Consider the following 71,391-nt stretch of genomic DNA (forward strand, 5'->3'; position numbering starts at 1 on the left):
CGTACCAAGTTAATCCTCATTCTTAACCGGATATTAAGAGGTCGCCACTCGCTCAGCGATACAGACGAACGACTGCGACATCTACATTATTTTAGTTTGAATCGCCAGCCGCTAGGGACGCCAGTAGTGTATCTGCCGCTGTGGCAGTCCATACATACCTAGGTATCCAATGAGACATACGCTGCTGTCATGTGTTTCTGGCTTTTGCTTTCTTTTTGCATGCTATTCGGATAACAGTAAATTGAAAGTGTTACTGAATTTTGTATCCACCTCCCGAGACGATTGGCTGCATTTTATCAGATCGGTGCCATCGCTTGGCGTGCCCTGCGGTCAGGCCGGTCACCCGACGGGGCCGCTCACAAACGTGAGACGAGATCCCCATGGTGCGGCCAAGTAGCATGCTCATTGCCCACTTGCGGTGGGGTGCCCGTTTGCGCTCTGGCCCTAGGAACGGGCTCGGTCGCGGCGGCTCTTAGACCAATATATCCCACCAATTCCTTGGTCCTTCCAGCACTGACATTGTTTCGCTCAGCGGTCAAATCATTAAATCAGTAACCAAACGGAACAAGCCGTGCATCCACTGAAAGAATCGGTCATGGTGTGACTATGTGACTGGCTTTGCTGCTCTCGGTTCTTGTTCAAAAGAGCTTTGAGGGGTGCGCCGTCACGACTCTCGTAAAATGACGTCATCGCTGACCGGAAGTGAGTCATTCTTCTTTCCAAGAAAATGTACGCCACCAGCTCAGATAGGTCCAGAGGGAAGAAAATGGAAATGGTAGCTTCTGTTCTGAACTTAAAACCAGGGATGCGGAGCCGTGGAAATTTCAGACGGCTCCGGCTCCGGCTCCGGCTCCGGAGAAAAAATCGGCTCCGGCTCCGGCTCCGGCTCCGGGTAAAATGTTATGGCGGCTCCGGCTCCGGCTCCGGCTCCGAGTAAAATGGTCCGGCTCCGGCGGCTCCGGCTCCGGCGGCTCCGGCTCCGACTCAGTACATCCCCTATGCAATCAATTAAATACGGGTGGAAGAAAAAATGGATTGGTTATACGCGTTACTCTTTGCCATGACCGGCTCACCGCGTCCCCGCGCAAACGCACCTCGGAGAGAACTGGCAGAACAAAGGACTAGGAAGCGATGGCATTGGAAACGCAGTCGCCGCGAATCAGAGTTCACTGAACCATCGTAAGCTGACACCCGTCTCGGCTGCATTGGGGGGGAGGGGGGGGGGGAAGAGACGGTGCTGGGAGTCGCAGTCCACTGCACTGGCTTCAAAACAATGGCCGTCACCTGATGACCGGTCCTCATGTTCTGGGGATGCAGTAGACGTGGGGGGGGGGGGGGGAGGGGGAGGAGCAGACAGGAAGTTGATCGCGTACTGTGGGATACTGGGGATATTCGGCTTTTTTCATTCACTTGATGGCCCATGACGTACTTACCATATGTTTTACTGCCTTGTACTGTCAAAGCGAACTAAGCCAATTATTTTTTTTCCTCTTCAAAAATAAAAAGGAGCCGGAGTCGCCCCCTTTTTGGCGGCTCCGGCTCCGGCTCCGGCTCCGGGCTATATCATTTCACGGCTCCGGCTCCGGCTCCGGCTCCGGGCAAAATATGCCGGCTCCGGCGGCTCCGGCTCCGACTCCGGCTCCGGCTCCGCATCCCTGCTTAAAACTAATCTAGTGTGAGCAGACCGACGCTTACTTTTTCATTGAAAGTCAGGCTTTACTTTGAATTGCTGAGTAAAGGCAAAAGCATGCTCGCTCTCATTTGTTGATGATACCGAACCATTTTTGGGTGCACTGCTTCGGGCAAATATAGGTATGGCTATGCACGGCGTTTGCAGCCGCTGGGAATTCCCAGATTGTGGGTACACTTTCAACGTGGCATGCAGCGGCATCATCTGTCTGATCACTACTATTTTTGCATTTGTGTTACTTTTATCTGCATAGGCATCTCAGTCTACCAATGACCTTCACGTAGCTACCTTTCTTTCAATCTGGTCTGAGCCTGAGTTTGAACCTATCAGATTCTCACGCGACCTTGCCGCCACCAAACTGCGCCCGGCCTCAAGGTCTAGTTTTCTTTGAGCACATTCAGAACGACAGCTATAGTTTTCCTAAAAAGGCGGCATAGTTGCTGGCGCTCGCTTTTTTGTATTGATCTGCAGACACCTTAGATTTATTGGCCGTAATTTTGTGTTCTGTTTTTGGTGGATGTGCTTTGTTCTCACGAGGCTTTATGTCGAGCTGGTACCGATTCGATGTCCGATATCATAGGTACCGCAGCTACCAATTAAAACCGAAAACTGACGTTGAAGCTGGTTATTTGGGATCGGGGGTAAGGACTCAAAGGAGGACGTTTGACGTCGGAGGGTGTGAAGCATGAAAATTGTATTATTTGTTTTTTACTTCCGAGAATCGCCGACCAGGCCCATTGATTGCTGAAGTCATTATTTAAAACGAGTACCTATGACGACACCATATGCGGATTGACATAAGGAATGTTTTGGAATCCGATAGAGCTGTTGATAAGCACCATTCCCCCTCCTTTACTCCTTCTAGCTCCAACCCTCACTGAACATAACATTATTCTCTCTCTCTCTCTCTCTCTCTCTCTCTCTCTCTCTCTCTCTCTCTCTCTCTCTCTCTCTCTCTCTCTCTCTCTCTCTCTCTCTCTCTCTCTCTCTCTCTCTCTCTCTCTCTCTCTCTCTCTCTCTCTCTCTCTCTCTCTCTCTCTCTCCTCTCTCCTCTCTCTCTCCTCTCCCTCCCTCTCCCTCTCTCTCCCTCTCTCTCTCCCTCACTCTCTCCCTCTCTCTCTTTCTCTGTCTCTCTCTCCCTCTCTCTCTCTTTCTCTCTCTCTCTCTCTCTCTCTCTCTCTCTCTCTCTCTCTCTCTCTCTCTCTCTCTCCCTCTCTCTCTCTCTCCCTCTCTCTCTCTCTCCCTCGTTCTCCCCATTATGTGATCAAACCTATCATATTCCTGCGATCGTTCTAGCTTTTGCTGAAGTAAATATGAAGACGACGGAGATGCTCTTCTTGATACCGACATTCGACGCCGTCCTCGGGCCAGTGCTACAGCCTAAACCCAACTGTCGACCATCCAAAGGTAAGTGAGATTCGGTTCGCCGTTCTGCAACACACACCAGTGAGTTGGATGAGTCGGAGTCACGTCCAACTCACCGGCTCGATCGTCACCAGTGAGTCAGAGTTTGCTCACTCATCGACTCATTAGTCATTGTAGATAAATGGCTATCGCGAGTCCGTCTCGGTGCTCGAGTGATGAGTCGTCTGTTCATAGTCATCACCTTTGGTGGCTAAAGTCACAAAATTAGATGATAAGCTATACTTGTAGCTGAATTATGATGCATCACTACCGATGATAATTGCTTAGGTCATATGCATAGGCATGATGCAGGTTTTGTTGGTTGATGCATAACCTTCGCAACGCTGGCATCGCCACACCTGTGCCGATGTAAGACGGCAAACTAAGTTCAGTGGTTGACAGCGACCATCGCGGCAGTTAAATTTGCGTATGCACTTGGCTCACCCGGTTTTTTAAAGGTAGACTGCCACCTTTTTTTCACAAAACGGTTTTCACTAGAGCTGAGCCACCTATGTCCCAGACTGAAGTCGGTTTTCCGAAATTCGAACCCGTTTGCGAGAAATCGGAGACCAAAGTTCAGTTTGATGCCATTTTTTTAGTCCAAGAAAACCGACATCTCTACTGTTTATCGATAACTTTGAAACATGAATTTTCTTATCTTTTGGTAAATATATGTCAAAACTTTTGTTTCGAGATCAGAGAAGAATTTTGGAGTGTCAAAATAAAAGTTAAACTTATATATTCAGTAGTTCATTTTTTCCAAAAAAGTGTGGGAAATGGGGTTTAACATGGGCCAGACCCATTCCAAATGAGCCATGATTTTATAAATGTTTTACGAACTTAAATGCAAAATAAATTAAACATGGCCAATTTCTTATGGAATCATGTATTAGTAAATCATAAAATACCTTACTTTTTCAAATAAAATGTAATAATTTTATGACCTTGAATTCTAGTGATGTGTAAACATTGTCGCTAGACATTAACCGATTGATAATTGTATGTTAATCGACAATTTTTTTCGCGATTCACGTGATGATACTTTGTCAGGTGAATTCTAAAATTTTGTTTTGTCCAGGGAATAAATCATAGGCCGATCTGAGAAAACTTTTTGAAGGTGGCAGTCTTCCTTTAACGACCTAATCCCAGAACGGTGTCAATTTGGTGCCATCGTGTACCATTCACCTTGCCCGAAGCTGGCATATCGTGCCGCCTTTCCCTAACCAAGAAGCGCTGCTAACCGTACGTCGCGTGACAAGTGAACAGCGCTATCCGCCGAAAAATGAGCGGCTGCCGCGCGGCAGGAAAAGTAGCGCCGCAGCGCTGAATGTGAACGGCGCTGTTCCGTTTGGCCAGTGTCCTTTCGGGCAATGATAGAAGACGAAGTTAAGATTTGTTATCAGTACCTACCTATCGCTGATCATCAGATTATGTCATCGCGTCGGCTTAGGTACCCACTGATGTGTCGAAATATTCATGATCTCAGAAGCACGGTGGATATATTATATGCAGCTAGATATGCGAGACGCAGATTCATCAAACGATTGCCAGTTGGCAGAGTTCTGGCGTCTTCTGCATCTTTTGTGATTTTATCTGTAAAAAGGACGTATTTCTACTGTAACTGCGTGATATTGGTTACGGAGCGAGCGAAGCGAGCGGAGTCTCATACTGAATTAAGGGAAAATCCTGAGTATGAGCGGCCGGCCGGCCGGCCGGCCGGCCGTGGGGACGCTCTTCAAAAGCTAAAATCTTAGGAACGGGACATCCGATTGACAAGCGGTCTTCTTTACTGAATGTCACTTGGACGTAAAAGTTCTGTGGTGTGATGGCCACCATGCGTTCTTGCCAACCACCGCACGTGGCGCGTGGTAAAGTTGGACATTTTTTAAGAACCCCCAAAATTGCAACCTCAATAACGGCACAACGGTTGGGCCGATTGAATTGAAACTCGGTACACAGTTAGGTCTCCATCAGATAATTCATCTGCATGTGTTAAGGTTGGGGTGCTACAGCACGTGCGCACGTGCAGGGGGCGCTCCCAGATCTCGAGAACGGCTGGGCCGATTGCGCTCAAATTTGGTACACGGTTGGGGACCAGTTAGTAGGGTGCCGTGCAAAAGTCAGTTTGGACCCCGCTTGCACGTGCGCACGTGCAGTGTGCCGCCTCCAGATCTCGAGACCGGCTAGGCCGATTGCGCTGAAATTTGGCACATCGCTAAAGACCGGCTAGTAGGGTGCAGTACACAAGTTAGTTGGAGGTACCCCCTCGCAATTTCGCACGTGCAAGGCCCATCCTCTCGCTCGCTCCGTTGGTCGCCCAAAAGGCGTTTTACTGGTAAAATAGCGAACATCAATTTTGTTATTAAAGCTCATGAGAGCGATGAGCTACTAGGACTGCAGTACCAAAGCAGCACATCATTTTCATATAAGTTCCAATTTTAGATGGTAGGCTAACTTTCAGTAATTGGAGGTATATCAATCCTGTCTAAAACGCAGCTTATATAACTTCATGTCAATGCAATGTGACTTCCCGTTTGTCTTTGGAAAAAAAAATGGAAAGCTTGTAGATTTAGGTAAACTCAGAGCTAAGCTTACAAGCAGAGCTACCTACATCTATACCTTGCTTTCGTTCACCCATCTTTGCGATTTATTTCATGCTTCTTTGCTTTGCAACGTTGTAGTCGGTTAGAAATATTGTTGTGTTTTTGGCTTTTCCCTTCTATTAGACTGCTGGTAGGCAAATACTGTTGAGTTCGCTATAGTATAACTAAATTTATTTGGCATTTTTCTTCGGTATAATCTTCTCCGCCCTATTGGCGATAGCTTTTTATTACAATTCTGCTACTTTTCAGTGTCGTTACTCGAACTGAGTAGCTGCTGCTCATGTGTGAATGCATTTAGCGCTTATATGTTTCCTAAAAACGGAAGTGAGCAATATCTTCTTTTACTCCTTTTTAGTTAGGCATAATCGAATTTATGTAGCCTGATTGAAATACGATTCCGTATTAGGTACTGAAACTACTGAACAACTAGGAACATATCATAAACGGCAACATTTATTGGCAATGTATTATTACAACGAAATATCCACACATCTTATATACAGACATGCAAACTGCGAGTAGAACACAACAGCTACTCTGGGTCATTCTCGTTCTCTGGGTTGGTCGGGCGCTTCCCTCGACTGCGGGCGTCGGGGAGCAAGTCTCTCGATGTTCTTGGGAACGGGGTGCTCAATATGCTCACTCACAAACCTGTTACGGCACAGCCAGTCACATTGTGACGTCATAGCTTTATTAATCGCACCGGTGAACACAGTGTTTCGTCATCCTCGACGTTTTTACAGTGAGTGGTGTCACATTCCGAAAACATTCGCCACAGTCCTTCGTGATTGAGAAGATCGACTTCATATAAATACTTTGGCAACAAACCCACGGCAGTATGTTCAAATTTAACGACACACTCTAAGCAATGCTTAAATATCAAATGGATGCTCAGAACGCGCTAAGTTCTCCTTGCGGGATCGCCAGCGTGTTACAGCTGAGCACTTGGTTGCGACCCAGTGTGGTGAGGAACGCCAGCGGCTGCACCTTGCTGAAGCCGTTGACGACGTCGGCACCGAGGGTGTCGCAGAGGATGCGCGCCCAGCTGGTCTTCCGGATTTCGCCCAGCTGTACCTCGGTGAAGCTGTGCGGCAGGCCGCCGTTGTCGTAGAAGAACCGATCTCCGTAGCGGAGGTCGAAGAACTGCTGCGCGATCAGGCACTGGAAGGTCGGACCGACCTGAGCGCCAGGCGCCAGTTTCTCGGCGATTCCTCCGACGAAGAGATCGACGTCACGCGGGTCGTCGTACACAGAGCGCAGCTTGTCGATGGTCTTGGACTCCATGACACGGTGCAGGTCTCCCCAGTAGTGGACCTGGACCACGCCGCACGCCTCGGCCGCCTGGGCGTAAGTGGGCGTGCCGTGGTCGCGACCACGCTGGATGTTGATGGCGATCAGGTCCAGACCGTACTGGAAGTTGGTGGTGAACAGCTGCTGCTGGATCGACTTGGCCACACTGGTGTCCACCGCCTCGGAGCGACGGGCCACCAGGGTGCGCGCATGGCCGACGAAGCCGTCTGTCACGATGGTCGGCTCGAAGAAGGTGGTGGTGAGGTTGACCACGCGGAACACCTGACCGTTGGCGTCCAGCAAGTCGTACATGTCGCGGACCATGCTGTGGCCGAAGCGCATGGCGGCAGACTCGAACGCCACGGAAGTGGTCGGGTCAATCTTTTCGTCGTAGTAGTTGGAGAAGCCCTTCTGGAAAGGCAGGAGGCCGTGTGCGTCGGCATAGTCGAAGCCGAGGATAGCCGGCAGGTATTCGTTGTACACGATGTGCTGCCACTCGGCAATCACAATGCGACGTGTCTCCTCGAACAGCTGGTCGTCATTCCAGTCCGGGTGGCGCTTGATGAGCGAGCGCGCAATCCTGTTATGTTCGCGCAGCCAGATGGTGTGGATGACAGCCAGACCGCTGTGCTGGTTGACACGCGAATCACCAGCCAGGAAGCAGACTCCAGCGCGGCACGGCATCTCGGGGCCAGGCGGTCCAGTCATCGGCATCAGGTCACCGACCTCGCTGGTGATCATGAGACCTTCGCGGAACAGACGCAGCTCTTCGGTGACCTTCGGGTCACTGCCGTAGATCTGTGATGCGTCGAGGAAGGAGGTGTACTCGTTCAGTGGCTTCGCGGGACGGGCAACGCAATCTGGCTCCGGAGCTGGCAGAGAGCGTGTCATGGTCATGCACCGCTGACCGAACTGGCCGTAGAACGGATCCGTGATCTTGATCGGAATCGGAATGCACTGCGGGTGCCGGGCCGGCGCGGGGAAAACGAAACCGTTGTTCAGACAGCACTCAAGGCCCTCGGTCTCAGTGAGCCGGAAGACGTGCGTCTTGGTCAGGTCATTGGCGACGAATTGACCGAACTGCATCAGCGACAGCGTCCAGTCGCGCAGCTCGTTGCTCAGTGTGTCTAGGACACGTTCGCTGACGATCCGAGCGCTCGGCAACTCTCCGCCACGGATCGTCTTGGTGCGCAGCGCGAAGATGCCGTCGTCGAAGGTATCGCTCATGAGACGCTTGTGGCCGATCATGGCGCTGCCAAGATGAGGTTTCTTGAGATTGTTGCACTGACCGTTGATCATGCGGTAGTTGCTCGGCTCGCAGAAGATCTCCTGGGCGGGTTCACAGTCTGGCACGATCAGCGGTAGCTGGTCAGGCGTCGGTTCTGGAGATGTTCCAGCATACAGGGCGGCGACGGCAGCTTCGGCGGCATTAGCAGGGCCATCCGGTCCTGTGCTCTTGATCTTTTGCACGGTGCCTGGAGCCAGGATCTCAAGGTTCTGCACGGTGCTCAGAGAGTGCAGTGCCCATAGTCCAACTTCCGCGGCGTCGACACTACACTGTGTGTTCCAGGCGTACAGGTTTGCTGGGCTGTTAACAGCCGGTGCTTGACCTGTTGACCTCAGGTTGTTTGCGGTGATCTGTTGCTGGTTAACGAATTCCTCGGCTGCAAGACTGGCGTCGTTCAAGTATTGGTTCGCTTCCTCGGTTGCCTTACGGAAGTCACGGGAGCCAGTGGTATAGATGTTCATAGGCCTCATGTTCGCCAGTGGTGATCCTGGACCAGTGCCGACTGTGGACCGTGAAGACAGGCCAGTTGACACGCTTGGCAGCTTGGTGCCCTCGAACGAGCACGAGAATCCGAGCGAGCCGTCACGAAGACGACACCAGTTGGAGTAGAGCATGTCCTGCTTGGCCACAAGCGGTGGACAGAGGACGAGTGGCACACAAACGCCAGGGCGGGCAGCGGCCGTGGTCGGCTGGACAAACTGGCCAGGGATGTTTCTGCTAGCGGTGGGGGAGGGCCTTCCTACAGCACTTCCTCCGAACTGGAAACCGCTAGGAGATGCAGGAGTAGGAGGACGGCTAGGAGATCCTGTGATTGGCACAGCTGCAGGGCTGGAGGATGGCTCGGGAGCGGGAACTCTTCCCAGGGCGTTGGCATTGATTTTGAAGCCACCCGGAGGAGCGCCTGGCTGACTTGCGATGATTGAGGCCGCTGGGACGTCCGGCGATGGTGCAGCGGGAGGAGTTCTTCCCAGGGCGTTGGCACCAATCTTGAATGCACCTGGAGGAGGAAGTCCGGCACCGGGTCCTCCAGCTCCTGGCTGTCCGGGAGCAGTGGGTCTTCCAGGAAGTCCTGAGAATCCTGGTGGAGATCCTGGCTGTTGCCCGGACTGCTGTCCCTGCTGCTGTCCTTGTTGCTGTCCCTGTTGCTGTCCTGGCTGCTGTCCCTGCTGCTGTCCTTGTTGTCCCAGCTGTTGTCCTTGCTGCTGTCCCTGCTGTCCCAGCTGTTGTCCTTGCTGCTGTCCCTGCTGTCCCTGCTGTCCCAGCTGTTGTCCTTGCTGTCCCAGCTGTTGTCCTTGCTGCTGTCCTTGTTGCTGCCCCGGCTGCTGTCCTTGTTGCTGTCCCGGCTGCTGTCCCGGCTGATATCCAGGCTGTTGTCCCTGTTGGGGTCCAGACTGTGCGCCGGGCTGCTGCGTGGACTGCGAGGCTGATTGTGCGGTGGACTGTGCTCCTGGTCCCGTGCCCGGCTGGGATCCCTGCTGTCCTGCACCGCTGCTTCCACTGGGGCCGCCTGGCTGTCCTGCGCCAGCTCCACTGGTAGGCTTTCCCAATTCATTAGCGCCCGGGTTGATAATGCCACCGAGAGGGGACACCTTAACTCCAGCGGTGCTGAGTTTCCTGCCTGGGAAACCCGGAAATCCTGGGAATCCAGGGAATCCCGGGAAACGTGGCGGGAAGACCGGCCTCGGCACCTTTCCAGGGCCTCCTGGCTGTGGTGCGGAGGCACCGCCAGACTGGCCTCCCTGCGCTGCCTGCGGACCGCCTGGAGCCTTCGGTGTGGGGTCGACGGCAGGCGTCGGCTCGGGGGCAGCCGGACCCCCTGCAGACGGATCAGGGCTCTGGCCAGGGGCTGCGCTGGGCTTTGGTGAGGCACTGGCCTCAGCCGCTGGAGTGGCAGAGGGCTTCGGTGGGAAGAGGTGTTTTGGGAAGGGGAACGGCAACTTAGGTACGAATGGAGGCGGCTGTCCCTTGAAACTGGGAGGAAGACCGGGAGGGAAACCTGGGAAGGGCACAGGCAGTCCAGACTGCTTGAAGGGTCCGAATGGAAGGAAGCCCGGCTTCGGAGGCGGGAAAGCACCCGGGGGCAGTTTGGGCGGTCCGCTCGGGCCTCCGCCGGCCGGTGCTCCGGGCTCCTGTCCGGGAGCGGGTTCTGCAGCAGACGAAGAGCCTGAGCCTCCCTGACCTCCCTGACCTCCAGCGCCGCCAGCCGACGGGGACGCCGGTGAGGGCTCCGCAGGCTGTGCACTAGGCTCCGGGGATGGCTGTGGGCTCGGAGCTGCAGGGGAAGGCTGCGGCGGCTCGGGCTTTGTAGGGCTCTGGGACTGAGAGCTGGACTGTGCCGAGCCGGAGCTGGATGCTCCGGGGGCGCTTTGCTTCAGAGCTTCGAAGTTAAGTCCAGGTGGTGGCTTAATTCCTCTCATCTGCAAGAACTTCAAGAAGTCCAGGGGCGAAGGCTTGGCCGGTGTCGCGCCTTGGGCGGCTGGCACTGGTGGCTGCGGTGCAGGTGGCGACGGTGATGGCGCGGGCGGCTCGGGACTGGGCTTGACGCCGGCGATGGACAGCGGTCCGCTGTTCAGGTTGTGCGGGATGCTGCGCGCGGTGAGCACGTTGGGGTTGCTCTTGACACCCGGCTCCGGTTCACTCGCCGTTCGGCTGATGGAGACCTGGCTGGCAGCCAGCGGCGGCTGACCGGCGCCCGCCGCCTTGGGAGGCACCGGCGGGAAACCCGGCGGCGGGAAGAACGGGAAGCCGGGGAACTTGGGGAACGACGGAAAGCCGGCCGGCGGCTTCGGGGCCGCGGGCCCCGCAGGTTTGGGAGCGGCCGCGGCTGGTGGCGGTGACGGCGGCGGGGCCGGCGTCGGAGCCGGTGTTGGTGCAGGTGTAGAAGCTGGTGTAGGAGCCGGAGTAGGCGCGGGCGTGGTCGCGGGAGTCGTGGGCGCCGGCGCCGGCGACTTGGAGGCTGGACAGCAGAGTCCGATGCCCTTGTTGTTGGGCATGATGCAGGGCGTCACCTTGCCGCCGCTAAAAACTTGCGGGCACTGCGGTACCGTCTTGCAGTTGCATTGCGCGGCAACCCGTGCCGCTGCGACGCACAGGAGCACCGCGATGCAGGCCTGAAACGGGAGGGTGGCGGTCAGACCAATCACCAGCGCATCACTATACATTCAACCGCAGCATAGTCATCATTGACACACTCTGCCAGTTTGCCATTCGCTGTTCATTCGTCCGAACAATGGTTAGAAGCTAGCAAAGGACAATAGAGGAGTCAACTGGAAAACGAGCCTGGGTATGACAACTTGTGCCATCGTTCGTGCCACAACCGGATTTTGTGCCCCGGCACTGTATTGATTTCCGTGCGATTGCTCGTCGAAAAGATAGAGGACTGCTTCGGCGAGCTAAAAATGTGTCGCTTATTGTGTAGTGTCGGTGCTCCGTTTATGGCGCGAGTCCGTTACTGGATTGCCGGATAAAAAACGCTTTGAAGGCGCGACGGTGGGCGCTGGGTTGTCCCTGAACCTTAGCACGTGGAAACGAATAGGGACTGGCGTTACCAGCTCCTTTATCCTCAATCTATCCGGGTGCTGCATTAACGGCTGGAAAATCATTGGCCGCCGAATTCCTATACCTTGTTACACTTTCAACATTACCTTTTTCGTACTATCGATGTTATTCAAGGATGTTTGATTGAGGTGTGCATGCAAGGAAGATTGCGATCAACGCGAATGTGCTGATGCGGATTAATGTGTTATTAGATGAGTGTGATAACATTGACGATTTTTGTCGGCGTAAGCATTTGTGCATTCACATGCTTTAGCCTTCAATAAGCTGATAAAATGTACCAAACATATTAGTTATTGACCATTTACAATATTTGCAACAAATTCAGCCGTGTTTTCGGATCACCGTTATTGATGCAAAATTGTAATTGTTAAAAGCGAAATATCGCTTTATTTTAACCATGCCTAAAGCTGCACATTTTGGCTTTTGCTCACAAAAAAATTATTTATTATCTTTGAATGTAAGGTTCAAATGAATTCAAAGAAAAATACCTTCATTTTGGTGCCAACACCATACTTGAATGCTTTATTTGAGCACAAACATTGTGCTTTGTGTGATTTCCGAATTTAACTGCCGGTTGTACATGTTAGAGGAGTTTTTGCTTGTTATAATAAGCAATGGGCGTCGTCCCCGGCTGTGTCACCAGGTGTGGGGTAGGCTCCCACTTCAGCCGTAGCCTGGGGGGTGTGGGAACAAGGACCAGGAGGAGGAGGTGCCCTCCTGTAATTGGGCCACAAGTGCCTGTTGGAGGGAGGCCTAAAAAAAAAAACAATGCTACTTGCAAGCTAAAAACACATTTTTGGATCACTTGTGTGTGTTATCAATATCTACGAAAAGTGTCTTTGCATGGACGTTTCATGAGCCATCTGTCCTTAAATTACAACTAATGATTATAAAAATTGTATTTACCGTAGATACGTAGGCTCAGCGTGTTGAATGTTAATTTATGAATACCGATGCATTTGGCTGTTGTACGACTGGGACAAAAAACGACATGAGCCTGGCTTTATGGCGCATTAAATCCTTTGAATGCCAGCGCGTGCGGAACGCACAACAATTCTGACAGATTGATCATACTTATGCGTTTTATAACAGGAATTCACGTACATTAATATGTGCTGAATCATTGCTCGATGCGCAGAACTGTCGCACTTGTCTGCGCGTCAAAGCCGTAGGTCGCAATATGGGTATGTGACGTGTCCTGGCGCCTATCGTGACTCAATGGCATGGTGCTCGCGTGCTGCCGATCGACAGTGCAGCTCCAGTGAAGGCTGCATTCTGTTTTGTCCGGGAATTCGTGGAAGGCAGTGAAAGTTATTTCGAAAGAAATGATTTCATTAGGAAGGTGGACTTAATTTTGCATCTTGATCTATGCTTCTTATGTAAGAGGCCAGCAAGCAGTGACAGCATTTACTCGATGCGTGAAATAAATGTGGTTTTCATCATTACGCATGCAGTTTTGCCTTCTTCCTAAGCTTAAAACCATTTCTTTAATTTCTATGTTTTATGACATCGGTATAAGACAACATAACACTAGCTTCTGAGAAGAGTGATTAGCAGTTTCAAAGTACTTATTGGGGTTATGTTGGATGCTGTTACACTGTTAAATGGTTTTACGCAAGGCGTTTTACGGGTTTTCAAGTGAATGTATTTTTTTTGCTAAAAAACAAGCGGATTTGAAGCAGGACAAATGACAACCAAGAGCATCTAATCATAGGTAATCGGTAGCAGCACAGCGAGACTTTGATTATGCACACTTTCTTCGTCACTGAGAAAAAGACGCTTCGCTAGGCGATGCACGAAGTTACGGCGGCTTTTGTTCATGAAGGCCTCGGCTCGTTTGATTGCGAGTCTGGATGCAAGCAGAACGTTCTCCTTAACTCGCTGCGAGGCTGCCCATCGCCCTCTGAGGGTCTTCTACGGGTTTTGCAAGCTTCTACTTGGATCGGCAGGGACTAGGAGCCCTTCAGAAGGTGACAAGCAGCGTCACGTCAAATCAGTATAAATTTGTTCATGCAGCGAGGTGCATAGTGTAGCAAGCGGAGGCCTTCAGACACGACAGTCGTCACAACTTTGAACATTTTCTGATGCCTAGGGGATCGCTAGCTTCTCAATGGAAAGAAAATAGTGTTGAAATAACTGTCACACACTTCTGAATACGATAGGATGTAATAAGTTGCACTTATTTGTCGTTTGTGCTTTGTCAGTGCCATTAAATTTTAAGCAAAAGAAAATTGACCTGCTTTCCGAGACACAAAATCTCGAACCACCGACCCCGGCATTCTGCCGTTTGATATCGATATGCCACACGTAATCCAGTTGCTATGAATTGATCATTGCTCGTCGCTTGCACTCATACATCAATGGTCTGCTCGACTCATTCACACAGCTTTTAAAATGCCGGCCACTTCAGACTTTGTTCTCACTCTCGTTCCTTCTGTTGTGACACACATTCTAACATTCTGCCACCGCGCGGCGGTCGTTCCCGATCGCTTCACTCACCCATGTTCTGGCCATGCTGGCGGACGGTGCTGCGGACCGTCTCCTCGGAGGACGAATCGCGTCCTCTCCACAGATGTCCGGGGTGTCCTCCTGGTGCTGCACGTGCGCGTCCTGTCCTCCTGGTGGTGTTGGTCACTCAGCCACCATCGTAGGAACGGCCGACAGCCGGCCGGCCGACCTCTTTTATGGCCTCGGACTGCCGGACCTGGCCGCCCGGCCGGCCATCTTTTCCTGTTGGCAGACACGAAGCCTGCTGCCGCGGCCCCTACTCGTCGACTGGTAGCCCCGGGCTGTGTCTGTGACACTGGTTATCTTAGGTCACATCGTCACTATGCCCTGAAGGTGTGCTGTGTCACTCATAGCCCCACCGAACTCTCATCCGCTGCAGCGTCGGTAGCGGACTCAGAACGGTCCAACGACCGACAGATTGGCAGAGAAGAATTCTCTCATTCATCGAGAACCTTTCCTGGTTGTGGTGACTTTGGCCTTTGAGGTGGTGCTATTTGTTTTTCCTCATAATTTTCTTCTTTTGTCACAGAAGTTTTGTTATCCAGCCCCCACTTGGTTACTACTGAGTGCCTACGCTTCATTTGTCGGTCCCTGCACTGCTACTAATGGGTTGGGAGGTTATGGAAACGTCTCAGAGATGAACGGCTCTGTTCTTGAGGCGTTGAACAAACCTTCCTGTTCCCCACATTGCCGAAGCGGTAGTAACACCATGCGTTTTGTTTCCTGCTCGGCTAAGAATCTGTCATCACCTTGTCATGCTTTTCGCTAACTACTATTCACCGTTATGGAGCGTTTGACTTAAATCTCATTCATCTTCGCTCCATTCGCTCATTCTCCTTTTTTTCTGTATTTCATTGCCTTTGGCTCTAGCATCTGTTTCTACATAGTTGAAATGCTGCATTCTCACACCTTTTACATTGCAGTTAGATGTTTCCGAATATTTTACATTGAGACTGGATGATATTCGTTTCGTCATATACGAGTTCCTTAGTTATTTTTGGTTGCGCTATGCTTGTGATCACTACGAAGTACGAACGGTAAGTGCTGCGATAGCTTTCAGCCTTTGCTAACACACTTAGGAGAAGGCAATCTGAGAGGTAGTGCCCATGAGCTCCGGAAATGTCAGGAAATTCAGATGAGGCTAATTTGGATATGTGTGCTATCGTTTCTTAAACTGATAGCGCGCAAGTGATATCGCTGAAAGGTTGTGATAATGCGTCGCTTTCACATTCAGCCGTTCTCTTACCTAGTTGGTCTTGGGCTCATTATGTCCTTCAACAGGTTATTTTAGGTTATTTATTTGGTTAGTTCACCTGCCTGTGTATTGCAAGCTAATCGTGGCATAAAGGCCTGGCTACTAGTGGTGTCAATCGGAACTTGAATCTTCGGAATTCCGATCTTGTCCAATGTCCGATTCGGAATTCGGTTGGACAATGACAGCAGGCTTTGGACAACATTGGACATTCGCCTGCTACACCTCGACATTTTTATAAAGTAATCGTGTTTAACATTGATTGGCTATATGAGAAAGCTCAGCATTCGATATGATTAACATTTCCGAGCTGGTGACGCTTCATTAAAAGCAAATTAGATAACAGTGTTGAGTGTAAAGCATTGCGTAGGTGTCGGACATCTTTGGACAAATGGCTGGCTCGGACATTTTTGGACGGACAGTCGACGTAAGTATTGAACATTGGACGGACATTGGACATACGTTTTCTGAAATTGACACCACTACTGGCTACACTATGCGTTTTCTGCGTGCGTTTTTTGCGTGGTTGCGGGTTTTGCGTAATATCGTTCTAAAAAAAAACGATATTACGTATTTGTGATGTTTTTTATATTCAATTGTAGTTAATATAGGTTTTATTAATTTCTGCATATAAATAATGTAAAAATTATGTTTTTTTTTACTTTTTTCCTAGAACGATATTAGGCAAAAAACGCAAACCCGCAAAACGCAGAAAACGCAGAGTGTAGCCACTAGCCAGGCCTTTAGGCACTTAAGCAGTAATTATTTCATTGTTACTTCGTTTCCACCGCTAATTTCACTGTTTCCCTTTCCTTGAATTAGTGCTGCTTTATTTGGTAGCTTGCTCATTTTAGAGTGATGCATGCTTTGCTTCCAAGCCGAAATGAGAATTATCAAGTGGCGAAATTGTTATGGTAAGCCTTCAACTCTATGTGAAAGCCTTCAGACATGGCAGCGGCCGTACGAAATATTTACAGCCTTTCTTCTTTCGACTTGTCCCTTTCACTATGCACAAGGACAGACTTACATGCTTTTTCATTTAGTCCTGCTTTACGATAATTATGGTACTGTCCCTGATTTGACTTAAATTTTGCGTCGTACTTGAACGTTTTTGTTTCAATGTGTGTTGTAAAAACAACCAATTACGCTTTTTTATTCAAGGTGGTCTCATTGTACCCGTTATTTTTCCTATTATTGAATATTCAGTCATGCTGGGAAGCTCGCTATATGTTCAGAGGTCTGCTGTTTGGGCTGAGTTTGCTCGATTATTAACCCTCGCCGGCACAGGGGGGGGGGTTGATGCAACCCCCCTAAGGTTTTTTCGCGAATAACTCGCGTAAAAAACGGCCGATCGCGACGAAACTTTCAGTACCCTCGCATTGATCAATTTTACACGTTCCCTGAAAATTTTATGACCCTGACCCCAATGACCTTTGACCTGTGACCTCTTTTCCGTGACCATGTTTGGCTGGAATCGCGATTCGGCGTATGTCGGCTCCATTAGCCGCGCCTTTGCAGTCTTTTCGTGGTTTCAAGCGTTTAAACATGTGATATGATGTTGCCCCCATGCATTAGGGTGGGTGTCAAGGTCACCTGAAGGTCAGGTCAGGTCATTGACCTTTGATGACCTCGGTTCACTTTTTCGAGTTTTACATGTTTCTAGGCAAGTTTATGGAGCTGAATTCGAATTTAGCAACCATATGAACATTTACGAAGTAGTTTTGGTGCCTTCGTAACATGTTACGAAGCTGCCAGAGGCGGTTGACACGTATTACGAATACCCGTCACAACCCCTACCGGTTGACCTGACCTGACCTGACCCGACCTGGTCTAAATGCTTAAAAACATCATCTCTGATCAAAACTAACACGATATTCGTGATCAGCACCCCGGAAAACCACATAGCAGCCACACTTTACGACTTTCTAACAGGTCCCGATTTGCCCGGCTTTCGGGTCATTGACCTGACCTGGAAGGTCACCCGATGACCTAGGACCTTAAAATTGGGTATCATCGGCTTCCTCTCGTGACGGGCAACACGCTCGTTTTTTCCGCGAAGCTCTAGCTCGATCAGGGGCCAAACGCGAGGGGGGGGGTCGTACCAACCCCCTTTGTGCCGTCGAAGGACGCAAAATGGCCTGTGCCGGCGAGGGTTAAAGCGATTGGCTCATTATGAATAAGTTTAAAAAGTGAATTGCTTCTGTAATCAACAGGTAATGCGTCCATAATTGGGTTAATTAAACAATGCCATCGATTAAATGAGTACATTACGTAAACAAACAATGTTTCATTGTATTGGCCCACTGAAACGATTATAACTTTATGCATAGCTCGCTGGACAATATTTGATTCGCTAGTGGAAGTGCTGCCTTTTGCAACGCTGATGAGATCTACCCAGAGAGAACTAGCACTGTTCTGATGTTTCTGCATCTACTCTTCTTTTTTTTCTTGTGAATTAATCGCAACGTAATACTATCTCCTCTCATTTTCCGCATTCATCAGGATGAAAGCATGCTTTGGTCGGTCCGCGAAGGTCGGTCCGCAGGGTGTCCAGAAAAAAAAGATACTAAGGAAATTTAGTCGCATTCAATAACGCACGTGCCGATTTTGCTCCAACTTCATGTGCTTATAGTGCAAGATTTGGCAAAACTCATGAGCACTGCAATGTGTCGTTGGAAAGTTGTCTGCATGCCCGCCGAGATGGTGAACATGACCATCAGTCACCTGCAGACCGTGCTAGTGCTGGAGCTGATCCGCCGTAAGGCCACTCACATTGAGTATCTGCTTTGAGGAGCTGCCGCTACTAACCAAAGAGTTTACGTGCCATGTGGCACCTGCTGTCTGTTTTGCCATATTTTTGCGAATACAAACATGTGTCATTTTAAAATGTAAGGTGTTTATTTTCGGAAATACAGCAAAAAATAATAGTATCCGTTTTTTTCTGGACACCTATATCTAATAAGAAATAAATATCTAAAACAGTAAAACAAGCTTTCGGCATTACGCCATCATCAAGTTTACATTACATCATCAAAACTTGGTGATGGCTTAATGCCGGAAGCTTGTTTTACTGTTTTAGATATTTATTTTGCCTAAAATAAAAACACTTTGACATGCGTGAGATCATTTCAAGCCTCGTTATATTAATAATAATCATGTCATCCATGGCCTCGCCCACATACAAAGTATCGTGACTCAATGGATTTCTCGGACTATGATATTCTAACGTGAGAACTGAGATTATAATGTTATTAGGTGTTCACATTGCCTTTTGGAATGCATCCTTCAAAAATCAACGAAGGCCATCTAGAGATGGCTATCAGTTATCTACAATTTTGGGTTATGTATGACTATCCCTCTTTTGTGTTTCTGCCTTTGTTTACTTTGCGGATGGGATGATGTAGCTCACGCCGAGCCAGACCACAATTGTGTTGTGTTGTGTGGTGTGTGCGTCACAACACGGTTGTAAGGGGCCAAGCGCCATGCGTCATAGCGAATCAGTGCCGCCATAGGCTTACAACGTGTTTTACGTCTTATGGGTTCAGCTTGTTTGCGAAGTCAGGTTGGCACATGAAGCTACTTAGGTGATTGCGGTCTTAGTGATTCCACCTTGACAATGGTTTCAAGGTCCTCGCCTTTGACCGTTTACCTTGCTTCCAGTCCCTGTCGTATCATGACAATATCATGACAACAAAAATAAACATTGCGTTCGTCAGTCTTCCTCTCCTCTACCTCAGGCATTGGTTTCTGGCACAGCTGGTTTTCCTCTTAACCATTTGACATATTACAGTCTCACGTCATTCCTTCGTCTCTCATTGGCGATCTCATTTGTCTCACCAGCGCTTATCAACGCCTCAGACAGCCTCTCTACCACCACCCTGCCGCGGCCCCTGGAACGTCCAGTGGTTTCCTCTTCACCTTATTCGTTATACGGGGCCGGCGCAGGCGACCCTCACCGGTCGACCCGATCGGTCACTCACCAAACGGGTCGCCAGTTGCGTGCTGCGTGTCAGGCCGACTGGCAAAGGGTGACACGGAAATGTCCGTTTCTGAACAATGGACTGAGGCCCTGTCCGGGACGGTCACCGTGCAAGGGCGTCTCCCGTCCTTGGAAAACCGGAGAGACATTTCTGGGAGTCGGACGTTTTTGATAACTCCGTAAACGTTTTGGACTTATATAATGTATGGCCCTAGCTGGTTTCCACTGAACGAGAAGAGCCTTACCTTACCATTGTTTTCAGCATACCGTTTGTTGCTCCACCCTCGACGCATCCCGTCAATTTTAACGATTGCATGTAAAACGGTTAGTGTTTGATGGCCTGATGTAGGAAGCAACTGGTTTCCTGGCCGGGCGCTGAGTTGTCTGCAATTTTCCGCGTCTGCAATTTTTAGCACTCACTAAAGAATTGGTGCACTGAACCCAAATTTTAAGCCCTTAAGTATATTTCGACTTTGGCTGTATTGCAAATGTGGTGAACTGATGATACGCTGCAAACTTCTAGACTGTCCTTCCGGGCAAGGCATGCGGAATTAATTACAATGAAAGCCCCAAACCAGTTAGCAATCCACAGCCCAATATTACATTGACATAAACAGGCAAGGGACAGAATATGTTTTGTTTCCGCAAACAAGGAAAATAACGGAGTAAACGCGTTTACTTACCAGCCCATCTGCACAGTATTCACTGCACAATGCACACGCTGAGAAAGACAGCAAGTGCACGTGCCAAGTGCGTGCAATGTGCAGGGGCATCTGCTCCATTCACCTGCGATAATATGCACGCCAGAGCTACCGGGAGGAATCAGCTCAGAGATCACAGATAGCTACGTGTTTAGCTCAGAGATCACAGATAGCTACATGTTTAGCTCAGAGATCACAGATAGCTACATGTTTTCCCGTCCGGCTCGTGCAGAGTGCATGTGGCTCTCGCATGGCATGGAAGGCACGGCGTGCGATAGCGGAATTTCGGCATGATTCAAGCCGCACAAGGATTTTGAAAGTGCGATTGTTTGCGTGTAGTTGAGTGAATGGCTTGCGGTGATACAATGAGAATAGAGCTTGTCAAGTGACTCTTTTCAAACCCAGGACACGTCGCACATTATTCACGATGCACCGTGTGTCTCTCTGTTTGTTCACATAGTTTGTATTCTAGCCTTGTCGCGTAGGGTCGGCGTCGGGTCATAAGTGGTCATAAATGGAGGTCCATGTGCCACACATGTGCGCGGCAGCAGGGACACGCCGGCCCGTATATCGGGCGGCCCGGCTGGACATTTGGAGACGGGCGGGCAGTGGAGAGCAGGGCGGGAGAGAGAGAGAGGACGTGTCGGTGTGCGCGTTGAGATGTCTGAAGGGTGAAGAAATACAGTCTACGATAGACGCAAAGTTTGAATGCCACAAGCTATTTCGGCATTTTTCTGACAAGTGGGGCGTTCCACGACAAATCGACAAGTGCCCTGCACCCTCATATTTTATTTTTTGCTTAAAATTGGTCTAATGGGTTGTGATGGGCGGGGAAGCCAGCTGTGGCAAGGATTTTTTTCTTCGAACAACGGTTTCCGAGATATAGCCTCGGGCAATTCTTGGAGTTCGCGCTGCAACCCTATGTTTGGCGGCTTATAACTCAGAAACTATTAGTTTTTTAAGATGAAACTTCATATGGTTCAATTCACAATTAACCAACAAACATTTTGGCTATCTCGGATTTTCAATTTTTGAAAACTTTGATCACGCGACCTTTCGTCCTATTTTTCGAAGAGTGACCTTGATATTTTCCCCACTGAAAGTTGCAATTTTGTCTGATGACGATTAAAGCCTTATCAATTGTCATTCATATGCGATAATAAAACAAGTGGTTATCGCCCTGCGTTGACCTCAGGTCAGGTCATTTTTATGACCTGTCCATTATTACGAGCGGGAGCGACAGCGAGATCTCGAGAATAAAGCAAGATAGCGACAAGCGGTAAACGGTAAAGGGTACACACGGATAAGGTCTATAATTTTTACTCAGGTCATTTTCAGGTCAGGTCAAAGATGACGTCACAGGAGCTAAAAGGAAGTCAAAATAGCGGCACTATACATATATATGAAGTTTTTCTCGAATAACTTTCAAGGTATCCCAGCTAGGAACAAACTAATAGCACCATCGTGATCCTCTCGTCGATCCGCATCGAAACATATGTATGTTGACCTCGAAAGGTCGAAAGGTCGAAAGTTGACCTTAGGTCACGTGATCTAAGGTCAACTTTGGACCTTTCGACCTTTCGAGGTCAACATACATATGTTTCGATGCGGATCGACAAGAGGATCACGATGGTGCTATTAGTTTGTTCCTAGCTGGGATACCTTGAAAGTTATTCGAGAAAAACTTCATATATATGTATAGTGCCGCTATTTTGACTTCCTTTTAGCTCCTGTGACGTCATCTTTGACCTGACCTGAAAATGACCTTAGTAAAAATTATAGACCTTATCCGTGTGTACCCTTTACTGTTTACCGCTTGTCGCTATCTTGCTTTATTCTAGAGATCTCGCTGTCGCTCCCGCTCGTAATAATGGACAGGTCATAAAAATGACCTGACCTGAGGTCAATGCAGGGCGATAACCACTTTTTTTATTATCGCATATGAATGACAATCGATAAGGCTTTAATCGTCATCAGACAAAATTGCAACTTTCAGTGGGAAAAATATCAAGGTCACTCTTCCAAAAATAGGACAAAAGGTCACGTGATCAAAATCTTCAAAAATTGAAAATCCGAGATAGCCAAAATGTTTGTTGGTTGATTGTGAGTTGAACCATATAAAGTTTTTATCGTAAAAAACTAATAGTTTCTGAGTTATAGGCCGCCAAACATAGGGCTGCAGCGCGAACTCCAGGGATTGTCCGAGGCTATATCTCGGAAACCGTTATTCGAAGAAAACAATCCTTGCCACAGCTGACTTCCCCGCCCATCACAACCCCTTACACCAGTTTTCAACGAATAATAAAATATGAGGGTGCAAATTTAATTTTTTATTTGTCGATTTGTCGTGGAACGCCCCAAGTGGTGAGAAAATGCCGAGTGTCGAGAAGGAGACCAGTGACGCCGCGGGAAGAGCGGTGATGGAGGTGACTCCGGCGTTCGACGCCAGGACTATTCCGGAGTTCGACGGAACTGGAAACGTAGTGGAGTGGCTGGAGCAGGCTGCTCTCCTGTGCGAGCTGCGATCAGTGTCCTTGATGGCTGTGTTGCCGACTCGCCTGCGCGGCGGTGCTTTCGCGGTGTGGTCCCGAATGCCCGCAGCGACTCGTCATCAGCTGCCCAGCGTGAAGGCTAAGCTGCTGAGGGCCTTCGCCATGGACCCGTTCACCGCGCAGGCGGAAATGGCACGGCGTCGCCATCATCCCGGAGAGACGGCGGATGTGTACTTAGCGGCGCTGCAGCAGCTCGCTGAGTTGATGGGAGGTCTGCCGGAGAGAGCTATCGCCATCACCTACGTCAATGGGCTGCCGGAGGCTGCGCAGCTGCGGTTCGGGACGGGCTCGGAGACGAGTTCACTCTCGGGTACGTCCTGGACCGAGCGAGAGCCGTGCTGTCCAGGACAGCAGTCACGGCAGCGCCACCGGCGGCGGCGGCGGCGGCGGCGGCGGCGAGTGTGCCATCACGTGACATTTCAAGATCAAGTCGCCGGCCGGCTCCGATCAGATGCTGGATATGTGGTCGCCCAGGTCATGTCGCCCGGATGTGCCCAAACGGCTGCGGCGGGGGAGCTGCATCAGCGCCAGCACCTCCTCCGCCGTCCACCGAGCCGGCAGCAGAGCGCCGGTAATCCAGATGCTGCTCGACGGGCGACCGTGTCACGCGCTGGTGGACACGGGCTGCGAGGAGACCGTAGTGTTCGCGGGTTGTGTCGATAAATGGGATCGATGTGAGACAAACTTGACCGCGGTGAATGGGAGTGCCGTGCGATGCTGCGAGAGTGCAGAGGTACTGCTGGAGGCACAAGGCCGGCGGGCGGTGGTCCGTGCTGTGGTAGTGGCGGAAAGGTTGTTGGGTGTTGACGTGCTGTTGGGCATGACCGGGTTAGAGGCGCTGGGTGGTGTGTTTGTTAGTGGTGGAGAGGTGCGTTTTGGTGGTGAAAGTGGTGACGGGGGAGCGTTCGGGATGCGCCGGTGTTAAGGCAGAATCGAGCGGTATGTCGGCAGCGGTGTCTCAGGGGCGTGGTCCAGGAGACAGACAAATCGAGACGGCTGATTTTGTGGCTAAGTTCAGCGACGGAAAGTGGACAGTTTGGTGGAAGTGGGCCGACGGAAAGGAGCCAAAACAACTCAAGAATACTGTGCCGCAATATCGCGTGCCGGCAGAGTCGCAGGAGCGGTTCGACGCATAGTTACGGCTGTGGATCGAGGAAGGGTGGCTGCGGCCGTATAATGAGCAGGAACACGGGCCGGTGCGTGGCCTAATTCCGCTCATGGCGGTCACCCAGGAAGCCAAGGACAAGGTCAGGCCGGTGCTCGACTACCGTGAGCTGAATGAGCACCTTGTGGCTCATACGGCTGAAGCTGATGTGTGCCGCGACCAGCTCCGCAAGTGGCGGCAACACGGCGACGATGTGGCCGTCATCGACCTGAAGAAGGCGTTTCTGCAGGTGCACGTGGCCCAGGAGCTGTGGCCGTTTCAGACGGTAATCGTGGACGGCCAGCGACATTGTCTGACAAGGGTCGGATTTGGTCTCAGCGTTGCAAGCGGCATCATGCGAGCGGTAGTGCGGGAAGTTTTGGATCAAAGTCCAGAGATCGCAAAAGCAGTGCTCCCGTACGCTGACGACCTGGTCGTTAACGAGACGCTCATCTCTGCTGAGCGGGTGACCGAACATTTTGCCGCATACGGGCTCTCGTGTAAGCCACCGGAACGGGTAGCGGATGAGGCCGGAGCCCGGATGCTGGGGCTCCGAGTGAGACGGCAGTCTGGCGGTGACGGCACACTGAGATGGTCTCGGGACGGCGTGACACCAGCTGAGCCACCCGGGGTGCTGACCAGGCGGTCAATCTTCGCCTGAGCGGGTCAGCTAACCTCACACGTGCCCGTCGCCGGGTGGCTGCGGCCGGCCGCCGCCTGGCTGAAAAGGGCGGCAAACAAGGTCACCAAAGATTGGGACTCACCGATCGCTGACGATGACCTGCGCAAACAAGTCAGTGATGTGGCCCGGCGGCTGGCAGAGTGTGACCCGGCACGAGGACAGTGGTGCGTCTCAGGAGACTCGGTGACGGTGTGGACTGATGCCAGCTCCATCGCCCGCGGCGTAGTGCTAAGTGACCCCACCACGGGTGAGGTTATCGAAGACGCCGCGTGGCTCCGATCTGACAGTGACTCAGATATGCACATAAACCTATCGGAGCTGGATGCCGCGCTGAACGGTATGAATATGGCGGTGGCGTGGGGATTCAAGCGTGTGATCCTCCGCAAAGACTCTGTCACTGTTCAGCGCTGGCTGACCGACGCTCTGACAGGCCGTGCCCGACTGAGAACGAAGGCACAGTCGGAAATGCTGGTTCGACGGCGGGTGGCCGTTTTCAAGCAGCTCTCCAGCGAGTACGACCTCGTCGTGACAGTGGAGCTCGTGCCGTCGGCTGCCAACCGTGCAGACGAACTCACGAGAGTACCAAAAGAGTGGATCAGAACCGGAAGCGAGCAGGCGACAGGTGTGGTGGCGGCCGTCAGGACAGCTCGACCGGAGGACATAATGGCGGTGCATGAAAGTGTGGGACACCAGGGAGTGCGGCGGACGTGGTGGTATGCGCGCCGAGAGCTGGGAAAGAGCGTGACGAAGTCGGCCGTTCGTCAGATCGTTAGATCGTGCCAGGTGTGTGCGTTGATCAACCCAGCCCCGTCGCGCTGGAAGCATGGTGCATTGGCGGTCGAGCGCAACTGGGAGCGGCTGGCAATGGACGTAACCCATTTCCGCGGAAAACACTATCTTACCGTGATTGACTGTGGGCCGTCGCGATACGCCATGTGGCGTGAGATCCGCCGCTCTGACGGGAGCGAGATCGTCAGACAACTCGAGGCTCTGTTTTAGGAGCGAGGAGCACCGGCCGAGCTTCTAATGGATAATGCGACCGAATTCAAGGGTCGCGAGCTGAAGGCGGTCGCGGTGCGGTGGGACGTCGAGCTGAGGTATCGCGCGGCCTATGAACCTGGTGGGAATGGCATCATCGAGCGCCACCACCGCACCATCAAAGTGATGGCCGCCCGTCAGGGATGCACCATACCAGAAGCCGTGCACCGTTATAATGTCACGCCCAAGGACGGGCGTGCTATTACCACGGCCCCGATACATGGTGCCTACCGTCAGGCTGGCAGAGACTTGTGCGTGCAGTCACAGGGAAACACAGCTGCTCCTCCTCAGACGGCCGGCCAGCCTGGTGTGTATCAGCCCGGTGATGCGGTGTGGGTCCGAAAACGGGGCGATCGGTGCACCGCCGTGTCAAAGGAGGGCACTGTCACCAAAGTCGTATCCGCTCAGACGATTGAAGTGGATGGAGTCCCATGGCACGTGCGAAACATTCGTCATCGTCTTGCCAACAACGGTGACGACGCAATGGCTGCTTCGACGGATGATGAGCACGAAGAGGAGATCGCCTGTCCGGTTCCGACCGCCCATGTGCCTGGACAGCTGGCCATTGAGGCGCCGGCGGCGGTGGAGCCGTCAGAGCTGACCCCAGCTGTCGCGCCGACCGAGCAGACCGAGCCGGTCCCTCGAGCAGCAGCTGAGACGGATGGCGGTGCCGGAACAGAGGAGCGGATCCATACAGTGAAAGTTGTAAAAACAGAAACTGAGGGATTGTCAAACGACCGTGTGAACGAAGGTAGAGCGCCAGCGGAAAGTGTAGATAATTTCGATAGTTATAGTGACGTGCTAAGAAGGGGTTTGCGCTGCAGGCGTGCGCCGCAACTCTTCGGCGCTCCCATCCCCCATTAGTTAAATTGTAGTTAGATGTGTTCTTTAGGAACAGGGGGGAATGTGTCTCTCTGTTTGTTCACATAGTTTGTATTCTAGCCTTGTCGCGTAGGGTCGGCGTCGGGTCATAAGTGGTCATAAATGGAGGTCCATGTGCCACACATGTGCGCGGCAGCAGGGACACGCCGGCCCGTATATCGGGCGGCCCGGCTGGACATTTGGAGACGGGCGGGCAGTGGAGAGCAGGGCGGGAGAGAGAGAGGACGGGTCGGTGTGCGCGTTGAGATGTCTGAAGGGTGAAGAAATACAGTCTACGATAGACGCAAAGTTTGAATGCCACACACCGCAATTGTAAAATTCCAACACAGGTCAACCAATCGCATTTCTGTAATAACGAACTGTCCTTTTGGTTAAGTGTCTTCCGTTGTCACCCACAAATCTGCGATAGCTCATCTGATAAAAAAATGCACGAGGAAGCTTGTCGTGAAAAGTGTAAGCTAAGGCGGTGAAGTCCAGACGGTGGTATATCAGAACTTCCATCTAACGTTGATAAACTGGATTCCATACGGAAAGGGGTGAAAATGATCGCATTACTCCAGCAAGTTGATGAGTAAAGTACACCTTCATATTGATTAACGAAGGGTCTACTCAGGAAAGTTCTCAGTCGTCGGCTTTTAGACTTTGGTGCTATTTATCGAAATCGGTTGAACGGCTGAAGACAGTTGAACACGGACGATGATAGCAGATCCAGAATAAGCGACGCTGAACTTCACTCATTGGTTAACGTTTAAGGGTTTTCTGCGGCCTTGCGGCCCGAAGACTCTTCCACCTCAGCAACATGCACAATCTTCTTTAACGGTTCACTTCGAAAGTAATCCACGAAAGTAGCGCCAGCGCCCAGCAGCTCTCCTTTTATGCCCGCGCCTGTGCGGAGGCTAGGCCGGCTTACCAGAAGTGTGGCCGCTCGCGCCGCGCTGCTACCCTACCGGATCCTTCAGGCACTCTAACGGTGTCTCACATGTCCACCGGCCGCGCCGCCAGGCAGCGGGTCCAGCTCCGGCTCCGGCTCCGGGCTGCTCGCGTGGCTCCTCCGTGACAGGGCATATTTACCTCATGGATATTTACCGTCCAATAAGGCAATCTGAGTGACCGCCACCGTACGGCTAAATGTGGCCGGTCGGCGCGGTGCTCATGCTTCCTTTTCGGTGGTTTGGCGGCGCGCGAACCGTGCTAGACGTGCCTCGCATCCGGGAGGATGCCGGAATGGGGCGCGGGCGGATCCGGGAGACAGGCAGGGCGCGGGCCACGCGAGACAGGCGCAAAAAAAAAAACGTCTGAGGATGTCCTGTGAGGTGTAGTGCCTCCGCTCTGCCTCGTTGGGATAGGTATGGCCGAATCCCATGAGAGTGTACGGAAGCCAGTATCAAGAATGTAGATTTTAGACGCATCCATTGATGTAACTTGATGTGCTCGAGTGTTGAAACCCAGCATTTATGACATGGTGAATCGATGAATGCCCCTGCTTCTTTTTCGGGTATTGTATAAGGCTCGATCGATGAAGCGATGATGAAAGCAGCATCGATGAAAAGCTGGGATTCATCGATTCTGTGCTAATTATTGCTCGCAAATTGACAGCACTGGGCAGTGCAGCACCAGTGTGTTTGTCTTCCTTCATCAAAATAAGTTGCTTTGCCTACTCATTAGTAGAATGGAAATAACTGCCAACCTCGTGCTGTTTTTGTTAGGGCTCCGTGCCAAAATGAGACAAGATGTACCTACTCCAACTAAAAAATGTTGCGGTATGGTGTCTTTACCGTCCAAGTTTGCACGCCTCCCGGACAGCATTATACACCATGGCGGACCAGTTCGTTATATAACATAACCTAAAAGCGGTAGGCATGGTAGACCGAACGATAACTCATTTTTAGTTCGACTCATTGCGGACGTTTGGTGTTGCACAAACGGGGACTGGCTGCAGCTCCTATTTGTTCGAGCTTTGATTGTAGTTGCGCATCTGCTTTGCTTTTATTTAGGAAAAGTGTAGGCCATCATAGGATATTCGATAATGTTCAATCAAGAAGTGGTTCATAGCTCAGTTCCGTTGTCAAATACTGATCACCAGAGATGGCGGTGGACGCGTTTACACAATTTCTGTATGCGGTACGTGCAACCTTCGGTGATGGCCCCAGCAAACAATTCTCTTGACGTCAGGAGCAAATCGTCGATGAAATTCGCTGTTCCTACATCAAGTTACCGTATGTGTAAGTGTTTAAGGACGGTAATTAATTGTAGCTTGAATTTCTTGATTCATGTATACGCTGCTGATACGTGCACAGCAGTGTCTGTGCGGTAAGTCATCACCAGGCATTATTTAAATCACGAGGAAATCCCGTTGAACGTGCTACCTTACCGGATTTTGTGATATCAATGTTGTCCTTCAACATCATTATCAAATGCCCGCTTCATTTTAGCAGCTCAACCATTACAAGGACATCGAACATGCCGCATAATTAGTTAACGAAGATGGCCCATTTCTATAGCATTTTATGGTGTTGTGTTTTCCTATGTTATTTGCACGAAGTCGTATGTTTCGAAGGAGCTGAAAATGAACACGCCACGTAGTTTGGAAGATTATTACCCAAACAGATTGTTAGAAGCTTTGGTCTTTCCTTTCTTTGTAATGATCTATTCGTTAAACCACTGTGCTTCAATGCAATTCCACCAAATGTATTTTACCGAAACTGATGGTAAGTAGCTCCCACATCGAGTGTGAGGATAATTGCACCTTGGAAGCTGTGAAAATCTGATCTTTTGTCATCTCAGTTGTCTATCGGGCCGAACACAAGGTTTAGGGCACGTGCTATTTAAAGCATGTTATTGTTCACTGCCTTATCTTTTTTTTCTGTGTTAATGTCACTCACATATGAAAGCAAAAAAAAAAAAACGTGCTGAGCTCAATACCTACAATTGTATAGAACAATGCTTCGTTTTCCTAGTTGGTAGCGTTGTTTTCTTGTTGCGCGGAGCCACTAACACAAGCAAGTTGCGTCTGTTCTTCTTTATTTGACTTTACTAACATACCTATTACCTACCCATCAAGTAACCTACGAGCAGCAGGGGGTGGCATAAAGTTGTCCCCCCCCCCCTTTATGTTTTGTTGAATATCTCCGAAACCAGATGAGCTATGAACATGAAACCTGGCTCAGCTTCAAATGAATACCTACTAATGTTTGTTGAAAGTTGGGTGGTTGTAGCACTTAAGATGACGTCACAGTGACGTCATAAAATGTTGTCGTTTTCCGATTTGGAGCGTTTCTAATGTTGCTGAGCATGAAAATCAACTGTAAATGAACTAAACGGCACACACATTTAAGTACATACACATCAAGCTAGTTCTTGACCAATTATCTTTCCTTTATATTTGGTCCCATATATCGGATAAATCGTGAGGAAACTAGGCGTCGCAAATCTATAATTTGACTTCTGACGCCACTGTGACGTCATTTCAAATGGGATCGGCAGCAAATTTGGACAAAACCTCGGCTAGGTATTCAGAAAGTTGTGTGCAAAGTTTCGCTTTTCTATCTTTTGGCGTTGCGACGATATCGTCGCAGAAGTAAAGGGGGGGGGGGCAACTGTATGCCCGCCGATCTGCTGAGCCGGAAACATGGTTAGATACATACCTACCTCATTCTAGCATTCACATCTACATAAAACAAGGAAAAATGATCATTTTGCCTAATTTTGAATCGTATGTATCGCTGCCAGTCCCGCCAAGTTCGCTGCGTTGACATTCATGATTCACGCTATGGGAAATATCGGTCTACCGTAAGGTTCACTTGTCCCGATATGGGAAAGGCATGCGAAAAACGATGTTGTTGATCTCTTTAACACGCAATCGTGTCACCAAACGTGCGTACTGTTGAAACTCGAGCCGCCAAATAGGCATAACGAGTCAGAATCGACAGGAAGAGATGGACAGATGTGACTGACTCGTCGTCGGAATGCATTGTACGGCTGCGTGCAACGTTTTCCCGTATGAACGATGACTCGAGTTAGAGGGAACTGCTTAATCATTAGTGCGTAGTTGACTCATAAACTGTTACCACCTGAACTTTTTCTTGTCTTTTATTTCTATCTTTTATTGTTCTGAGCATCGTCAGCTAAGTACCAAATTAAGTCAACCCTAGCAATAAATCGCAGCAGTGGTAATAAAGATAAACAAATAGTCGACTCCAAAGAGGTTGTAGATTGCTCCGTCTGAGCTTCGCTCGACGCTCGTGGATCACAGAGCTGTCGTGCAGTCCTACCGCGTGAGTTACGGATCCACGGAACAGAGAATGTCAGCCGCGGGACCGATACCAGAACCGCGCCCTAATGTTCACCGATCAACATCATCCTCGAACGGTCGGCCGCAGCCTTGGATGACATTCTTTTATGCACACAAATAACCGTAATCAGCTACCAAAAGTGGACGAAGAAACACTGCATGGTAGACATGTTCCGTGGACATGAAAACTGGCTGGCGATGTAACTTGTTGATAAGCTGAGGACAGTTATGGATGAGCAAAGTAAACATTCAGAGAAACATTCAGCAAATTTATTGATTTTTTTTGTAGAGTTTTTAAGCAAAATATCGCTACAGGTACCGTGGCAATCAGCCTGGCTGCGAGTCCGTAGCAAGCACCTCACCGACGTAACGAAGGCTGTCAGGTCAGTCGGTATTCGGCGGTAGCTGATGAACGGAGTGCATCTTATCATACTGCTATAGCTTGGGACAGAAGCCCGACCCTCGTCAAACCGTGGAACCGCCGCTCCGCACCATTGCCAGCTCCAGTCGCGTGAGCATCGGCCAGTCGAGCGTCCGAAAAAAAATCCAGCGGGACGGCCAGACGCGGCGGTAAAAATCAGTCGAACCGGCCACTCCGCGCGGACAGCAGGACTGTCCGCTTTTCCGCAGCGGAGGCGCTTTGCACACTGATGTTATTTCTTTATTGGTATCTCGCATGCTTGCGTGGTGGAGCCGTTTATTTACACGCGCTGTGTTGTCGATTGAGTAGGACAGAATTTTATTTTGACTGGGCTTTGGGCATGGTATGCCCTACGTATTAACCAATGTCTTCTGAATGAGGTGGTTTGAGTGCGATGCTGATCCCGTCAGTAAAAACCCATGTGAAAACAATGGCCATCTATGCTAATGGATGAATCATGGAAAAACGGAGTTAATGAGGACGCTAACAACTGTTCCATTGTTGCGTAGTGCGCTGCGTGACATGTGCCTATGTTTTTTTCAGTAGTGACGGGCGACATTTTGAAAGTCCAGTTATGGCTTTAGTTAGGCTAGCTGGTTGGGGCAATACCAAAACAAGGACATTTTCTCATAGATATTGTCTGTAAGTAGCTGGATAATAATATCTAAGCGGCGCAGAAGTACGAGCTGCCATCCTATTACCTGGCTTAGTATGAATGTTCAGTGCTCATTCGTTATTTGCGGATTTTCTTGCTATTTTTACACCACGGTATTTACCTGCGGTATCACGTTCATAAAATGCAAGCAGCTATATTTGAAGTTGTGTTACTGAAATATCCAGTACGGGCACGACACAGGATTCTAAACCCTCCCCTCAAACTGTAACAAATGTACTTTAAATATAAGTGTCAGATAGAGTTGATGCTGTTTTAACGTGGTATAGTCAGGTTTTACAAACACAAAGCTTGCTGGCGATTTTCGTATCGGCACAATTCAAAATTGGACCTTGGTTGTTGCCGCGGTTGTTGACCAGCATTGCTAGTTATTCACACTTGTGGTACGGTGGCTGTGCCATTTCCGATAGATAAATGATCTCATTAATAACGCAGCCTGATTTATGATACTGATTGTCATTCACGGACATGTTTTCTCCTACATTTAATCGCTTTCACGTGTGATAGATAACGATCAAGTGTTCTTGTTTGGCATAAAGCTCTGTGGCGTGATTAATTGGCCCACTTGATGCATGCGAATAACCGTATATAAGATGGAAAGAAATTGGTTTTGAATGAGTGGTGAACAGTTCTGCAACATGCATCCCTCTCAGCAACTCTTCTGCCTCCTGGCAGTCGGACTGACCGCCGTATCGGCTGCAACGATCACTTCCAAAGGTATGTCAAATGGTACATGCGTTTGTACTTTGTAGTACAGGTATGTAAATTGCATTGGCTATTGAGCATCAAAATTTGTTTTAACGTGCTAAGCCGATGCATGAGTCTGGTGTCAATGAACGCTTTGGTACTATCCCCATGCGAGCTTTCATAATATGTATGTGCATTACGCAAGTAACATTGAATGGCTTTGCAAGCACTCGCCAGGGGCAACATTAATCTGTCACCTAGTTATATGCAATAAAACTTTAGCTAAACATATGTCCATTTCTTTTCTAGGTTAGTATCAAATTGCACCTTGTTCTCGGTGATATTTAAACTGCTGTTCATCGAAAGCTCATTGCATTGGCTATTTATTTTGCTATTTGCTATTGTGCTTAAATCGTCTATGTTAGCCGTTTTCACAACGGCCATCTGGTACACATTTGGTGCACATTAGGTGCAGAGTTGGTGCATATTTGGTCACATTATAGGGTCATTGCGTTTCCTAGAAGGTATTATGTTGGGTTCCACAGTAGCTTATATACCTGATTTTGTTCCATTATCAGGCATCATTTTCGATTAGATCACTGAAATAAATTCATGGTATGAAGATATTTGTTGTAAAAGAGATTTGGTGTAGGTTTGGTTAACCCGTGCGGGGCTGGGGTCTCCAGCCGAACGCGCGGGGCTGGGGGGGGTAAATTTTACCCCCCCCCTGTTATCTCCCGAACTAATGGTCCGATTTGGAAAATTCAAACGCCAGTCGAAAGATCTCATCACGAACAACTAAAAACATGTACTTAATTTAAAGTTTGAGGTCAAGGTCAAGGTCAGGTCAAGGGTACAAATTGCAAGTGTCTACAGTATCGGCCTTGCACCGTAGTTGCCGAAGAATGGAGTCATGGACTGAGACTGATTGCCCAAAACGTGTTCTTAGGCTACCAAGACAATATTCGTTGCATACAATATCATTCAGAGGTCCAGGTCAAGGTCAGGTCAGGTCAGGTCAGGTCACCAAAAACAAAATATAGAAAAGGGCATGTGCGACACATGTTTTATGGGTCATTTTACACATAGAATTCAATAGGCGCACTCAATAAGTGATATAGACCACCTCTGGATGAATTTCAGGTCGAGGTCAGGTCAAGTGAGGTCAAATTTTGAAATTAGTTGTTAAGGCCTAAAATCGTGTCTATCTGATGCAGTTTTTCACGGCGAATCGAATGGTGCTATTTTTGTTTCCGTACGAGGTCTAGAACTTCAAAAAAAAAATCATTTTTCAAAATTTTTGTGTGTCGTGACGTCATAAAAGTTTGAATAACTCCCACATTTTTGAACCGATTCTTCTAAAAATTGGTATGTAGGTGCACATAGACCACTTCTCTGACATATATTCCGGTTTTTTCGATACACTCAAAATTTTGGATTTTATAATTATTTTCCCCAAAAAATCAGTTTTTTGAAAAAATTTGGGCCAAAATCCAAAATTTTCAAAAAACCGAGATAGCCATTTGATAGACAAAGTAGAATTACGTATAACCTTTTTTTGTTACGTCTTGATTCCTTTAAAAATGAAGATGTTAGCGGCGTTTGAACTTTTGCCGTTTTTGAGCCGAAAATGGCGAACATGACGTCACTAAAACGTCAAATTCTCAAAAAATTTCCGACGGATTTCGCTCAAATTTTCAGGGAACGTGTCAAATTGATGTAAGAAAAGGTACTGAAAGTTAGGTGGCTCTGCGTGCCGCCGTTTTTGAGATATTGCAAAAATTCGCGAGGGGGGTGAAATTTACCCCCCCAGCCCCGCGCGGGTTAAGTTTGGTGCATTCGCCAGATAATGCACAACACTGATCATTGTATTGCCTCTTTCAGATTTCAGCCTCCAAAGACAGCATGCCACGATTTCGGCTCAGTCCATGATGGAGGAGAGATCCGTGTACGACACTCCCCGCCTGGCATGTGACACTGCAATACAGTACCTTCAGCCTGGAGTGTACCACATGCAGTCACCAAACTACAAACGTGACGACCCCGGTAATTACACCAATGACTTCCGCTGCAAATACCGCATGCACGCAGCCGACAGCAATGGCATGCTGCGCTTCGACTGTTTCTTTTTCCAACTGGAGGACAGCCAATACTGTCTAAAAGACTCATTCGCAGTTGCCAGAGATGAAGGTGCTCAGACGATAACGAATTTCTACTGTGGGAGAACTAAAACGCCGAAAACACTGTTCGCCAAGAATATCGATGTTTCTTTCAAAACCGACTCGTCCGGCACCGACAAGGGTTTCTTCTGCACGGTGATGTCTAAGGAGGCGGCAGCAGGCTGCGGCAGTCTGCCGTGCGGCAAACGTTATCTTGGACCGGGAACTTACAGCCTCCTCAGTCAGAACTACCCCGAAAACTACGGAAACAACATCTACTGCAAGTGGGAGCTGGTAGCCAGCGATCCGTCAAACACGGTGGACTTCAGCTGCAGCAGCTTTGACATGATCTCCTGGGACAACTCCTGCGAGTGGGACTGGATGAAGGTCGACGGTGTCCGCCACTGCAACAACAACAAGCCTGCTCCGCAGCAGTTCACGGGCGGCGTCACCGTGGAGTACTCCACACCGAACTTGCCTCACAAAACAAGAAAGGGATTCAAATGCACTGTTTCTATTCGTGATTCCAAATTGGCAAATGAATCTAACTGAACAGAGCACCAAACAAATGAATCAAAACGGACCGTCCACGCTGGAACAAGTAACTGCCGAAAAGGACCAAGATCACCCGATGAACCATGTCTCGATCTGCTTTCTGAGCGATTATTTTACAATGTGGCAGTGAGGAGCTGACTCTTCACATTAAATTTTTGACAGTTATTCCGGGGATATTGTTTAAGGGCAGTGTCTGTTGGGTCTTGTTTTTAATGGAATTTTGTTCTTTTGGAAGTGTGCTTTATTCGGAAGACTTTCAAATAAAAATATAATTTTATGCATTACAAACGCGAGTTTTCAAAGCATATTCACACACTTCAGATGAAGCCTTTCCTTGGCCTCCAATGCATTACCGCCTAGCACGTTTAATGCATTACCGTCAATGCATTACCACCAGTAGCACGTTTGTCTTCACTGATTTGTTCGATGTTTGTTTTGTTGGGTTAGGCCCTTTCGGTCGACAAGACCATTGCAGAGCCGGAAGGATGATAGGAATTAGGGGGAGACATTGGTCTGGGCAGGCACCCTAGTGAGTCGCCGGGGCTGAGCCCGTCCAGAGGACAGGCCACCCAGCCCCAAGGCACTCACTGCACCCGGCTACGGGGTGCGCTCCCTCGGGAGCAGCGGTGCCGCTCCAAGGGAGCAGCCCGCATGAGATAAAGTTGCCTGTCCAGCCCGGAAGGGGTTGTGGCGTGGAGGAGAAGGATTTCAGTTTCCTGAGGATAGAAGCACGGATAGGTGATTTGTTCGATGTTCATGAATAGGTAGGTATACACTTGCAAGTTGCAGTTGCATGACCATGGGCCAATTCTGAGGACGCTGACGGTCAGTGGTTAATGGGAACTCAAATATTCTTAACCTAAAAGTTCTTAAATGTCCGCTGACGTAGGTAAATAAGCGTGCTGGCCTTAACCTAATTGCATGTCTTCCTTGGTGCGTTGTCCACCCAGTCTCGGATTTTTCCTGCCTGAAAACACGACTGTGCTGCCACCTGTCGTCGGTGGCGGCATGTGAACGGTAGAGGGCAATGGAAAGTAGTATAGAGGAGGCTTCAATGCACCAGCCACTGCTTCATGCCTGACCTGAAGCTCTGAACTCCTCAGAGATGGACGTGCCTTGTTCAGGTGAGTTGTTATATAACCTCAGCTCTCACCCGTCAGTTGTTTCCATCCTCAGGGCAAGCAAATCCTTCTCCTGCACGCCGCAACCCTCGGTCCGGGCTGGACGGGCAACTTTTCATGCGGCCTGCTCCCAGGGGAGCGCACCCGTAGCCGGGTGCAGTGAGTACTTGGGACTGGGAGGTAAAGTAATCTTGCTTGGAGGGCTGGTCGGCCTGTCCTTTGGACGGGCTCAGTCCCGGTGGCTCACTAGGCTGCCTGCCCAGACCAATGTCTCCCCTTAATTCCTATCATCCTTTCGGCTCTGAAATGGTCTTGGCAGACCGAAAGGGCCTAACTCAACAAAGCAAATAACTCGTCGGTTAGGAAGGTAAGGAGGCAATTGCTCTTTAACGATCGGACATTGTAGGTTTGACAACTTTTTGCCCCACCAACTTCCCTGGAAAAGTTCCACCCATGCACCTAGGTGCTAGGCATCTACAAATATCCCTCTAAAATTCGTACCAAGACCGTTAGGATTTAACAACGCAAGCCAAATCCAGCAATATTTGGAACACCTATAACAGCAACTTTTGTGGTCATCTCGCTCATTTTCCATGATAATGCTGATGGTGGTGGTGAACTCGTTGACGCTAGAATATTTTTGCCGTAAAGCAGGCTATCCTTGAGGCTTGTCCCGTGGTCTTTTGAGCCCCAGCTCTCGTTTTGACTACACAGCATGCACCTCTTATATGTTCCTCCGTTATCGGCGGCCACCGTGCAATTGCTTTTGCCTTTTACATGTTTTCTCTAATCAAACGGTGCAGACATGCCGACGCAGACCACTGCCCATCCTCAATTTTTTTTTCCAGGAAATGGTTGGCCATTCTGGAGGCTGTCTTTGATGGCTGGTGCCTGCCTCGAACCATCCACTCCATCAACCATTGCATAGGCGCCTCTTATTTACTGTGCTGTGGCCGCCTGCAGGATTATTGCTATCGAAAAGAAGCTCTTCGTATGCCGTGCAACTCCGGGCTGATAGGGGAAATGTTGGACAGCAATTACATGACATGAGCATTGTGGAACATGTCCAAACTACATGCCGCTATGCCAAAGTTGTTATAAAGTGGCTGTAGCAGAAAACCGAAAGAGATAAGGGACATAACATTTTTACGGCGACAGTTAAAACCTTTGGTTGGTACCATGCACAGGGATAAGAGCATGACATATTTAGGTAAATTCCCTTTCTTCCGCAGTTGTGCTATTTCCTGTAGGTAATTCATCTGTTTATTTCACTTCATGTCAAATGTTTTAATGTGAGACGGGGTAAGCACGCTTATAATATCAAAGCGGGTCCCGAACCAGTTTTCGCGTAGAAGGTATTTAGGAGGCATTTAGAAGGCACCGCAAAGAAGGTCACGTGACGATAGATCGTCGCTTCCTGCTTACGTTTAATTGGTTTGCTTTCTTGTCTGTAAAGATCACGCTTGTACTCTATTTTTTCTTTATTTGAAAATATTCATTCAAGCATGCATAAGACAATGGGTTCATGTATTTCCTTATGTGGTAGATAAGATAAGAGGAACACGACATCACACTTAAACGAGCCTTCGGAATCACATCCAATTAATGATACTTTTTTAACACTTCACAACCACTTGCTGATTGACATTACGTCACATTGGTGATCTGCCAGCCAATAGGCGTTGGCGACGAGCCGAGCACGGCCGCTGATTGGCGCAGTCAGCTGCTGATGATGACATTACGAGCAGCGCGGTGAGTTGTTGGGGGCGATGATTCCACACGCCAGACGCATGCCGGCGTTGCCCGTCTTCAGGCTGCCCTCGTTGCCGCCCTTGCCGAGGTCATCCCGGTCGGAGTGTACCACCACTGACCTGAGGTCGGGGCATGAGGTCAGCTCGGCAGTTATCGACAACAGACGGAAGGCAAACATCGGTCAACGGACAACCGATACAGAGGTCAACTGCTTTAGTTATACCTGGTGGGCTCCTGTCGGCAGAGACGATTGTTAAACAATAAACACGCATCGCATCACACTCATATTGTAAATCACATCTCACCATCACAATTTTATTGCATGCCACATTATAACGTATTGCTGTGATGTGAGGTTTGTGATAGGAATTAGGAGGTCTAGGTTTATCCCTAATTGGTGCTACCCAGTTTTTCTTTCCTCTTATCCATTAGAGAACTTTTTCTCCATCTATCTACAAAACGCAATCAGTTATCTGTTCGCACCAGTGACGCACCCAAGGGGGGCCCCTCAGGCCCCGGTATATTTTTTCAAACACTGGATAAAACGTCTTTTACTAGGAAGGAAAAGTGATATCAAAGTTTCATTTATGTGCCCCTGGTTACCCGAAGGGCCCCTGATGACCTGATGGGCCCTGCAGTCATCCGAGGGCCTCCGGTTCCCTGGGCCCCTGGTCGCCGGGGGGCCTGGTCGCATGGGGGCCTCTGGTCGCATGGGGCCCCTAGTCGCCAAGGGGGCCCCTAGTAGCGGGGGCCTGGTCGCATGGGGCCCCTGGTTGCCTGGGGGCCCCTGGTCGCCTGGGCGGCCTGGGGGCCCCCGGGTCACCTAAGGGCCCCTTTGAAGTAGGTGGCCCCCTCCTGGACGAAATCCTGGGTACGTGCCTGGTTCGCACCCACCCATAGATACCCATTCCCACCATCAGTCTTATACCAAGTGTTACAAACAGGTAATATAATGTCCTATCCACATCCACCTATGGGCGAAGCTGCCGTCCACACCAGTCCACCCACGGGAGGACTCCAGCACTCACCTGCGGAAGATATCGGCCTCTCCGGGGAACAGGCTGATGATGTCGTCGACGATGTTGAGCTCGGCGATGCCGTCAAAGTTGGCCTCGATGTTGCCGAGGTCACCCACGTGGCGGGAGTCAATGCCGTTCGTCTGTGCTCCGTGCGGGCTCTGGCGATGGAAGGGTCGGGTCATGGTCAGTAAGAGATAAAGGAAAGCATATATGTAGTGAAGGTAGCACCGTGTATCGGTAAGCTTTTTGACGAATGTGTGAATAAACTATCGTGAAAGCGCTGAGAACAGTCATTTTCTTTAGCGTTAACAGGTTGTTTGCATTTGAACATTATTTAGTGTGACCGGACGAAAGTTTGTTGACCGGACGAAAGTTTGTCTCCTCTTGACCTCCGACTGCTCTGCTCTGAGACAGGCTGTTGACTCATCCCGTGCTGAGCGGGGAAGGGAGCGTAGGAGGGGCACGGGTAAGTTGTTTGAAACTTGCTGGCGTGTCGTCCACCGTACTCGTTACGGAACGTAGGTAACAGACGTTGGGAAAATTGACTCTTCCAGGTCTCTTCCGGGTCTCTTCAGCGGGTGCCTCATCGCATGCCCGCTATCACGCGCTCCCATCCTGCACTACAGTCACACCCACCTGGAACGGGTTGAAGTGTCCGCCGGCGCCCTTGCACTGATCGGTCAGGTTCGGGTGCTCGTGCACGTGCAGGCCGTGTTTGCCAGGAGACAGGCCCGAGATACGACCTGAGGAACGGTGAAAGTGAATACCGCGGGCTGGGAGGTTCCAGGTAACAACACTATATGTAAGTACAGTTGCATGTGGATATGCCGTGACTTACGGAGTGACGACGCTAATGGACTTAACAGGTTCTCCCTTAATTGCTTGGTTGAAATTACGAGACAGGCAATTACAATCGAATTCAGTACTAACTCAAATTCAGTAAACCTTCATCCACGAATTAAAAGTTTATGAGAACGAACATTTCACAAATTATTACGGCCCTCTTCACACTTCGCAGTCTTTTTATGAAGGGCTCGTGTGGTCAACGAATAGGTACATGATTTAATATCGGGACAGTCATTTTTGAACCCACCTGTGATCATGACGGGGTGGTCGGGGCACTCCTGATAGAAGAACACCGCGCCGCTGACCTGATTGCTGACCCCGGAGACGAGATCCACACGCGCCGACACGGCCGTGCAGGGCTGTGACCCGAGACACCGGTCAGAACACGGGGTACGGGGACCCGCAGTTGCTACTGTACACGAACCCCAACTCTAGCCGTCTGTCCTGTCCAGTAGCAACCGACAACATTGATATCGACCGCCGGTCCCTGTACAAGAGCAGCTGAGGTTTTCTCTGCGTGCCCTCTGACAGCTTATCGTTGTTCCCTGTGAGGGTGCTGGGACAATTTACTCAGGGTCGCTGTACAGTAGCAACTGCGGGTCCCCGTACGAGGTAATGGAAAACTACGACGAGACGTGACAGTGTAGGACTGTGACCCGAGACAGTGGTCAGTACTAGAGGTAATGGAGGTAATGGATGACAGACGAGACGATGAGACACGGCAGCGCAGGGCTGTGACCCGATATTTCGGTCAGAACACAAGGTGATGGAAGAGAGGTTAGACGATGAAGGAGTGACGAAGAAATGACGATTTATGTCTAGACACTTGATAAATGAAAAGTGAAGACTCAATAATTGTGCTGAATAAGCGGGGAATGGCAAGGAAGCAATGATCTCATCAAACAATCAGCTTATGCCAAGGTAATATTTTCGAGGCTCGGGAGAATTTACGATGACAAGAATCAGGAACATGAAGCGTATCAAGATCAATCAGGGAACGAAATAACTTCAATCAATTTACCAGCACTTCGATAAGATCATCGTTTCAGTAGCATGCGTCTTATTGAAACGATGATCTTATCAAACATAACTTCACGATCACGCTCCGCTAGAGGCGCATAATATCGTTAAGACCTCAGACCAGGGTCAATAACTCCCGATCGAAGTCAGAGTTGTTGTTCAAAACAGGCCTTGAACCCTCAGTTTGGAATGCATGGGCTGCTCCGTGGGGAGCATACCGCGCATTCTCGGAGCTGTAGAGGGCCGGGGATGACCTCAGCTGGGTAGATCGGGCAGATGCTATGATTAGTTTCCCGAGATTGCCTTTGATGCTAGTTACGCGTTATTCAAAGGTGATGTTGATTATTTTGCCGCTCCTGTATAGATCATAAATATGGTGGTATTTTGATGGGCTTTAACCAGTTTTTCTTAGGATTTATCACTGTCAGAACAAATCTAAGGACCTTACCACCAACAACCAGTCGTCAACAAAACAGCAGCAGCTGTGCGTGCACGGTGCAGCGTCACAGATGCGCCCCCAGCCTGTTAACCTACCTGGCCACGCAGCCTGAATTGCGTACCTACCTGAGGACTGAAGCCTGTTCAGTACCTACCTGCCGGATGGGCACAGCCGGCGCCGGCGCCGGCGGCCGTGGCAGGAACGAAATGTCCTGTGGCGCTGGGTATGGCTCGAACGGTCTCCGTGGGGACAGTGAGGCCGACCAGAGAGGGTTGGGAGCCGCGCCCTGCTGTCAGAACGTCCCGAACACACCCAGACACCAGTCAGGAAACAGGCACCACCTCCGAGAAAACGATAACGGAGAGATGGCATGCGGTAGGTAACACAAACATAAAACATAAATGAGCAGAACATGCTAGTCACTAGTACCAGTTACTTCTACATCGAGGGTTGATAACACGCGCTAATGAGGAGCAGATCTGTTCCTTTTGGTCTCATTTTTGTTACATTTAATGAGAAAATAGATAAGGTTTTTGCAAGTAGGTAGAAGAGTCGATTCTGCTCCTCAAAGCGCATGCTATCACCCTAAATCGCAAGAACACGTATGAGAGGTTTCCAAAACACATGCTAAGAAAAGTTTACTGCACGCCTCTTCCAGCGTCTGTCTCCCGATGATTTAGTCACCACATTACGCAGAATAGCAATACACCTCCCAAACACAAAGCGAACGATAAAGCAATTTCAGTAAGGCGTAAATAAAGCAGTGAAGTTAGTGGCAGCAAATCCGCGACGCCCCATTTTCCTGTAGGCTGACGTTTAAAGCGAGCTCGCGTCAGCACAACAAAGCAATCTTCGTATGACGTTGTATCGTCGGTACACGAAGGTACAGCAAAGCGTAAACAGGGAAGCCTACTTACCCTCCAAGCACACATAGCGCATATGCAAAGCTGGCGGCCAAAGGCCGGTGTAGTCGACGGCGCAGCTGGTTATGTTTTTACAAAGCTGTTTGGGGGCTTACCTGGCCTGCACCGGAGAAGTGTCGGCAGAAATGGTCTGATCGGTGGTTCGGCAGAAGTATGGGTTAACCAGTTATTGTTTTGTGTTGTAAAATTTCGCCAGGAATAATGTAATCGATATGGTGTGGCCAGAGCGAGGTCTGGTATGCCTTGATTATGTTAAGTGTGTCTGGAGAGAGACCTGTAATGGTATGGTCATAATCATATCTGGCTAGAGGTCTGGTGTGATGCGTTCATTGTTAATGCTGAGCATATGTCTCTAACTATGATGTTTACGCCAATATACGCCAGGAAGTGTCGTAGTGTGGTCATTCACCTTTCTGAATAATCTGCATGTCAGTGGTCTCTCACCTGACGTCAGTGGTGATTCACTTTACGGAATGTTCTGTAAGATGACTAATCACCGGTCGCTCACCTGAAAGAATGGTCTCACCTGCTCACCTCACCTGTCTGTCACCTGCTTACCTCAACTGCCTGTCTCCATTTTTTTTTCTCTCTCTCTCTCTCTCTCTCTCTCTCTCTCTCTCTCTCTCTCTCTCTCTCTCTCTCTCTCTCTTTACTTCTCTTTCTCCTCTTTCTCACCTGACGAAGAGGAACTCGTCCCGGCCGGCCGCCTGTCGAAAAGGGGCTGAACTGGGCACTGGACAGTCCGGCCAGCGCCAGCAGCAGCAGCGAACTGAAACAGAGGATATGTCAGCTGTTACATCTCTGCAGAGGATGTGTCAACTGTCAACTGTCTACAGAGGATGGATGACCAGATATGTCAACTGCCAACTGTCAACAGAGGATGGACGGCCAGGGCCCAGGGGTGTCAGCTGCCATCTGTCAACAGAGGATGCAAGTGTCAACTGTCAACTGTCATCAGAGGATGGACGGCCAGGGGTGTCAACGGTCAGCTGTCAAGTGTCAACAGAGAATGAATGCTTAAAGCCTAGAGGTCACAAACAGAACAGCGCCTATCAATATGGGATTACTTGCCCCAAGGGATCAACGCACGTGAAAAGGCACATCATAGGGAGGCTCAGCTCATCCAGCCAGGAATAGCAGCAAACATAGCTGCTTGACCTGCAACTCAGTTTTCAATGCCGCTTTTTATAGACGAAGTATGACCTCGGTCGGCAGTCTTCGGTATATTCAGTGTGCGTGCGGTCTGTTTCGCTTGCTAGCTAAAGCGACCTGTATGCGATACGTGAAATGAGTTTTTCGTTGGACAGTTAAATTCTCTTCCTCATCTGGTATTCAAGCTGGTTCGTCTGGCATTTTGGAACAAACGTTCTCCAATGTATATCTCTCGTCAGTTGAAATACATCTCACAATCCACTTTGACTTTAACGAGTTTTATGCGCTTTTTGTACATGTTTTAGTATGCCCTCAGTCATTTTAAAGATCATAGGTATGCAAGTTTGTGGTAGGTGTAGCAGATTAGTTTCTTCGTCGGGCTTCGTTCTTAACCTTTTTTATATGCCTTGCTTATGTAGAACGATTAAAAACAAAACGTTTTACCCGTGTAATGTGCAACGAACATGCTGGTTAGTTATGTCATATCTCTAAGTTTTTAACGCATTTACAGGCAGCAGTAACTTGTCAGAACTAATTTAATTTGGTAAGTGATGCTATGTTTGGTTAGTCTGCATGTGTGACAACTGAAATAGGTACCATGGGGTTACTATCAGCTAAATAATGCGCCTCAAATGGATTGTTTGCGTGTTTGCGGGCACATTAGTACCTCTAACACCGTTTGAGTGTCTATCGCACGAAGGAACGACATCTTTCCTCATTTCAGCGCAAAACACGAACGGTATCATGTTGACAGGTGAAGGTGCGAAGACAGTAGGGTATGATTTCGAGGTGGAAAAGATATAAATCTCACCAACAATCGGAGTTTTTCCTAGACTTCTTTGGGGGGGGGGGGGGGCTATCAGTTTGATTGAATGGGATTCATGCAAATGGAAGCTGAAGGCACACGTGTGTAATGCAACGTTTTACACCTTGTACCAAAAACCTTGTACCATTTTGACTCTCCCAACCGTTTTATTGATTGACAATGGACACGTAATAGCCACTCTGTTGTGGAGTGTCTGCTGAAGTGAATATGAATACACTGCCTGTTGAATTGAAGAAGACTTTGTAAATTTAGCATTGACATGCGCTGAATGTGTAATGATAAAAGTTTATCGGAAGGATTTAACGAACCGTTACGTAAGCGTTGTGATCGTTTCGCTGAATTTTGTCGGGAAGTTCTAAGAGTCTCATTGCGCACTTTAATGTTGCGTGCTCAGCACTGGCCCGCCCAGCTCCAAGGCAGTAGACGTTTCTGACCGGGGCTTTACACCGTGACTTCCAGCGTGACGTGCTCGCTCCTCGCCTGTTGAAGGATTATCTGACGTCGGATAACTTTTTCGCTGCTGTTTGCCTAGCTAGCACCGTCGCACCCGCGTCAGAAGCCGCTCACGCAGTCTTGGAGCACGTCGCCATAGCTGGAAAACAACATGTCGTCGCAGGCAGCGAGCCGTGGCTTCGCCGTCGCCCTGCAAGGTCACGGATTCTTTACTGATTTCGCTGAATAGGGGGCTACTTATATAAGAAGATTACTCCAAGGTAGCATAGCCAGGATCCGTAGATCGCTAATGCCGAATAATCCCCTTTTCTTCAGCCGTGTCCGACTGTGTCTGGTTGACTGAATTGTGACTAATGGATAAGTTGACGATGCCATGCGTTGCAGTTTCATCTCATTTGACCGTTTTCCTTTTATTGATCGTTCTGTTGTGAATCAGGAGGATTGTGTCAATTAGTGCCGAAGGTAAGCCCATTCAGAAATCGCTAACCACATAATTCAGTAGTATCGAGCTGTGCTTGGTCACGGTTTAACGAGGGTTAACTATGGTCTGAAAAATGAGCTGCTGCATGCAAGATCCTAAAAACACCACCAGTCACGGTCGCTCGTCTCATTTGGCTGTAGCGGAGTTTTGCTGATGCCGATACACCTAGCATACGAATCAGTAGGACGTGCTTGGCCTTGTGCAATGTGCAAGACTACAGCGTTACATAATTTAAAGACGTCATCAAGGTTAAGGGTATTTACATGGTTGATGTTAGTGGGTTAGATGGCATCTTACGCTCGGTATAGACACGCTCGCGATCTTTGTTCAAACAGCGTGTTTTGGCATGACACTCCAATGGGGCATTTACATTATGCAATCGTCACACTAATGTCTTTTAGAAACGTACCTTCCCGGTTAAAATGAGTCTTTAAAGCTGTGATGGTTTATCTCGTTTATATGTGATACGTGTGACATTTTGAGAATATCTGCGGCGATGTGAAAATGAATGCTTCAATACTCGAACATAATGAGTGCTCGATAGACCCTGACTCCATTGCTAGCTGTTACGTAAGTGTTAGGTGCTCCGTTACGTAATTTTATTCATAAGGTACAAGTAATGAGATAAATATGATTGTCCTTTTTAGATAGGCAGTGGGCAGCGATTGCTTTGAGAGAAAACAAGGCAATATCAAATTGTTAAGAGCCGTACTATTGCCGACTACTACGATTGCCTATCAAGCGTCGCCGATTTGAACAACGCCCAATGCCCATGCATAGCTCACTGCGTGGACTCAGTGTCTGAGTCCGCACGTATCCTGTTGTCATGTAACACCTCCTGCGTGATATGTAGTCATGGGGAGGATCCCTCGGAAACAGTGTTTCCCAACAAACACCGGGGGCGACCGCCGGTTTTTCTCAACCCCGCTGACCCAATTGTGCAACGGTGTCTGATGTTTCGGCGCATGCACACTTTATGGCGTGCTAGTTTCATAATGACCTCTCGGAGACTGCACCCGAATAATAGTTTGATGGAGGGTTTGTAAGGTGTACTACCTCGCTAGATCTCAGCTCTCCTGAAGCTAGATATCTCGTCTTGGGATGCTTGACTAGTCAGTGATAAGCAGCCCAAACTACGGTATTATATCATTTATTTTCTTGTCTTGTCGCTCCGGTGCCATAATTAGCGTGGAGTCACTATGTCGGTCGTTAGGCACCGCGTAATACCACGTTTGGGCCGTTTGCGCACCTGAGCTGTCAGTAGCTGGGGGTCGGCAGTGGTACGGGGCAGGGTCGCCTGCCGACCGTGACGGCGACACAGCAATCCGTGCCCGTGACGCCGCCACAGTGACCTAGTGACACGGGTCAAACGGAAACGGCCGAACTAGAGGAAATCATGTGTATAGTACAATTTTTGCATTTGATAAATTACCCGGCAAAAACCGTATTTGAAAACAAAAGGTTCAGACTTGCCATATTTACCTGTAACTGTCCACATAATCGATGCAAGTGCGACACATCTAACCCTGTTCCAATGAAACACTGAGTTGGATGTTTGAGTTGACCTTGGTCCATTCTTGGGCTGCCATCCGTGACATGTCTGGGACATTCAGCATTGCTTGGGCACGTGTGGGCGAGAACTGGACTCTCTATATGGCCTGCTTAGGGGACCGCCCGGATAACCGAGTGCCGACTTTCCTCGTCGGACGGGTAGGTTTCTGCACGATTTTTCCCAGAGTCGACACGGTATGCCCCATCCCGGAGAAGGTTGACAGGTACTTTATCTGCGATCGTATGTGCTTCCGAGTGTCATACCCATTTAGGGTGATCTGGTTATTGGTTTACAGGGGATTATGCTAGTGTTCAGTGCGCATTCACGCAGTAAATTAACTTCGTTTAGGTTCAAAATCGGAAGTTTGGACTTCGTTCACATTTCCAGGTACGGGAGACGATGCGAGCAAAATGTGAATGTATTTCTTTTACTGTCACTGACAGACATGACAATGAATTCCGACTTCTTTATTGCTCGTACCTTAGTGATGTTTTCACGGAAACGCTGTAATCCTTACTTTTCTGCCTATGCACGGCAAGGCTTGTGGAATGCGTCGCACAGCAGTGAAAGTTAGCTATCGGTTGCCGTGTGCCTCACGAAAGGTGAGAACCACGGGCACACACACCAGACGATGATTCACCTTCTCACTTGTCTGACCAAAGCGAGATCGGATCAGATGTCACTGTCAGCAGTCTGTAGGTATTTTTCAGGGACTCTGCAAAACACGATATCACTAGCCTGACGGACCTCATAAAGCCCAATGTGGATGCCAAAAGTATATTCGATAAACTCTGCTTAGCCATACCCTCCGGCCTCCAGTCAGATTCCATGACGTTCTTGCATCTTTCAAGCGCTATAGCGTGTCACGTCTTGGCAGCCAACATGTTTTTATGCCAATTCACTGCGCTGAGAGCGTCTGTTGCCTTCAGCTGCAGCTTTATCACGTGCTGACTGCACGGAATCCTTTGCTATCCATTGACCTTGGGTTCCGGTTCTCGGAGGTCGACTTCTAATTGCCGGGCCGCCGACGGTCGCTTTGCGTGACCTTGAGGTACGGATGATATAACAGGAGTGGAGCTCAGGTGGGCGGGTTCAATTGAAATGCTGACGGCAGCCCTCGATTTAAGACTGGATACTTCTTTTCTACATGGTCCGTTATTTTCATTTCTGCCGGAAATGCGTCTCAGGTTCTTTTGAATGCTTACTTGGTACATGTAGTTTCTTTTCTCAATGCATTAAGTGGTTAAATGAATAAAAATCGATGGCATCACGTTCGGTAATTTGGGATCACCAGTCTTGTCGACTGCTCAAGATATAGTGGTTGAGCATTATCTAGCATTATGCTAGGTTCTCCATGGCTAAAAAAAAGATCAGGCTGCAAAATGTGCGCATTGGTTATTTAGGTTTTCGTGCTAAAATCATGAACATCAAGTGGTAACTATATTTTTATGAGCTGAGGCCTCTTGCACCAAAATCCTCTTGCACCAATGCTTGGATTATTTTGCATCGTATACCCAGTCAAGTCTCAAATGTAACAATTTGCATGCAAAATTTTGCAAGCACATGTAGGATTATGTATTGGGCTATTGCAAACAAATTTACCACCGTTAGATTAGCTTATTCTGAAACCGGTTTTTCGATTTTAGCTATCTAGGTAGTTTGGTGCAAGAGGCCTCTGCTTTCCCCAATTTAGAGTTTGACGCTCACCCCACCGTCCTAAAGCTATACATTAACCCTCCCTTGTGCTATCAGAACTAACATTCAAGTCCATCAAATCGGGAAAGTTTCCGATCGAGTTCTTCTAAACTGCGATATTTATGGCCAAAAGTTGTTTTCTTGCTAGTTGAGGCCCACTCAAATTTAATCCACAGTGGCACATGACCGTTTACTCTTTTAATAACTAGGTATGCAAATCTGTATGGAAATTAGATTTGTTGAATCTAAATATGCACGGATCAGCATGCCACTTGTTATGCTGTAATGGTAACATTGCACTTTTTCCTCATTTTTCAGCTATTTAAGTGTTTTTATGGGAATAACTGGCTTCAGTCAACCCTTCAATGAACAGTAGTTGTACATGACAAAGCTCTTGATTTAACTATGAAACGGCACACTATACATTCTAGTAGGCACCTAATTATTAAAAGATTAAACGGTCATGTGCCACTGTGGATTAAATTTGAATGGGCCTCGACTAGCAAGAAAACAACTTTTGGCCATAAATATCGCAGTTTAGAAGGACTCGATCGGAGTTTCCCGATTTGATGGCCTTGAATGTCTAGACACAATCAACTCCATTTTGGAAGAGGCGATCATATACATATATCTTACATTATTTAGCATAGATAACTTTCATTCATGTCATGCATCCTTACCTGGATAAATATACATAGAAAATTAAATCGGTATGTAAACGATACCATTTCTATACTGAAGTAGGCAATGAAGCATATATCACAAAAATTGCTAACTATGCATATCATAGCGTGGCAGTTTACTAATCATATTCGATGTAATTCTTTGGTGGTGTAATCGACAATCTTTCCCTGTCGCATTTGCTTTGATGTATTCAAGTACACAAACGACAAAACAGTGCAATTCAAATCTTTATATCTATATTCGTTTGTGTACTTGAAACAATGTCTTCTTACCAACTTTGATGTATTGTTGGATGTGATATGATGCAGATGCAATTCACTGAAATGGTTACCACTTGGCGCTCACTTTATCCAGTTCTCATAAAACAGATACCATCTTACGATCGGGGATCCAGTCAGCACGCGTTTTTAATCTACAGTTGCTACCATCGCACATGATTATCATCTATTGCAGCTTACAAAACATAAACAATAAACAGTACCACCGATCCCAATCCCATGACTCAACCAATCCCTCCCCTAGCGATCCCCCCTCCCTAGCGATCCCTCCCCCCGCTGTACCCTCTCCGCGTGTCTCACCTGCGGGCCATTATGTGAGCACGTGCGCCGTCTCGATCAGTGTGTCTGTGTTCCACCCGTAGCCGCTCACTGGCTGCCAGCGCTCACACCGTGCACTTATAGCCTGCCCGGGCCGCGGTCCGAGCGCCGTGCCGTGCCGGCCGGCTGGGCTAGGGCCCGGGGCAGCGGCGGTTCAGAGCTCCGCAGAGCTGTGTACGGTGCAGAGAACCGCTGCCAACTCCTCTCAGATTCGTGGAGAGGAGGAGGGGAGGATGACGTTAGCATTCACGCCCGACGGTGATGGGGGATTACAGATTTACCGGGGAGCTGGGGAGATTGATTGTAAACAGCGTGCTTATTTAAGACCGTTCGGCTACTTGGAATGATATACAGTGGAATCCGCTTAATAAATCCGTGATAAATAAATCGTGATAATAAATCATCCGCTTATTGTGGCCGCTTGAGCTGTTGACGGATTTTCCCCATAGATACCTATAGTTAACAAATCCGCTTAATAAATTCACGTACTCTGCTTAATAAAGCCATTTGGGAGTTCCGAAGACCGCAGTAACGTCTCCCCATTCGAAATGTGGCATCCAGCCCGCTCCTAAAGAACCGTGCTGGAGCAGCGGTCTGCAGCAGTTGGAGTTCTAAAAACAGATGGAGTTCAGGGCTATCAAGAGCGCAATTTCTATGCACTTCAGAGGAATGTTCCCGCAAAGCACGCTCGACTGTTTCGTCGGCATAGCAGGCATGACGGGGAGTGATCGTGGATGGATATGTTGACTTAATCGGTGCGACAGCTTTGCACTGGTCCCCTTCGCCCTTTGTCCCTTTTGCGCTGGTCCCTTTCAGGGTAACATGCTCCCGCACTACGGTCTCTACGGTCGCATGTTCGGGGGTATATCCAACCCTAAAACCTCCCTTTATACATAAGGCTGCATTACAAAAGACAAATTATTTGGGAGACTGCACAGTATCTGCACAGTAGACACTGGCACAAGCAACGAGCGTTTGTTATGAAACCTTAACGTTGTTACTCAATGCTCACGTCAATGCTCACATCGCGTCTTACGTCTTTGATAATACAATTTATTTGCGGAGGCAATATGCATCGTTCGTCTTTTTTCCTATGCGATGACGTGCAAGTCCCTGACGTAACGCCTCGTAATTTCATTCAACAATCTTTGTAGAATGCTGGCTAATTTGGCTGCAACACCACAAAGTATAGGCATGAGTTCCTTACGCTAACTTGCGGCGGCCAGCAGAAACCCACAACTACAATAAAATGAACGTTAGATTTGTTTGTGGTGTTCTGTAAATGACACACCGGGAAGCGACCTTCAGTTGCGAAATATGATGACTGCGCCCAGCCGCTTTCGCCCACAAAATGTGTTGCGGCTGAAGTTTTATTCCGCAGTAGGTCGTTTCACTGAGCACACTGACATATTTGAGTCCCAGGTAACCTAGATTCCATTTGGGCATGTCTTGATAGGGGGTCAAAAGGCATAAAGTTGTTTGCTTTCCATGCAATACCAAACTTAACATTGATTCGATAATGGATGCCAGAGACGCTCATGCTAACAATTCATAAGCTGCATTGGCAAACTTCAATCGTGTTTCATGCTTCATATTTGAAAGACATGCTGCAATGTGCATTTAAACAATATAGCATGAATTGCAATATTTTGGAAAGCTGCTTACGCAAGTTATGATTGTTTAAATATTTCCGCAATTTTATTTGTATATCTTATATGCCTAACATGAATTTTATGAAACGAGTATGATACCCATGCGACTAAATGTTTTTTTTTTACTGACTATACACTTATACTGTCACCATTCTCGCTTCCTTGCTGTATGATGCTCGCATCATTTCCTTTTACTTTTTTAATCCTTTCTTTGAAAAGTGTACCCAATGAGTGCTCACGCTCAGTGTTGACGCCGTCTGCCAGACGCAGTACACTTCTGCTTTGGGCGCCACTCATCCCTGAGCACTACATTTAGAGGTCCGTTCAGGCAAACAGTGCTGACCTCACGGTAAGCATGCACAGTGCTGTGTCATATACTCGCGTGACGATGAGTAGGACCGACGAACGTCATGCAGCATGTGGATGTTATACTTTTTTTTCGCAAGAATCGGAAATGACGCCCGTCTGTTGGAGGCACTGCAGGGTCTCAAACGACAAGGATCATCTTCTTTCTCCCTTTGGTATTTCGACCATATTGTGTTGATTGATATTCCTGGGAAAAGCTAGAAGAACGTTTGCCAATGAAACCATTCCCCCCCCAAACACACACACCAAAAAAAAAAAAAAAAAAAACGATGACAGTCATGCCATATTCATGTACGTTTAGGTCTTGACATGCATGTTTTGGCTGTTCGACTCGTGAAAGTTTGAGCATGACGTTTTGACACATATGCATCTTTTAGGTCTCACCATGCCGCCTTCGTTTCGAGGGCATGCCAGCTCCATCAGGAAGTGCACCAGCCTGCCTCACAGGTAAGTTACATGCATTCAATTGCCACCTTAGATTGGTGCTTCTGGTATTATGCAGAATCAAGTCAGTCCCTGCATGAGAGTGCCTGTATCGGATCATTCTCGCAGACTTAGCTTATCATGGCCAAATACTGTTACCTGATGGCTAAGTGACGCGTCTTCAGCCCCGGAAGGTGCCGTATAAAGTGTTCTTAGATAGTCTATGCAGTTGACTGGCACGGTATCTTGACGATGTTTTTTTTTCTTCAGACTATAGTCACACTCGAAATGCCTCATGTGATGTTTCCTTTTTACAAGGAAGAGCATCGACAAAGTAACTAAATCACCTGCAGTGACGTTTATTTACCTTTGTGCACGATAACCAACAGTTAGGGGTACATGTTGCAGCTGTTGCAGTGACTGACGGCTGGAGTGCCTAATAAGCTACTTTAAAGTCGCACGTGTTTTTAAACTGCAATACTGGCACTTACCTTCATGTTACATACTGAGTAATCCAGGGGATCTTGGAATGTTAACTGTTATGCATGTTTTATGAATGTACGATATGTTACAGAAAGTAACTGTTCCTCCAATTACGGACATTTTTCACTTGCCAGCTTGTCATATTTTTTTTCGTCAAAAGAACGGAACACCGGACACTAAAAACGCGGTAGTTCCTACACTGAAACTTAAGTTTTGTCCTTTTAGGGGAAATGCTAAACCTGAAAAACCGAATAGTGATAAGGTGTTGCAAAAAGAATCAGGACCATTCAAGTTTAGTTGTTGTAAGGAAAACTTATCAAAACCCTATCTCCCCCTCTCCCTCCCTCCCTCCCTCCTTCCCTCTCTCTCTCTCTCTCTCTCTCTCTCTCTCTCTCTCTCTCTCTCTCTCTCTCTCTCTCTCTCTCTCTCTCTCGCTCTTTCTGTTTGTGTACAACTTGTGTCTGTATGTGGCATGATAAGTTGCAATAGGTACCGTGACTTACATACATAGCCAATCCTAATCCATTTTCTTTCTCATATTATTGACACTGCTATGATAGTCTATGCATTATGCAATGCTACACTATATATCACCTAATCAGGATATGCTCAGCTGAGTGGCTCAACCGATCTCGAATTAATTAGCTAAGTAAGCCCGGGCGCACTGTCTATTGTACCGTCCGTTCCAGCGTAACTTCATCACTCGCCCACCTTGAATAATTAACGCGTGTTCGACCGCTGCAATGCCAGAATGTGACCGTGACACGGGATGGCCTGATATGGGACGAGGCGACACGTAGCGCTACTGGTTAACTGGCGACCAAGGTAGACCGGTCAACGGGGTGCTTCAATGCTCAGCCGCGGGACGGCAGCCGAGACATGATGGCATCTGTGCTATTCACTCAGTCACGGCACGCTGTTACTGAAATGGCACAGATCGACGATCGTTTTAACTAAAAGAAAATTAAGTTGGTTGATGATGAAATTGTTTGATTTGTTATGACATGCTTGCTTAATTATTTGCTATTCTAATTTTTTTTTCGCAACGAGTCTGCCAACCTCAATTGCAGTTCCACTATATGTCACGAGATGGCAATGCCGTCGCTCCAATATCTGCTAGGTGGCTCTGTTATCAATAGTACATCGAAGCTACGGACGAAAATGTAGTATTGTTGCGTCGACTATAGCACAATCAATACATCCATATACTTGCGCAATATTATGGCTTATCATGCCATTGGTATCGCCATTAGGGGTATGGTGGGGGATCACTTTTACATCGTCTTTACTCTGTAGAAGCCACACCATGACAATGGGCAATGAAGCCGCCAGCTTTTCAATGCCTGCTGAAAGGACTGATCCACGTTTGAGTGAAAGACGCTAATGCTAAAAAATAGGAGACTCTGGTTTATCATACCGATTTACAGTTCAACTATCGCTTTTTGACACACCTGCGCTATAAACACATAATGGAACGATGTGATTGCAGGTATCTAAAGAACAACGCTGTTTTTCATCGACGTTTTTTTTTTCGACAAGAGTCAATGTCTTCAACAATCGAAGTCAAAGAATTATGAAGTGACATCTAACTTTGTCCATTCAGACTGATGGAAAATGGTACTTTGTGAGCAGTCACTTTCCATACTCTGTCAAACATCAACCAAGCTCTGCCCTAAGTTCGCTCTTTCATGTTTGTTTTGGTTTGTTTGTGGTTTATTGTGCGATATGCCCTGGTGGCATTATTCACCGCTTCATCACACATGCGTTATTATGTGATGCTGCTGCTCGATCGTAAGGCACTCTGGCATTCAATAGGCAATATATGCGCTGTTCATTATTCCGATCAATTTGTTGCCTTCAAAAGTCACCATTCTGCCCCTGGGCTGGGGTCGGCGGCCCGCCGATGGACGCTCCCCACGTGCATGTTTATGGGCGCTAATAATGACTATTCGCTGGTCCGCTCATCGGCCACGTGCCGCCACGGCCCGCTGAGTGCCTCGCCACGTGCCACGTGCCACGTGCTACGTCATCATTCATGTGACGTCAGTGTCGGCACGTGTCGCGCGATAATCCATTAAAGGCGCCGGCCGCCCGCGGCGCTCGCTCCCGTCTCAGGGACCTGCGGCTGCCGGAGGGGATCGGACACGGTGAAGCGAATTGACACGCCCAGGGGAGAATAATGGCCCAAACGAGGGGTGTATTTTGATGGAGTGCACACGAGAGTAGTGTAACTTGGAGGGATTTGTGCTGCGGAATTCGTTCAACCGTTGCTGTGGCTTAATTGCACTGAAATATATGACTGTATAGTTTTCACTTTTAAGGCGCGCATGCCGGCTCTAGAGAAACTTGTGTTGCGTTACGGGAGAGTCGATGTCTTAAAATGTTATTGGCAATTGTTGACAATGCGCACCCAAAACAAGCAGTGCATCTTTATGTTAACCCTCGCATGTGTGCGGCGTTTGCCAGCTTCTAATGTGTAGGGGGGGGGGGGGGGTCGGTTGGACCCCCCCCTTGCCGTTTGGCCCCTGATCGAGCTAGAGCTTCGCGGAAAAAACGAGCGTGTTGCCCGTGACGAGAGGAAGCCGATGATACCCAATTTTAAGGTCCTAGGTCATTGGTTGACCTTCCAGGTCAGGTCAATGACCCAAAGTCGGGAAAATCGGGACCTATTAGAAAGTCGTAAAGTGTGGCTGCTATGGGGTTTTTCGGGGTGCTGATCACGAATATCGTGTTAGTTTTGATCACAGATGATGTCTTTAAGCATTTAGACCAGGTCGGGTCAGGTCAGGTCAGGTCAACCAGTAGGCGTCGTGACGGGTATTCGTAGTACGTGTTAACCGCCTCTGACAGCTTCGTAACATGTTACGAAGGCACCAAAACTGCTTCGTAAATGTTCAAATGGTTGTTAAATTCGAATTCAGCTCCAAAAACTAGCCTAGAAACATGGAAAACTCGAAAAAGTGAACCGAGGTCACCCGAGGTCACCAAAGGTCAATGACCTGACCTGACCTTCAGGTGACCTTGACACCCACCCTAATGCATGGGAGTAACATCAAATCACATGTTTGAACGTTTGAAACCACGAAAAGCTTGCAAACGCGCGGCTAATGCGAGCCGACATACGCGGAATCGCGATTCCGGCCAAACATGGTCTCGGAAAAGAGGTCACAGGTCAAAGGTCATTTGGGTCAGGGTCATGAAATTTTCAGTGTCGGTGTAAAATTGATCAATGCGAGGGTACTGAAAGTTTCGTCGCGATCGGCCGCTTTTTACGCGAGTTATTTGCGAAAAACCATGGGGGGGGGGTCCATCCGACCGTTTGGGGTCCATCCGTCCATCCGACCGTATTTATTATTTATTTATTTATTTCACGTCATTGGCTCACTCCACACTTGTGTGGCTATTCTAGTGCCAGAGTCAAATAATAAAATAGTGGTTGTCGGGATGACACACATACATAACATTCATACATACATACATACATACGCCCTCGTTCCCCCACCAATCTCACAACCACACTATCACATAAGTGTCGTCACTAAGCGCCGCTAACGATCGTTCCTTTGTTGCTGCAGCAAATGCCGACGAAGTTCTCTTTTAAAAGCTCTCATGTCCAGATCACGCATGCTTGGAGGCAGTCGATTAAAAGCCGTTGCTGCAGCGAAAAGGAATCGTCTCCTCCCGGACTCAGACTTTATCATGGGAACATGTAACATGTCGTCCTGCCTCGTAGCTCTTTGGTGTACATGCCGTCTTCGCACAAGATTCTCCGAGAGCAACTCGGGCTGAGCCGTAACCAGCGTGCGTTTTAAGAGCGTCAGCACATGGTACGTATACATGTTGTGCGCCGATAGCCACTCTAAGTCACGCAACACGTCACTCACATGGTCAAACTTCCGTCGCCCCGATATAACACGTGCAGCAAAATTCAACACTTTCTGTAGCCGTGAGGTTTGGGTGACATTGCACGTTCCGTAAACACTAATACAGTAACGGATGAGTGAAATGACTAGACCCTGGACTAGAGTGATGAGTGTCGAATGAGGTAAACTATGTTTGCTGTGACTCAGACCCGTTAAAATGCCAGTACATCGACGGACAACATCATCAATGTGGGCAGAGAACGTCATGCATGGATCAAATATGACACCCAGGTTCCGCACCTCGGGAGAGCCGGAGACAGTGGCGCCCATAAATTTGATGCAAACTGTTGAGAGCTGCCGAAGATTTTGACGGGTGCCGAGAGCTATGAGTTGTGTTTTTTTAGCATTGATTTTCATCCCATTCTTGCCAAACCAGTTTGACAGCTGTGCCAAATTACGTTCCATGGATCCGGTCAGGGCGTCAATGTCTCCGGGTCTCCCGCTAACAAGAACCTGAGTATCGTCCGCATACTGTACTATAGCCGCGTCCTCATCAGCGTACAGCGGCATATCATTCGCGTAAATGCTGTACAACAGCGGGCCGAGCGCTGACCCCTGGTACGTACCGATAGGGTTCGGTAGCGGCGCAGACAAGGCGTCAGCGCCACGGGTGTCCCGTGTAACAACCTGCTGATAGTGACCGGCCAGGTAGCTAACAAACCAGCGCGTGTCCACGTTATATAGTTCGAGTTTCTTGAGCAGCCCGGAGTGCGGTACAACGTCAAAACATTTGGACAAATCTAAAAGGCACAGTAGAGTTATATCTTTGCGATCCATTGCTTCAAACACTCTGTCGGTTACAGTAACAAGTGCAGTGTCGGTTGCGTGATTTGCTCTAAATCCATGTTGACTAGTTGAAAATAAATGGTGACTTGTGAAGTAGTTAAAAAGCTGCTCGTAAACAACACGTTCCGTGATTTTGGCGATGGTCGGAAGGATGGAGATGGGTCGGAAGTTTGAAACGTCGGTGGATTTAGGGGTTTTCTGAATGGGGTGAACCAGTGCTAGTTTCCAGGAGTCCGGAACAGTATGACTGGTGAGGCTGGTGTTGACAATATGGGTGATGACGGGGCAAATCGAGTCTATACACTGCTTTATAAAACGCACACACAATCCGTCGGCACCACACGATGTACTGTTAGCCATCCGGCCGACAACTCGCCGTAGATGTTCCGGTGTGACAGGTGTCACCTGGAAGCGGCCGGTGGCCACACGCGGCAAGCGTACCGCCAGCTCCGGGCCCGCAGAGTTCACCTGTCGAGCGGTGGTTTCACCAATACTGACGAAGTATTGGTTGATGGTATCTGCGTCTGCGTCGGGTGACGGTCTGGTCGGCCGTTTGCCCGATATAACAGGCCTGACACTGCGCCACATAGAGCTCGGCCCGCCCTCCCGTATGCGCCGGCCGATCTCCTCGCGCGTGTCACTGCGGACAGCCGACCTGACCTGCCGGTTCAGCTCCTTGTACTGGTCCCGGTCGGAGGCACGGAGCGCCGCACGCCGCCGCGCCATCAGGTCCTTAGTGGCCTCGGACACCGGGGGCGCCGTGGGGTTCCGAATGTGCATGCGTCTCGCAGGGATAAGACTGTTTAAAATGGGTATGGTCACTGTTAAGAACGAGTTCCACTGCTCCCCTGGGTCATCACTGCGGTACACTGGGCTCCAGTCACTATCGATGAGGCGGCGGTTCGCCTCTGTCACGTCCAGTCTGCGCCAGCCCCTTCCGGTCAGTGTGCAGCGCACCGGGCGATGGCTGACGATGGGCACGAGCACACGTGACCAGTTGTGTGGGCTGTAGTCACAGAACAGGGTGCCGGCACGTAAAACATCACGATTCGAGGAAATCATGTCGATGGTTGAGCCCGATGATCTGAATGTCGGCTCACTTATGTGCTGCTGCATGGAGTAGGTGGTGAGCAGCTCCCTCAGTCGGGTGGCCGCGGTGCCGCCATTTATGGTGTTGATGTTGACGTCGCCGGCCACTATGATGGGTCCGCTGTTCTGGGTGATGGCGCGCTGCAGCTGCTGCTCCAGCTCGTCAAGGTCCGCGGTGACGCGGGCCTGTGTCTGAACCGGCGGGCGGTACAGCGAGCACAGCGTCACCTTCTGGGGGCCTGCGCGGATCTGGACCCACAGCGACTCCAGCTTGGAACCCGCTGTGACCTGATCAGGTCCGTCCATCACAGTTGCCGCAAGCGTCTCTCTAACCAGAACAGCGACGCCGCCGTAACCCCTGCCGTCAGCTCTGTCTCTCCGCAGCAGCTGGTAGCCGGGTACAGGCAAAAGTCTGTTGGGCGTTGTCGGTTTCAGCCAGGTCTCGCTCAGCACCACTACGTCGTAGCCGTGCTGTGCGATGTCATGTCGTAACTCCAGCAGTTTCGGTTTGATGGATTGGACGTTCAGCTGAGCAATGTAGAGCTGGTCAGGCCGCTCTCCGACTCTCCAGATTCGACCGCCCCTGGTGCCGCGCCGGCGACTGCGCACCCCTCGCCGGGTGGGCCTGGGCGCGCCCCTGTTTGCGGCGGGTGGCCTGACAGGGTCAGAGGCGGCCCGGGACGGCGCCGGCGGCGCAGATACCGCGGCCGCGGAGCAGGGTCGCGGTCGGGGCGGCCGGGTGGCCGTCACCTGCTCCGTCAGCTGAACGTGCCCCGGGTCATGCCCGGGGCACGTACACATGCGAGGGTTAAGATGTTTTGTTTCTAAGTGATCATCAGAATGCAGCAATGTCACCATTCTTCAAGCATTTAAAACATTTTTGCACTAAGGATGTGATTCTGATCGTGAAATAGCTTTTGTCAAACTGTCCCGTAGCTCAGTTGGTAGAGCATTGGACTCCCGGTAGTGAGAGCCCGGGTTCGAGACGCCCCGGCGCTCGATATTTGAGACTCCTGACGGGGATGGTCTGCGGTTGGTGGGAGCAGCCGCAGCCAGTTGAAGTCAGTTGAGTGGGGCAGGCCGTGTCCGGCTTTGAAGGGCACGTTAAACTTTGGCATCTAAATTCTCCCGATACCCGGAATTGCGCGATCGGACGGTAGGGATCGGGGTCTACGCAACAAGCTCTGCTTAGCGTGGGCTCCGGCTCTGTCAATCCGTCCATTCAAACATTCGAGCTAAATTTATAAAAAAAAACTACTTTAACCCGCGCCGTGCTGGGGTGTGTTTTTACGCCCCCCCCCCCTCAGGTTTTTCGCGAATATCTCAAAAACGGCGGTGCGCAGCGTTTTTGGTACACTTGTTCTTGCATCTTTTCCGCACATGTTTTGAAAATTTCAGACCCGGGTCGTTCAAGGTCAGGTCACCAGGTCACGTCAAGTGACCTTACCTCAAAAAAGTTTAAAGGCTCGCTATAGCTACACAGACTGAACGATCACTTTGAAACTTTCAGTGATTGTAAGAGTATAGAATGTATATCTCGGATTTTCGATTTATGTGACCTAAGGTCAGGTCAATTTTGCGACCTCTCCAGTCTCCATTATAAATCGATGGGACGGAAAATTGAACTGCGCCTCTTTTGGATCAATGTTGTTCTAAACCCTCTCAAACATCGGTTCATAGGTAAACATGACACACTGAATCGAAAAAATGCACCTGTGGCCAAGGTCTGTGTGCTCCTGAGGTCATCTCAGGTCATGAAAGGTTACCAGCAGTTAATATAACTTTTGATAGAGACGTGCTAGATAGAGCAGTGGAAACACGTTGCAGATGTCTTCAGCTCGACAATACGGATTGACTGATATGCAGCATGACCATTTGCGGTCAGGTCATGACCTTGACCTGAAGTTAAATTTTTAAAATGGCCTTTAAAGGTCAACGTGTAGTTCATTCAACGTGTCTCGACGAAAGGAAGACGTTGCTGCCCAAAAGTAATGTCTTGGCTTACTTAAGTCAAAGGCTATTATCGAAAAACATGTTTCGTGAAAATTGCTATTTTTAGAACTTTTGCCCTCTGGAGGCTAAACCGTTGACCTGAGATCAAATCTGATCACAATGATCAGAAAGGTCTGTGCAAGGGCTATATAATGCGCTTTTTCGTGGCGCTACAGTTCTTTTGGTTCCCGAGTTAGCCATTGGCAGTTTCCAAAATTATTGAAAGGGACTAAATTTGACCCTTGATGACCTCTGGCTCCCTAACTTTTGACCTGACCTAAGAAATCACCGAATTGTTTCCGTTATTATTTTTGACGGTCTTTCGATTGCCGCTTACCTCGTGTCGCTACGTGGCCCAAAAGCCGAGTTAGACGGGGGTGGGGGCGTGAAAACGCCCCCCATCCACCTCCCCGAGCACGACACGGAAAATGCAGGCCACCAGCACGGCACGGGTTAAACGTGTATTGGATATTCTGTCCTGTCAATCATTCATGTTTCAGTTTGACACGTCATTGCACTATGATATGAATGAACTCAGGTGATCTAAAAACACTGATTTACCGAATTTGGAGGCAAGTAAACTTCTGGTATTTTGGAGCTTTTTCGCCTTTCAATGCTTATCACCACTGGAATCAGCGGCTGGCGTTTAGGGCCGCTTCTTTTCACCAGTGAGTTTAGGGTGTCTCGAAAGTGGGGTCAAAAAAATTAATTCACTTCCTATAGCAAAAACCACTTGCATCTAGCCTTATTATGACATGAAATGATGATTAAAAAATTTTCATTTAATGTTAAGAACCAGCGCACCTCGTCTATCGTAACCCTTTCCGGACAATTTCAGGCGTTGCAGTCTCCATAGGCTTTCTTCGGTGTTATTTTCACGTAAACCGTATAAATGCGTTCTCGCTTCAACTTGCGATCTTTCAACGAATCAATACATATGTTGCATAAACATTTACTAAAACACTTTCCTAGCGCAACATATCCAAGAATTGCTACCTCAGTGATACTCATCCTGCTGACAGTAGGTTATGCTAAAAGCTAATATCCATGTCGCTGACTAGGTAAAATGCAGTAAGAATGCCAACACACATGATATACGGCGTTTTCTACGTTTCTGTCCTGCTCTTGAGCGCACTCCACTCAAATTTTTTTTTTGTCCGGATAAGTGGGAGGTCGAGCCTTGACTTCGCACGGCTGACATTGATATCGGCCGTCATGGCCGACACGCTTCTGCGACACTCTTCTGCGCTAGCAGCATTCCTCTACTTCAGGAATCATGGGAGAACATCGCTTCTCCACGGAAGCTGCGTGCGAGGAAGACTAGCGGATCCAGATTTGCGTTTTTTTTTGGGGGGGGCAACTCATGTAGGAGCCAAACCTAGCGTACCCCCAAATCCTATTTTCTCATCGGATTTAGGCCACTTATTTTTCGTCACAGCCCTGACACGATGAACATTTTTTTTTAACTAAAAAGAAAAAAAAATATAGAAATGGTAACCCACCCGACCCATGCCTTTATATCACTTTGTATAAACACTTCACATTGCTTTTGTCGACCAGTTAACCCGCTCCGGGTCGGTGCTTGGCGCAACCTTTGCGGGCCGGGAGGTGGTAAAACACCCCCTGTTTAACTCGGCTCCTGGGCCACGCACTGATTGAACTATGTTTCATTATCGTTTGGGGGGGGGGGGGGCAAACAGGCCACTTTAGCCCTTTGAGGGGGCATAGCCCTAAATGCCCCCTGCCTGCAGATCCGCGAGTGTAAGAGACCATTGGAGCTGGAGGAAGTTCTGCTGGGTGGACATTCAGGACCGGGACCACGGTCTGGTTACGGGTACTTGGACCGGGCTTTGCCATGGCCTGAGAATGAATGAGGAACTTCACCACCAATGCATACATCGACAGTTGACACCATCACGAGAGTTCAATCAACACTGGCGGCCGCAGCCCCTCGAGGTGAAACTCACCAAGCCTCCAGGCGGCAGCGGGCGTCGTTCTCGTCCTCGCCGAGTGGCAAGTAGGCTCTGGACACGAGACGGCTCACAATTGTGGCTTGGGTACTATGATTATGGCTAGAGCAGACGAAAGCTATCACTGTGCTGCTGCCGCGGTCGGGCTCGAGGGGCTCGAGTGTCGACTAGGCGTCTGTGGCGCTAGCGTGTCTGGTCCGAGTTCCGACTGAGATTATGGGCTGGTGCCGGACGTGGTTTGTCCAGAGTTTAGCTGCGCTGAAGCGGAGGGTGCATTACAGGCGTGACTTTAAAAAGTGTATCGACAACGTCTACACTAAATAAAGTCAATTAACTACCGACCTGAAACTACGCTTAAACTCTTCACCCACGAACTCTGCCTGAGACTTTCGTGAAACTACCACCGTATTATTACTGCCACTAACACCAAGCAAAACCAATGGAGACTGCAACGCCCGAAAAGTAGGTGCAAGCTTTTGGAAATCGCGACTGCGCTTGTTGAAGACAATGGCTCATAATTTTTTAATTGCGATTTTCGAAACCAGCAGACTCGATTGCAAATGTTTTGGGCTATAGGCATGTCAACTTTATTTTTCGAGACACCCTATGACACTGAGTATCTCTCAAAGACTGGTCTACAGTTTTGTTATGTCTTGCCGGGGGCATCATGCGATCGTCGGGAGTCGCTGCTGACCTGGCACGTCGCCCCTGTTCCCGCCCCTCCGTCACCCGGGCACCCTAATGAGCGCTCTTCACACCCGGCCGGCGCCCGGCAGCGGCCGGAAAGTGTCGCCGGATGTCGGCCCGTCCCAGACGCTGATTGGCCCCAGATTCATCATGGCGGCGACCGCCTCCTCTCGCCTCCTCCTCCTTCTCCTCTTCCCCTCCTCCCCTCCTTCTGTCGCCTCCTCCCTCCTTTCTCTCGCCTCTGCCTTCCCGGTCGGAGGCTGTCGGACCTCCCGCCGGCGGACAGAGAGTCCGTATAGATCGCCGCTTTGGCGACTCGGCTTTTGTGCCGGGCGTCCTGGGACGTGTGTGCGCCGCGCCGGCAGAGCTGTCTCGCCCCTGGGCCGAATCAATGGCCGATCGGCAGGCGACGGGCGGCCACTAGCGGCCGGAAGTGGCCGGGCAGCGTCGGTATTGGTTTTGTGACAGGCCGGCCGCCGACAGACCGGCCCCAGATGGGTGGCCAGCGCCGAGAACACCAGAAAACTTGTTGTTTATGGAGGGAAGCACGAAGAAGGGAAGTTGGGATGGTGCTGTGTGCAGTCAAAGTTTTGTTTCAGTTCGGAGAGGATATGCCATAAGTTGGATATTTTGTCTTGTCTTGCAAATAATATTCTTTCTGGTTATCTTTTAAGAACAAAATGAAAACCTTATTCGCTAAAAACTGAAGCATTTACTTATTTTTTACACCACAAATTATACAAGCGTACTACAAACATCGGTCTATAATCTGCAAACAAGTCCGCTTCCCTACGCGAATGCGACTTAGGCGGGTGGCAGCTTAGAGAGACTTAAAAAGTACATACCTAGATCGTTTTCTTAGTTGAGCACCACCGCACTTTGTCCAGAACGTAGTTTGTCGGTTACAAGTTGGGCTGTGGGAGCCAAAAAAGATATCCTATGTTGCGTTTGTCTGATTCTGGCGTTTACTCGTATGTTCTTTTTTATTAAGACTCGAGCCAAACTATTCAGGTTTGCAATAATGTAGGTATGAGATTTTCCCATGCATGAACAAACAATCGATACTATTGCAGACAGGTCCGGCTGGACTGGCGTCATCTCATTTCGGAAATGACCATTTTCGGCATCTGGGAAAAACAGGAATCAAATAGGTAGGTATATTAAAAACACACAAAGCTTTCGGCTTCAACAGCCTTGATCACTGTGCCACGTATAATCGGTACAACACAAAAATGTCACAACGCAAAAATTATACATGTCATAGTGATCAAGGCTGTTGAAGCCGAAAGCTTTGCGTGTTTTGAATATACCTATTTGATTTGTAGAATTGGTTTATTATTTGCATCATTATCCAATCTGTCATGGATAATCAATAGAGAATGTTATCAGGAAGCGTTATGGCCGGTGGCGAGAGAGTTCCGGTTGACGGCGCAGCAGTAGTGGTGGTGACCTGTGGCGTCGGGGTCACCGGGGATCCGTCTTCAGGAGTGAGCTGCTGCGCCAGGAATACAGCGGCTGCGAACATTGTGACGCCGGCCACCACTGTGGCTGCCACCAGCCAGGTTTCCGTCGGTCTGAGAGGTCTGAGAGGCGCCGCTCCAAACAACTGGCGGCGCTGGTCGCTCACAGACAGAGCCATCCGCTGCGCGTCACCGGGAGGTGCGCTCCAGTGACCTCCGTTTGACCGCAGCCATCTGGAGTCCGGCTCTGAATGGTCGTTTGGCTGCAGGCGCCGGCTGCTGTAACAAACAAACTTTGTGAAAAGACAGTCATTACTCTGGTGAAGAGTGGGGAAGAGTAACATCCGTCTTAGCAGAAACAAGCATGACTTTACAACAAAAGAAGCACAAATGTCGACACCGTACGCCACTGGTTGCAAGCTGAAGATCGAAGTTGTTTTTAGCAGAAAGCATATAAAATATCAGGAAATGGTATATACCCAATACACATGCTCTTTTGGCAGTTGGTGTCTCATATGATCATGTATCAAGTAAGTAGTTTGGCAGTTGGCATGTCATATGACTCGCGAACCGACGGGGTTCTGTGCCAACTTAGTTTCGACGGGGGGGGGGGGCGGAAAACCGCCCCCTGAGATCTCAAGAACGAAGCAAGATAGCGAGAAGCGGTAAAAGGCATGAGGTGTACACGGACAAGTTCTACCATGTTTACACAGGTTATTTTCAGGTCAGGTCAAAGATGACGTCAAACGGGTAAAATTCAAAATAGTGGCGCTAGATATGATTTTTTTTCTCGAATAACTTTCGAAGTAGCCAAGCTGGGACCAAACTATAGCACCATCGTGATCCGCTCGTCGATCCGCAGCGAAACAAATATATGTTGACCTCATAAAGTCAAGGTCAAAGGTTGACCTCAGGTCACATGACTCAAGGTCATCATGTATATCATTCGATGTTCCTTGACGAGCTGCACACAATGAGACCATCCGCGTGGCTGTATCTTGTTCCTGTAAGGAATTATTAGCAAAAAACCTTTTGGTGACCTTTGATGACGTCACATGACCTTACAGTTCCCCAAGAGCAAAAATGCCTCAAAGTTATCAAGGTATGAAATTATTCGTGGTATGTTAGGCCATTCCGACGCGTTTTAGTGAACAAATCAGGCAGTTGATTTTCCCTCTATTGGCTTAAAATGGGGAGGTCAAGAAATAGACCTGACCTTAGGTCATCGGTATCAAAATTCCGAGGTAAACAACTTGTAGCTACGTAGCTACTAATGGCCTCATTACATCTTGCAACTTTCAAAGGACTCCGTTATCTACGGTAGTTCTGACACGGCCAAATTTCGCTGCGCTGCCTGCCCCCGTCGGTGCGCGGGATGATCATGCATCAGTCATTGACTGGCTCTTTTTGAACTGGCTCTTTTTGAAGCATAGCAAAAGCTCACCGTACCTACCCATAACTAGCACGATGTCAATTAACCCGCGCCCCGCTTGGGGTCCTGGATTTCCACGCCTTGTCGGGGGAGGGGGGGTTGAACACCCCCTTCTAAGTCGGGTCCAGGGCCACGTGGCAAAACGAGGAAGGCGGGGCTCGAAAGAGCGCCAAAATAATGATGAAAACACTTCGATCACTTCTTGGTTGGTCAGGTCACCAGAGGTCATTGAAGGCAAAATTTCGCCGATTTTCAGGTCGAATTGATGTAAGTACATATGATGAGGTGTGCCAAAAAAAAAAAAAAAAACATAGCAGGGCGCGGGTTAAAAAGAAAGATGGTAACGAAGCAAGTTAACATGTGGCTATCGCTTTGTATTACACTTAATTTCACTCTAACCCCTCCACTCTCTCCGTTTTTACGATTCTCTCCCTCCCTCCCTCCCTCTCTCTCTCTCTCCCTCTCACTCACTCTCACTCTCTCACTCTCTCTATCTCTCTCTCTCTCTCTCTCTCTCTCTCTCTCTCTCTCTCTCTCTCTCTCTCTCTCTCTCTCTCTCTCTCTCTCTCTCTCTCTCTCTCTCTCTCTCTCTCTCTCTCTCTCTTTCTCTGTGTCTCTCTCCCCTCTTTGCTATTCATCATTTCGTCATCTCACCCTGCAAAGAGCTGCTCAGCACCAACACCACCAGTCAGATGATGCAGTGTTGTCGACGCCATGACGACTCGTTCAGAACACCCTGGCACCAGCACCACTATCCTTATCACCACCAGCACCACTGCCATCTTGTCCGGGAGCACACGCACCATGACGCTCACCAGGGGCGAATGAAACCAACATCTCTTCAGCTCACCGATATGTTTTTATAGCAGCACTCCTCGGAAGAATGAGGGCGTGGTTAAGTGCCTATCGCTGACTCTTCTGACTGTTGACAGGCAAGCTGGATATAGAGGCCCATTCAGTCGATAAGTGTCCATATATTTGCACAGGTATGTGCTATGGAGAATGCAGTACGTGGAAACATTTCGTCGTAATTATATATGGCCAATTTATTATATCGTTGGCCCTAATATGCGTGGTGGAATTACTCCATGAAGAATTCTCCATGAAAAATTCCATGACACATGCTGAACTGTGGGGCCAAGTATACACGATTCGCATGCACCAGACGCCGAGTTAAGCTGTGCCGAGTTAAGCCGAGTTGAGCCGAGTTAAGTTCAATCTCCTGGGCTGAAATCTTGCCCGGAGGCTTCTCCAGGAAAGCTTTCTGGTCTGGCACCCGCTCAGTGCAATAAATGCAGGGTAACCCCGGGCGTGATGAGCTCCGCAATCTTTGATGTAGTCAAGTGAATAGAACACAGAAAGCTTAGGAAGCGGCTGTCCAGGAACACTAACATGGATGGTTTTCACCTCGTATTCAGCTGGTAAACTTCAGTAAAGGAGTAAGTAGAAAGCAGTAAGTCAACTGCTTTCACGAACTTCCTGCTTCTTCTGTAATCAGTTTGCTAGTAGTTTGGTATCGACCGAGAGCTCTCTCTCCTACTGGTCAATTACGCTGAAAGTGACAGGATTACACTAAGTGCAGTACCGAGTTCCGTTTATGCTCTGGACAATGCTTGCTTTATCGTGATGGGATTGCTCGGCATAGTCTAGAATTCCGTGACTATTTGATGCTGTCTGGAACCTTGACCCTTGTGCCACGTTGCCGACGCCGCGACAGCGTCCACCCGTGTTTAAATCACGACTTATGGTCACTGAGTGAGCTGGGGCACCATTTCCACGAGTGGACAGTCGGCTGTCGGATGGGCGCTCCCCCCACAGCCAGTCTTCTCTCTGTCCTCGGGTGCTGGGCGGCGATGGCGCTGCTGCTGCCGCTGCTGGCGGCACTGGTGTCTGGCGGCGGCGCGCTGCTGGCCGCCGGACGCTGGCGCACCAACCTCACCCTCTCGGCCGCCCCGCTGGCCGAGCGGCCGTCACCGTCACCCACGCACTGCGTGGCCCTGTGCGCCGGCTGGCCGTCGCCGTGCGCGGCCGTCACCCTCGTGTCTGGCTCGTGTCGGCTGCACGAGCAGGGCGTCTGTGACGACCCGGACACCCTGTCGCTGGTGCCGCTGGCCGGCGCGCGCTACTACGACCTCTACAACCACACCTGGGAGCTGCTGAAGGAGGGCGGCACCGACTGCGAGACGCTCGGCCTCTGCGGCTGGCGCTGCTATTGCTCTGTGGACTGCCCGCAGCCCGGCATGTATCCCAACACGACCTACACATGCAACCGCACTGAGTGCACGCTAAACTCTGACTACTGGCAGGCGAGCGCCACACTGGCGCTACCGCTCTGGGCAGAGGAGATCGCCACAGACGGCCAGCTGGCCATCAAGAAGACCTTCTCCGTCGGCGATCGCCTCGTGTTCCGGTTTGAGTTCAAGGTCAGTCAGATCGCTGAGATCACGGCTGCCATCACGGGAACTGCAGGAGAATCTCTCATTGTGACTGCTGGAGTACAGAGTAACAACGGCATCGAGGTATACGCGTCTCTGCCTGGTTTTACGGCGAACTCACTGGTTCTTTTACCCAGCATTCTCTCCACCAGCGAGTACCGCCGCATAGCGCTAGTTTTCCAGTCCAGCGGCGGCTTTGACATCACCGGGGAGGATGAGACTATCTCCCTCCACCACGTGCCCTTCTTTCAAGCGACGTCTCTAGCCTCCCTCAAGTTCACCTCACCACCGGGCGTCAGCGCCTTCTGGAGAATGGAAGCCGGCCTCGCCGATCAATGTCTGCTAGCATCTACCGGCACAGACCCCCTCGCTCCAATGTTTCTGAGTCGAGAAGGTGCTTTCATCCGTATTCCCACTGCCACCGAATACGAGTTCACCTTCAACGCAATGGCAAACGGCAAGTTGTGGGTCGAATTTCGGCAAGAATATCAGTTCCAGGACGGCAAAGTAATTCGCTTCACCATCCACGACTTCGACCGCACCGTCACCAAGCCGAAACGTCCGTATGTCGTCTCGGTCGGCGTCTCGGCGGGCGGCGCTTTTACGCAAGACGCAGTCGGACCTCTGAGCGCTCTGGTGGTGGTCACCTCCTCCTACACGCCCGTCAGTCTGCGCTGGAGCGGCAACAGCGTGCACATCATCGGCTACGGCATCGACACGACACTGCTAGCGTCGGTGTCGCTTCCTGAGGTCAACTACGTTGGAGTTGGATGTGACGATCTGAGTGGCGCGATAGTGCGGGTCACGGGAGGCGAGCCCGGCTGGAGCACCCAGGGGTGGCGGGAGGAGGGTGGCCGCGGCTACAGCACCGGCAACAACCTACCCTGAGGGGGGCCATAGGTGCTGTTCCGTCGTCTACCGATCACGACATGGTGGCCGAGTGCCGACTTACGATTATCGAATAACGGGCATGTGACTGCTTGTGTAATGGCTATTAGATTGCGCACTTTAACGTATCGGCTTTATGTTAGTGTTTGTCCTTCAAAAGCTGTGCTACGACGTGCGCAGCTGCTGTGCTCTGTACGGCTGATACTAAGCTTAAGCGGTTGGTTTCTTCAACTTCTCTGTATCTGAACATTTTGCACTCCCGTGATTCGGGAACTGCATGAAGAGGACGCAGCTTGCAACAGGACCTGCCCTTATATTAAACTTATCCGTTTTGACACACTGTAGTGTGCTGGACGCATTAATAAGTGTAGGTTTCTATAAATCAGGATAATTATATTTATAAATCAGGATAATTATTTTTATAAATCAGGATGGAGCCGTGCTTTCATGTAAAGTGTTTGGTTATGACACCTATGGCAAAAGCATGGGAATCTCTGAGTATGCTTGCCAGTGTTTTATTTTCAATAAAAGATTTCTTTCCGTTTGCGATCAAGGGGCTGCGTTGCATAGTTTTTCCCTGCAGTGCCTGTGCCTGTGCCTGATAAACGTTTTAGAATTAGAATAAACGTTTTGCCTAGAGACATTGGTCTGAGCGCTGCAAGTTGGGATCAGCCTAACATTTCCTAGGCGTTTTTTATGTGACAACAAATAAAAAAACTTTAACGATGGTACGAGATGTCTTTTAATTACTTTTGTATGCCAACCAGCCTAGTCGCTGTGTTTATTTTAGCGCGGATTGGAAATGCTCACTAATACACTTGGACGTTTTTGTGGTAATTTTTCACCTAATTCAGTTTTATCATCATTGTTTTTGTTTTGCAAGAGCAATTAGGCTCTTTTGGTCAAAGTAAAACATTCGAAATCATGAGATGAAATGATAAAGAGAATATATCGACGCAGTTTTACCAGTTTGGTGTGTCGCGTAACGACTGAACCCGTCCCTGAGGACAGGTGCACGAAGGTTGGAGAGGCGACTAAGCCGTTCGATCGGTTCCACTGAATTTAGGCCTCTATCAGAGCTGACTTCGCCGGTCGTCTAGGTGACAGCCAGGATCTGAAACGTTAAAGTGTGTTCAAGGATACGTAAAAGTGGTATTGCAGATAAAATGACGGTCTACCTGTGATGTTCTTACGTGCTGAGTTCTGAACAGTGAACAGAGTAAGCACCGAGCTGGGAGCACACTCGGCACGACCAGTGCAGTGACCCCTGGGTCATTGTCAGGCAATACCTGTGCTGCCACCTACTCGACGCGAGCCGCAGGTATGCGAGCACCTGTCGGCCCTCTGTCGCCACACTGTAAAAATGCTAACATATCAGTTAGTTAACTATTCAAGCAAAATATAGTATTAAGACACACGCTGTTGCAAAAAAAACGGGTCAGATAACACATATGTTTGCAACCCAACACCACATCCAGTTTATCGAAGCAGAAAAGCTAACATTGTAAGCCGACAAATATTATCAGTGCAAAACATAGATAGGAGAGTAGTGATTGATATACACTTACCATTTGGATTGGTCTACCTATCGCCACAAGAGGTACTATTTTGGTAACTGCCTTTTATGTGAAGCGGATGCCGTTATTGCTCAATGCCATCAGTCACGGGCCCACGGCCAGTGAGAGCGATCTGATGATATGCAGGTGGTGCGCAGTCACAGGCCACCGATAGGGTGAGTCGCGGCCGATCACTGATCAACCGGTGATAGCTCGGATGGCTGATCAAACTTCACCTGCCAGTAGCTCGACAACGATCTCTCGGCGCAGCGCCACCCCACTCTCCCCGTTTAATCACCGCGAACGCTCCGGCCGAATTGGTCTGATTGCGCT

The 71,391-nt window shown here is 49.2% G+C and overlaps 3 protein-coding genes across 5 annotated transcripts; 1 reads left to right on the forward strand and 2 right to left on the reverse strand.

Moving 5' to 3' along the window:
• Positions 1-6,134: 6,134 nt before the first annotated feature.
• On the reverse strand, positions 6,135-14,513 carry LOC122382697. Its single transcript, XM_043368371.1, has 2 exons — positions 14,333-14,513; positions 6,135-11,385 (listed from the first exon to the last, which is right to left on the reverse strand). The coding sequence occupies exons 1-2, from the start codon at positions 14,345-14,347 to the stop codon at positions 6,589-6,591; spliced, it is 4,812 nt and encodes a 1,603-aa protein (XP_043224306.1). The 5' UTR covers positions 14,348-14,513; the 3' UTR covers positions 6,135-6,588.
• Positions 14,514-32,553: 18,040 nt separating this feature from the next.
• LOC122382698 (cubilin-like) lies at positions 32,554-35,645 on the forward strand. The gene is made up of 2 exons (XM_043368372.1): positions 32,554-32,673; positions 34,528-35,645. The coding sequence occupies exons 1-2, from the start codon at positions 32,571-32,573 to the stop codon at positions 35,352-35,354; spliced, it is 930 nt and encodes a 309-aa protein (XP_043224307.1). The 5' UTR covers positions 32,554-32,570; the 3' UTR covers positions 35,355-35,645.
• Positions 35,646-37,941: 2,296 nt separating this feature from the next.
• LOC122382699 (superoxide dismutase [Cu-Zn]-like) lies at positions 37,942-50,119 on the reverse strand. 3 transcript variants are annotated; one of them, XM_043368373.1, is made up of 7 exons: positions 49,899-50,119; positions 43,153-43,246; positions 41,709-41,843; positions 40,343-40,454; positions 39,886-39,992; positions 39,259-39,407; positions 37,942-38,349 (listed from the first exon to the last, which is right to left on the reverse strand). In XM_043368373.1, the coding sequence occupies exons 1-7, from the start codon at positions 49,907-49,909 to the stop codon at positions 38,217-38,219; spliced, it is 741 nt and encodes a 246-aa protein (XP_043224308.1). In that variant the 5' UTR covers positions 49,910-50,119; the 3' UTR covers positions 37,942-38,216. The 3 variants fall into 3 exon arrangements, with proteins under 3 accessions (XP_043224308.1, XP_043224309.1, XP_043224310.1); XM_043368374.1 differs by having other exon boundaries at positions 41,709-41,840; positions 49,899-50,111; XM_043368375.1 differs by lacking the exon at positions 41,709-41,843 and having other exon boundaries at positions 49,899-50,080.
• Between the last annotated feature and the right edge of the window lie 21,272 nt (positions 50,120-71,391).

Source organism: Amphibalanus amphitrite, unplaced genomic scaffold (genome assembly GCF_019059575.1).
Source record: "Amphibalanus amphitrite isolate SeventyFive unplaced genomic scaffold, NRLGWU_Aamphi_draft 000145F_arrow, whole genome shotgun sequence".
Classification (NCBI taxonomy): domain Eukaryota; kingdom Metazoa; phylum Arthropoda; class Thecostraca; order Balanomorpha; family Balanidae; genus Amphibalanus; species Amphibalanus amphitrite.

Excerpts from the sequence above, each read along its gene's own strand:
- LOC122382698 (XM_043368372.1), top strand. The coding sequence starts at position 32,571 with ATGAGTGGTGAACAGTTCTGCAACATGCATCCCTCTCAGCAACTCTTC. Across the intron at positions 32,674-34,527 it reads TGCAACGATCACTTCCAAAG|ATTTCAGCCTCCAAAGACAG; the intron begins GTATGTCAAATG and ends TGCCTCTTTCAG.
- LOC122382699 (XM_043368373.1), bottom strand. Across the intron at positions 40,455-41,708 it reads CGGCTGTGCCCATCCGGCAG|CCCTGCACGGCCGTGTCGGC; the intron begins GTAGGTACTGAA and ends CTCGGGTCACAG. Across the intron at positions 38,350-39,258 it reads GAGGCCGATATCTTCCGCAG|GTCAGTGGTGGTACACTCCG; the intron begins GTGAGTGCTGGA and ends CCCCGACCTCAG.